Consider the following 72,089-nt stretch of genomic DNA (forward strand, 5'->3'; position numbering starts at 1 on the left):
GTTACTGCCTAGACCGACTTACTATTTTATTTCTGTGATGCCTGAAAATCTAATAAATCATGTTACTTTTATCTTGATAGTCAATTCTTTCATTAGGAAAATTAGAGACTTCATTATAATGTTTATCATGAGCTGGAAGGTTTTTTCCCTTTTTTTTTTTTTTTTAATTTTAGGATTACACAGTTCACTTTTGCCAGGTTTTCATTTTCTTCATCAAGTTTTCATTTTCTTTATTGTTCCTATGTGAATTCCACAGCAAAGTGGTGGGCTGGATCAGACAGCGCAGCAGACCTGGGGCCTGCTTTGGAGGTGCCACCCACACTATTTACCTTGATTTCCTAGGGAGCTGTAGATGTTTTGGAAAGCTCTTTAGACTCGTAGATACATAGATTTTCAGACTTAAAGGGACAATAAAGATCTTTTACTCTCAGTTTCTGGAAAATTCAGATGAAAAGTCCTCACCCAGCAGCTTTATTCCCTCCTATACAGTGCCAAACACTTGCTTGATATGCTCTAACTTGGCTTGAACATGGAATTTAACTTTCCCTTGCATGCAGAATGTTGGTTTTTGCTAAGAAAATCCTCAGCGATGCTGCTCACAATATCAGTCCATTAGAAGCAGCACCAGGAACCACCTACCTGTTTGAAACATGCTCTGTGGCGGCTGACCTGCACTGACGCTTGTGTTCACTCTTGAGCCAGCCAGGCTGTCAGTTAATAACAGTGAAGCAAGAGGCCTCACTTGCTGTTACACATCTTGGTTGCCATATGGTTTGGTGGTTTGCCATTGATATGGATTCACAAGATGGGCATAAGGGCCAAAGGATCTCCACAACTGGAGCAGGGCAGCATGAGTAGGGTCTAAGACCCATTCATGGTCCCTGTAGGAAAATCCTTCACTGATACTATGTGTGCAGAGTTTCCCTATATCCAGCTACAAGGAATGACACAAGGCGCTGCCTGGATCCACTGTAGTGAACGTTTGCAAGTCCGTTTCAGTCCTCAGCACTAATTAAGTTTGAAAATGGTTGTAAAGAGAAAAGAAGCCACCCACAACAAAGAATGATACCTTTGTCTGGAAGATGCTCCTTCAGCCTTACAGCATCTGTAAGCTATACATACTCACCACTTAGGCTGATTACTTCTACAATTAATGTGCTTCGGGTTTGTGCTTTTGTAATCTGTGCATTGCAAGATGTACAGCATATACTGAAAAGTGTCTATAATATATTTTAAAAGAAATTCTTAACCAAGCTTTGACCTTGATACACTCAGAAGGTGAAGAGCATCAATTATAGATAAAAGGAGGGGAGCTCTCGGAGGACTTGCATACCTAAGACTTTCTCTAGGTACAATTCTAGATCTGTATTTATCGGTATTTATCTCTCCAAAGCTCAGACAAGTAGAGATGCTGTAATTGATTTTATATGAAAGTGAGAGATGGGGCCAAAGGGGAACTTCTTGGTCTTCTGCTTTTACTTTTCAACCCATATAAAATGAGCAATTGTACTAGAGGTGTTTAATTCACTTTTTTCTTGGCCAAATGTGCCAACAGGAGCTTTGGCAAAGCAAACTCCACCTTTCCTTGCTTCAAATGAGCTGGGAAAGATCCTCATCCTGCCAACTCATCCTTAATTGGCCTATGCTGTAAGAAGTAATTAAAAGAAAAGGCCAGATTCATAAAGAATGTCCGTTCTGTTTATGGGTCCATGTGTGGAGGAACTCTTCCTGCACTCCAGCTAGAAGTGCAGGAGGCACATTAGCCTTCCGGTGCATCTTTGTGTAATTTACTCCTTCCCTTCTCTTTTCCCTTAAATATATCTGTTAACTTCTGGAGAGAAGAAGGAAATGCCTGTAGAAAGGCTAAAGTTCAAAGAACTCCAGTAGAGGAGTCAGAACTGACCTCCTCTCCTGGGTTCCTCTGTGAGTGAGTAAATAGGGGTGTGTGGTGTAAACCTTTGAGGCAAAAAGCAAAGTTTAGACACAATGTGAAAATGTCCAAATAAAAGCTAATGGCTTTGTGTCAGCAGTGCTGGCTTCTGTTACCTGATTGATTTTTAGCAAGCCACTGGCTTGCTAGACAGATTTTGAAAGATCTTTGCTGGCTCTGCTGGCTGTGCAAAGCCTGCAAGTTCTTTTTCTCTCTTTCTAAAAGAAAGAAAATAAACCCATGTTAAATAGTCAAATGCACAGAAGAAAAGAAAGAGAGTTGAATGGTCTGTCTGATGTTAATGTTCATGCGAAGCCCAAATTTGAATCAGTTCTTTTCCTTCCCATCTTTAAAAATTCTTGGTTAATAACCTGGTGTCTAAATGCATTGTGATAATGCAATTCCTATCATTCTGTTTTTGCTAGGAATAGTTTCCTGTGGTGTGTGTTTGGGGTTGTCTTTTTTTCTCTGTCTGCAAAGACTTTAGGGATATAATTTATGTGGGTGACTGTGCAGTATAAAGCTGAATCATGCTCCATCTGTTGTGAAACACCTGTAGCTTTTAGAATGATCTCCGCTGCAAACACTGCACGGATGGATTTTGCTGCAGGTGGTTCAATCTAGTTTGGTTAAAATCATAGCTGCTCTCCAGACTGGTTGGTTAAAGGTACTCCAAGAAGTTCTTCCGTGTGAGGGTGCTGAGGCGCTGGCGCAGGGTACGCAGAGAAGCTGTGGCTGCCTCATCCCTTGCAGTGTTGAAGGCCAGGTTGGACACAGGGCTTGGAGCAAGCTGGTCTAGTGGAAGGTGTCCCTGCCCGTGGCAGGGGGTTGGAACTGGATGAGCTTTAAGGTCCCTTCCAACCCAAACCATTCTGTGATTCTATGATTCTCTGTCTATAGCTGTTGCTATGCTGCGTATTGGGGGCCAGGCTGCCATGCTTTGTTTTTTAGTTATTCCCCAAATAATCCTGTTTATGTTTGAATCTTGTCTGCTTCCTACCTGCTCCATGGTGGTGACAAGGCTCAGCACCATCAAGGAGGTCTCCACTTGTGCAAAGGACACAAGTACCCCATGTTTCCACGTGCAATGCCAGCCTGGCGCTAACCATACGGCGTGTTCTGCCGAGGAAAGAATTGCCCTCTGGGGGAAGGAAAGTGGCCTCCGGTCCACCTTCAGGATCAGAATCTGATAAACAGTTTCAAATGTCAGTGGCCTGTTGTTGGTAATTAAATTGTAATGACAGATCCATGCTGATACTATCAAGGTGCTTTTGTCCTGGGAACCCTGCATTAAGAGGAGCCACAACAGCAGTTTTGCTTGTTACCTCTTCCTACTATTACAGTTAAATAGTTCAGGGCCATCAGCTTCCCCCAGCAGGAATGTGCACTCTCGCCTCCATGGGTTTCATGCACAATTGCCAGGAATGTGAATATATTGAAGTACTTGAATGTCCAAGTGGTTGTTACCAGCATTCCTGGGAGCAGGCCCCATCGGCACAAATTTCTTTGTCTATTTTTACACCCAGACCTGGAGCCTTTAAAATATATCTGTTAACTTTTGGAGACAAGAAGGAAATGTCTATAGAAAGGCTAAAGTTCAAAACGAAGGCACTCGGTCAGAGAAATATCAATATGCAGCTGTCAGGAGAACTTACATTCTGAGTCACAAAAATACATTTCTTTTGGGGGGGGGGAGTTTAACTTGTTCCATTATAAATGATTAAAACCACACGATCGGTCATGGAGATAATAATAGCAGTCGCCTTCCTAAAACCAACAATTGCTTTATTCCCATATTGGTGTTTGTGCCCTGAAAAGAAGTGAAATGAGAGTGTTTCGAATGTTTTGGTGAGTGAGTGCCTTCAAAGAAGTTTTGGAGCCCTTTTCCATCCTGTTCTGTAGAGGTCAGCAAGTTTGAGGAATTACAGGCACTAAGTGAAAATGAAAACATCAAGAGGCTTGCTGTCTATCACGAGTATCACTAAATCTTTTCGAACAACCCTGGGCAGTGAATTATGGAAGCATGGAATTGACTTACACTTTATTTCTAGTAACAGTCAGTTACTATGTCAAATCTAAAACCATTCAGAAAAGCCTATAAAAATGTATGACAAACTAACCAGCAACCTCTAGATCTTTTTACATGTGTATGATTTTAAAGAACGTCTCGCTAGCGCTTGTGGAAATGAACAGACAGGACGTGTTCATGAGGCTATTTTTTTTTTGTCCTTCTCACTCGTGCTGTTTGGCATCACAGAAAGCCTCTGGAGTAGCTTTGCTGGAGGAAGACAATATGGTGTGTGGGCAGGGGAACGGCACGGCAAGATGCTCTTCCCCCTTACCCTACGCACCGCTAGTGAACGCTCCCTTAACAATCCCCAAACTTTACTTCAAGGGGTCTTATGGATCCCTGGGAACCTTTTAGCAGAGGTATTGCACCAGCCATGCTCACCCTAAGGTAAGAAAGAGGAGGCGTCCCGTGGGAGGGATGCTGGCTCGGTGAGGAGCTGACAGACCCATTTTCTGTGTGGATCTGCAAGGGTCCGTGGGGCTGCAGTGGTACCCACAGATCTGGTCCTACTACTTGGCAAGGAGGGGAGATAAAGCCTTGCGTGTACGAGTGACCTTGCTGCTATATGGGGCAGACAGGAGGTTTTCTCCTGGCTGCTTAAAATGAAAGTTTATAAGAGCGTGGGTGCTGTTTCTAAAAGCTGAGGGGATTAGAGTAGCATAATTGTCAGGCAGCTCAGATGTCCAGTGCAGAGGATGTTTCAAACAGCACTGTTGTGAACGCCCTGTGGTTTGAGTCTCTGCTTCCAATTTTCCCCAAGGGGGCTCCTGGGAAGGGGCACTTCCCCAAACGTGCTGCCACATCTGAAAAGTTGGTTGGCTGATGTTGTGGTGTTTTGGGAGAGACCCTTTTTTTTGGAGGCAGTAATGCTGGAAAATAACCCCTTAGCTCAGGAGCTTGACCTGAGTCTCCTTGGGCTGGGTCACTGATTTGAGGTGGGCTGGACCATTTGGGCCTATTTCTCTCACTCTCAGTGATGGAGTCTGGGGATAGCTCCACAAACCCAAGCAAAGACAAATTAATTTAACAATATGAAGCAACTCTAGGCATTAGATGATTCACTATGTAGATACTGTTGTGACAGGCAGGCTGGTATCTACCAGGACCTACAAGAAGGATACTTGGCTAATGATTTGTGAGGCCTGCCCTGAGGACATCAAACAGGGATCAGGTCTTTCCAAGCTATCTTTTTGTTTCCTTTCTGTATAAATGGCAGACGGCATTAAATGTTTAAACATTTGCCACTGCAAGAATGAAAGCAAAATGTCATGACTCAGGATAGCCATTTTGCCTTTGTTGTGGTGCTTGTGCTGGGAAAGCATCCAAAACCAAGTTTGTCTTGTAAGAAATGATTTCAGCATCGGTCCCTTGGCAATTGTATTTTAAAACTAACACAGCCTAATAAACTTCCACTCATGAAACCATCAAAGTTGTGTCTACTAGCAGAACACTTGGGTCAATAAAAACACTCTACACACTCAGATTTGGGATTTTATTATTTTGCATTTATTGAGAAACAAATTGCAGAATAAAGTGGGGCCACAAATAAAATACTCCTATATAGTCAGAATAGAATACAAAATGTAATTAGGCAGCACATTGTTAAAAGTCACTACCAAAATGTAACAACACGGTGACACCAGCTGTAAGAGTCTAAGTGTATAATACATAATTGTCAGCTGTTGGGGAAAGATCTCACCCTGATAACGTATATTGAGATTGGATGTCTGTTTGTTAATGAGTGGTCTGAAAATACTTATGACTCCAGGATGCTTGACAGCTCTAACTGCAACATGGTGCCACACCGTCACAGAACAGCAAGTTAGAGGGAGTACAGCCAGAAAAGAAACCCTTTTTAGGAGTGAAGAAACAGGGATATTTATGTTTAAGAAATGTATTAAAATCACAGTTATCCAGATGTTAGTCGCTTATAATCAATAGATTGATTCGCTGTGACTGATTTCTATTAATTTAGATTTTACATGCACAATTTGGCTTTAAAGCTGGTTTTTCAGAGCTGTTTCTGATACCCTCAAGTTCATTTCTATGCAGAGGACTGAGGACAGGAGTCCTGCTCACTTGATCTTGGGCCAGAGCCACAGCAGCTTGATTCTGTGATTCTTGCCCACTTCTGCATATTCATGACCTCATTTACTCCCTCTTTGGGATATTCCTCCCTCAGCCTCATGCATGTAGCTCAGCTTGTGCAAAGCAGGAGCCTGAGACCTCAGGATGCCATTTGGTTTCCTTCAGGGCCATCACCTCCTGTGTATGGCACTGCTCACATGCAGACCTGGGCCCTGTTGGCTGCTGGACATAGCCACAACAGAAACATTGCTCACCCCCAGCATGTCACCACGCTCGCTTTCATAGCTTTATGCAAGAAGCCAATATTCAGAGCAAAGCTATATAAGTTGCACTAGCAGGTTGCACACCTTTTATTTCTGATCTGTGCTGCTTTTATTTTCTTGGTGAGAGATTCCGATGGCATTGTTAAGGTTATTCTGGATGCCACAAAAACTCCAGGTAGCATTTTGCAGTGAATTTCAAAATTCTCAAGCAGCGTTGTGCTGGTAAACTCAGATTTGAACTCCCATGGCATAGATTCTGTTCCCTCATTATCCCGTGTGTTGAGGAAGCTCAGCACAACCCATTGCGCCTTGTTTTCTCAGAGGGAGTGATTACATGTGGTGGAGTGAGTTTCTTTGTGTGTGTATGTGTGTGGCAGTCATATAAAAGCCAGCCTCTGTTATTTTTCAGAGTATTTGTAGCAGCTGCGGAGGAAATGTTTTTGTTGCTCCATGTTTTAGAAATGAGATTGAGAGGCTGTCGATGCCTCTGGAGACTCTGCTGGTGATGCTGACGTCTTCAGGTGGGCACCTCGCAGTGCCTGAGCTTGCTGCTGCCCAAGGAAGGAAGCAGGCAGTTGGCCTTCATCCCCTTCGCTCTGGCCCCAAACTCAGAAGGAATAGCGACTAGTTTAGACCTTAAATAGGTAAAAGAAAACATCCAGTTTTGCATTGCCATATACTTGCCGCTGCAGACAAAAACTGTGTTTATTGCCGTGCCACAGCAACCCGCAACACAGGGGTACTGGAAGTTTGTTTCCAGGTCATGTTTAGAGAGATGGCTCTAACCGAAAGGCAGGGAAGGCTTAGCTCTGTGCTGGCTGGAAACAGACTGAAACTCCTCTGGTGTCCCCGGCATCACAGCGGTTTTCTATGCACCACACCAAAACCTAGGGAGCTTCCCCAAAATAACAGAGGGTCTGGGCTCTTCTTTCTGCTTCCTTGCTGAGCCCCCTGGCCATTTCATTAGCAGACTTTGAATGGAAACTTTTGCAAGCTTTAATTACACAGGTGAAACCACCAGTTATCATGCTTCTAATATCAAGCACTTTTTTCTTTCTTGTTTTATTATACCAGACCTTGCTACCAGGCTGACCTATATACAGTATCCTGTCTTCTTTACTTTTCTCAATGCATGCTGTATTTATCCTGTAAATGTACATTTTCTCTTGGTTTTCTTTTAAAACACCATTTAACCATTGATGAGTCGAAGCAATTGCTGCAGAAATACTGGTACCAAAGTATGCTCAGGCTTGGTGCTTCTTCATCATTATGGTGCAGCAAATTTCCATCCCTGTTACCTGTCAGTGCCCTGACACATGGAACCTCTGCTCTATGGAGGTTGAGGGGTGCAGTTGAGTTAGCCTGGGCTTGGTACTGCTCAGTGAGCTGCAATGCAACCCCCTTAAGTGAGAAGTGTGCTGGAGCATTTGGGAACATCTTCTAAATGGAGGGGGGGTGCACTGGGGACCAGGGCCACCAGGGAGCAACTGCCTGGAAACTGCCTCCCTCCTCTCCTTCAGCCACTCAGTGCTTTTGTCTTGGACTGGTAGCTCTGCTCTGCTGCACCCATGGGATGGTCAGGGACACCGGAGCCTTAATGGGAAGTTGTCAGAACTAATTGTGCTTATGCCTTTGTAAGCTGTCAGAGGGGAAGATGTTAAACCCTCTGTGCAAGCTGGATGTGACAAGGGATGGACAGTGGTCTTCGGACCATTGCAACCCACTTCCTCTAATTTTTAGAATTCATATACTTTGTAATGCATTATTAATTTTCTTGGGAGTGATATGACTTTCAAGGCTATCAAGGGACTAATCTATTTTTTACGTGGAGTAGTGAAGGATTCTAGGTTTGTACAAATAAAATACTCCCTGGAAGCAATAGAACTGAAATGATATCTGCAAACATCACGGCTTTACCTCTCTTCTAAGCAAACACCAGAGTCTCTATAGAAAGTTAACACTTTAATTAGACAGACTTTCAAATGATGGTGGATGTCTGCTATTAAGTTAAAGCGTTTGTATCGTTTTGCATGAAGATTACTTTCTTTGTACAGGACTGAGATAGATATATTCAGGAAGAGACACCCAAATCCTTAGTTTAAAGGTATTTCGGAAACTCACATAATTAAACAATCACTGGAATTAGCTGAAATCCCAAAATTGGGTTGCTATGGGTATATGCTATGCTTAATTCTGGCTGATTGTTCCTTGCCTGCAAGGAAAATTATGTGTGGTTGCAGAGGTTTAAATATGCTTTTTTTCAGTGGAACTACAGGTATAATGATTTCATTGGTCTAAGTGTGGAGATAATTTTGGTTTTGGGATGTTAAACAGTAGTGGATATGTACACACTTATTTAATACAAAATCTGGTGGAAATAAACAAGATCCAGCTAATATTTATTTGGAAGTTGGGTTTGACCTCTAGAATCATGTTGCAGAAGGTTTAATGTACTGAATTGGGCTTCTTTTAATGTTTGAAAAAACAGCATGAGTGAAGTAAAACAGTCTTACTGAAGAGTCAAGTGCAGACGAGGAATGTGGTGTGATTAAAAGGTACCATTGCAAGAACAGTGAATGTTTTTTTAATGATTCACATATCATGGATATCCAGTTCACAATTCATCTATTTTTTCTTGGGTGCTATTAGCTACAAAGCCTAATATCGGCCTGTCTACTTTGGAGGGAAAACAATGTCCATCTTTTTACCTTCACTGTCTGTTTCCTTCTCTACACTATGTGAAATTGCTATGGCTGATATCAAATGTGTGTACCTCTGTGCAGAAATGTGACAACCTGGTAGGTGCAAGGGGCACTGGGAGCTCCAGTTGGTGCATCTGGTCTGCCAGGGTATACCTATGACACTGAGATAGCACTGAGTATCAAAGTAAGTCTCATTTAATCTCATTCTTCATTTGGATGAAGACACCTGGTCTGGCTGCAGAGTTTGAACCTTTCAGTATTAAACCCATGAATGTTCAGTGCTTATACTGAGGAGGTAGTTCAGCTACGTGCTCTCTGCACTTGCTAAGGGAAGAGCAAAATTTCTCCCCAGCCTCTAGGACCCGGCACCATCTGAACTTTTGCATATGTTGGAGAAATAGGCAGGAATCAGTCTGGCTTGTCATACATCTGTGAATGTCAGAGGTAACACACCTGAGAAAGGCAGGGCGGTGATGTTGCTTAGGGCTTTCTTCTTGGAGTCTGGACCATGTTTGGTGCATCCGAGAACAGGAGATGGAGGACGATGGGTCCAGGGATTTTCTGAGCCTGTGGTATAAATCAAAGCACCTTCCCAGCAGCTATAATCAGATCTGCTGTCATGTTCTTCTGCGGAACTACCTCTGTGGGCAGGAGCCTGTCTGGAGCAGATCCCCTGTCCATCTCATCAGACCCGGAATGAGAGAACAGGAATTGCCATGCAGTTCTTTTCAAGGCTGTTTCATGGTGCCAGGATTTGATCTGCCATCCTCTTAGCAGACTTCCCACAGCCAAAGCTTCATTATCTAACATTTGGGTGGTTACTGCCATATTCATGGCAGCTAAACATTATGTGCTTTAATGGTGGGCTTATGCTTGGCAGTGGCAGAGGGAGGCTGCTGTTCCACAGCACCATGTACCAGTATAGCTGAACAACTCCTTTTCATACTTTGCAGTCTAGCCTAGACCCTCATTGCATGGGGGTGGTTTGCCAAATGCTCCACTGACACAAAATAAGCCAGTGCAACTGATCACGGGAGGATACCTGCAGAGCAGGGGAATCCCTGAGTGATAACATCCAAAATCATGCTTTTATCCTTTGGGAGCTGGTGTGTGATAATGCCAGCCTCAAAAAATGGCTTCTTGGAGGTGTTGTGTTTAGTAATTGTTACAACCTTGAGCAGTTACAACCTTGAGCAGTTCTGCATAAACCAATGCTCTCTAAGGATCATGAAACACAAAGGTGGCTCCAAACCACCACTGCTTAGAGGGACAAGCAGTGACAAGCATTGCTCAAGCCTCAAGCGAGGATGTGTGCTGGGCACTTTCCACCCTTTGGTTCCCCTTCAGGGCCATATGGGAATCTCTGACCTCCTTTCTAGTTTTTGTGGTACAGGGTGTACACATTGCTCAAAAGCATAGAAAGTTTCAGAAGTTTTATGTTCTCTCCTGATGGGTCCTACCGTAAATGTCTGAGAGGGTCCCTTGGCTAGGTCTGTGCACAGGACAGTTCTTACAGCTGCTATGTCATGGTGTGTTATGGAGAGAGATGGAAGAGCAGAACCATCACAAAATCTCCAGTTCTACTGTGGTTCAAAGGAGACAGGTACCTGCCTGTCAAAACCTGAGAAAACCAGTTCTGAATGACAAAACAACCTCAAAGACTCCTCAATCAGTACCACGTTGTGAAGAAGGAACCCAAAGTTTGCTTAGGGCAGCAGCACGCCCCAAGCGTTCGCACCCAGCTCTGAAACTGACTTTGTCCATGGCCTTGGGTTAGTCACTTAACTCCCTGTGGTTCACTGAACTCCAAAGCAGAGATAACGATTCCTGCCTACCACGAGGTAGGTTGTGGCAGGATAAATTAGCTGTTGGCTTTTAAAGCACTTTAAAGATGTACTGCAAAGCATTAAGAGCACTTGTTTTTATGAAGACAGTATAGGTTAAATGATAATTCTGTGCTCTTGCTGAATTTGTTAGTTTTAAAGTGTGAGTGTTATGCTTCTACACTATGCTATTAATCCAAACAAATTACTAAGCCTTTGTATTGTATGTGAGAAAGCTGATGAATTTACCTTTCTACAGCTGTAAATGCAATGGAAAGGATTTGAACTTCCCTTCTCACCTCAAAGCCTCTGGCAAACTGGTCACTGACATAATAAATATTCAGCATTTAATAATGCTTCACTTTTCCTCTTTAAACCATTAGTTGTTTCCTGCTTCACTAAGAAGAACTTCAAATTCAATTCATTAACATTTCTTTAAATAGCCCTCTTAACAATGCCGGTTTGCTTTCCTTGTTATGTTCTGTCACTAATAGCGGTTTTTACTTCTAACCTGTTATTAATTAGAAATAAAGACTGGATCTCTTCATTTCTGAATTAGTTTTAGTGCCTCTTTTCGTCTGAAGAGGATCTATGTTTTTTTAAGCCTAGCATTTCACCTTATAGAATGATTCTTGGGGTAAATAATTCAGCTGGTCAGAGAGAGTGCACTTCTCTCCACCTGCAGCAGCCAGCCCGGCGGCAGGCAGCGAGGCATGCCAAATCCCAGGCAAAGAGGAGCACAGCTGCATGAAACTTTCATTAGGGCCATGGAGGTAAGAGCCCGCTTCTCCTCGATGCCTTTGGTGTGACCTCCGGGGCTGTCTGTGACCGCCAGTGCTGGCAGGGCACCACTCCACACTTCCCTAGCGTCTGTACCATGAAGAGGTGCAGTGTCTCAGCCACCCTCATCTATTCTTTCCCAACTTCAAAGTGTTGCAGCTCGGTCTATAATTACCCTTGAGGTATTTCAGACTCGAAGCGACACTAGGGAAATTGCACTTCCCGATAATGGTAGTCCAGAGTTGTGTTTAATCAATTATGGAGCTGGTCATGAGACTGGCTTTTTAGTTACAAGGATTTTAAGGTCAGCCCCTTACGCCCTTTAAGGCCAGCCCCTCATGCCCTGGCTGAGGAGAGCAACACCACCAAATTAAAGAAACACTATCCATTTGATGTAGCTTAATCTAGGTTTTACCTGCTTAATTAAAACCACGCTGCCAATACCCACTTCTTCCTCCATGCTCTAAACAGCTGGTCGAATGCCATGCTGTAATTTCCTAAGCAAAACTGCTTAAGTTAGGTGGAGCTGCAACACTAATTTTTACGGATATAAACAGATCTGCTCAGCAGCAGTGTCTCCAGATTTGTGGGAGCTGGTGGCAGTGCTGTAGCGCAGGGCTTGGAGGTGTGCGGATGCTGGAGAGGAAATGCGAGCCGAGCTGGGAATTGCAAACACGCAGCCTCACTAACTCGCTTTGAAAGATACATGACAGCCAAAAGCTTTGCTCCTCAGAAGTAATGGAGTTGTCCAGGGTGTACACGGGTGCAGGGGCTGAGGGAGTTCCAGTGGAATAAATTCAGATGATGCTAGCTCGCCAGATACTGTAGTAGCTGGTGGTGGGAAGGTTTTGCTTTGGGAAGCTTGTAATGGTGCTTCAGGCCAGCCAAGGTTAAGTGATGGTGTATGCCTGTCCTTACAGATTCAATGTGGCGGGTTGTGGTGATAAGCTGGCAGCATGGCTGTGCTGGGAAGGAGAGGAGCATTCAGGGTGAGGGAACCCGTCCACAGGGCTTATGAAACCTGTCGTGTTTCATGCATTGAGCTCACATAAGCTACGTGACTAGGCTGGCTTTCCCTGAACCTGGGATGACTCCTCTCTATCTCCTGATTTCCATGGCCTCGCTCCCTCCTGCCAGGGAGCACAGAGCCCCTTCCTTCTCTCCATGCCTTTGGGTGCCTATTTGCAGGCAGGCAGGAAGAAGGATGTGGAGAGGTGCAGGGGGACCAGGCCATGTGTATGCTGGTGAGGAGCAGACATTGCAGCACTCTTAAAGGTTTACAGCGAGGCTGGGTACTTGCTGGTGTCTTTGAGGCTTTGGGCAACCTTTGCAAGGCTGAGGATGTTGCCAGATGTTTGTCCTTCTGGTTGGCTGCGTGTACACTTAATGACCACTGAACTACCCAAACAACTGCTGTTAGAAGAGAATCCATGCATTGTTTTGCCTTCTCCGTCTCTTCGCCTGCTTTCCAACACACTGGATCCTTGTCTATCCAAATTCTCCTTCCTACAAATCTCCAGCTGCTTTTCAGCAATACTTAGCAAGCCTCCCAATGCACTCTGCTTGCCTGCTGGTTCTCTTTGGGAAGCCTCAGGAAACCTCAGTCATTGGTAGTTTCCATCAAGCATGAGGTACAACTTTGATGCTATTTCAGATTCGCTTCACTTGAGGGAGAGGAGATCTTTCAAAATTGAAAACATCTTACGAAGTCATACATTACTTTGGTTCCTCCTGTGCCTGCCAGCTCTTTGCCTGTGATGCCAGTTTGTTGCAGAAATATTGTATCTGAAATCAAGATGTCCAGGAGAGTTGATAATACGTGAGGAAGTATTGATTGATATATACATTTATACCTCTTTTACAAATTCTTCTTTCTCAGACAGCATTATAAATAATTGTCCCAGAAGAAGGCAGCTGTGACTACGTGATGTACTTACATGGCTACAAGGAGGATATCTGTCTGTAGTATGGAAGGTAGGTTATTCCTTAGGCCTTTTCTCTCTCCTCTAATTTTAGACTAGTAGCACCATGCAGGAGGAGTTGTTGTTCCTACTCATACAAAGCTGTCTTGTTGGGAATCACTTGTTGCCCTAACCTAGTTTCAGTTATTCTATTAATACACCACTGGAGTCTGGCTGGAGTAGAGAGTCCTCTGTGGACAGGCCAGTAGCAATGTCTCTCTCCTGGAGCAATTATAGGAGAAGTGGTACAGAGATGATAATTCAGATTAAAGTGATCAGAAGGGGACAGTCGAGAGAAAAAGAACCACTGGGGGAAAGTCAAGTTGGAGCTCAAACCTGTATCCCCTGAACTAATGGGGGCTCAGTGGATGATATGATTCCTTAATGAAAAAAGTACCTCACCAGCACACTCCCAGACTGTTCTTGGGGAAAAAAATAGCCCTTACGGTAGCAAAATTGAACTTCTGAATCAATTCTTCTCACATAATTCACATGTGAGCAGTCATGAGTCCCCTCTCAAGCAAAGCTTTAGTATTAACACTGATGCAGTGGCGACTTTATAACAGTCTTCCAGTACCTAAAGGGGACCTACAAGAAACCTGGAGAGGGACTTTTGGCAAGGGCATGTAGTGACAGGACAAGGGGAATGGCTTTAACCTGCCACAGAGGAGATTGAGATTAGACATTAGGAAAAAATCTTCCCTGTGAAGATGGTGGGACACTGGCACAGGGTGCCCAGAGAGGCTGTGGCTGCCCCATCCCTGGCAGTGTCCAAGGCCAGGTTGGACACAGGGCTTGGAGCAACCTGCTCTAGTGGAAGGTGTCCCTGCCTGTGGCAGGGGGTTGGAACTGGATGAGCTTTAAGGTCTATTCCAACCCAAACCAGTCTGTGATTCTAGGCCTATTTCTGTATCAGTTGGGGTGCTTGCTGCTGCAGCATGCCCTGGGTCCAGGCGTGGGCTTTACCAGCATAAGCAGATTGGTTTTAGCCTGGATAAGTTCTGTGATCATGTTCACCATATCATTGCACATGTGCTTGTGCTGTGTTAATGCACTCATGGAGCTCCGGTGTGTGTTGCTTCATTGCTGATTAGGCAGATGGACTGATACGAGACCAGTCCCCCGAGTGCTGCTTCCAAACCAGTGATTTAGCTGTGTAACTCTCTGTAATGAAACTTCTTGAGAATGGCAGCCTGGGCTGTCCTGTGGAATTCGGGATATGTTATTTTTGTTCTGAGGACATTTTTAAAGGGTTTTAATTATGTGCATGGTTAATAGATGTCATGCTATCCATCTTCAGTCATGCATACACATGCGGTGTGCTGCTCAGGTGCCCACTGGCCCAGAGTGAGGATGATGTGCAGCCATATTTGTGGCATATAATTACTTAGCTTGTTTTTGAGGTGAGCACAGGAAGAGATTGTTCCCACCACACCAACAGTTCCTGTATGACGGACCAACGCACAGAGTATGTGAATCTTTAATGTGTTTGCAGCTGAGAGCGGAAGCGGCTGCTGCCCTCTTTGCGGTCAGTTCTACTGTCTTAATTTGCTCTGACATCAAATTAGTTTCCCACCATCTTCTTTCCTCATACAAAGCAGGGATAAAGATCGTTACCGTAGAAAATGAAGGTGTCAGAATTAAGGGTTCAGGCCTGAAACATGAGGGAATGGGATCATTCTGTTTTCTTGGGTTTTGCAAAGCTATTTGTTTTACAAGCCATTTCCTACTTATCCCAAATCTTGAGGTGGTGGCTCCTGAGGAGGTTCAGTGTGTTGAGGTGGGAGTGTACCTCCCTGGTTGTTCAGATTGCAGTGGGAAATGCCAGCTCCAGCAGCAGGTGAATGAGTGAGTCACAAAACTCTCACTGCTTACTTTTGGGATTCTAATTCTTACTCCACTTAGGAAAAAACCCTTCCCATTGCATGCTACTTAGGGAACATGTCTTGGAGTGTGCTCCTCAGATTTGGCTTCAGGTTATGAACACAGTATGGCACCAGCCCAGAATTTCCTGTGCAAGTGCACGAGAGAGGTGTGATAATACATGTTTCTTCCCCCAAATTTGTATTTCTCTCCCTGTACTTTCTGTTTCAGTTTTTATGTTGTTGTTTTTCCTCGTTGACCACCGGCTATGACCATATGGCTTCTCTTCTGTTTTCCTCTGTGTCTTCTACCCCCCTGCTCTGAACATATTATAATGTTCATGAGACATTTTAATATCAGTTCTGGTCTTGCCTAGCAGCATAAAACATCTTGTGTATTTGCATTTTTTAGTTTAATCATTATCTTAATATTTTTGGGCGGTAGCCACAGAATCTTTTTCTCTGTCTCATCTTTAAAGCAACAGTTTGTGCTTTTCCCTACCATACCCCCGCTATTACACTTGCTTTAAACCCATAGCTAAGTACTGGTTTTGAAAGACGAGATGACAGTAAGCCTGTCTGTAAGACATAGAATCATAGAATCATAGAATGGTTTGGGTTGGAAAGGACCTTAAGATCATCCAGTTCCAACCCCCTGCCATGGGCAGGGACACCTCACTCCAGACCATCTCACCCAAGGCTCTGACCAACCTGGCCTCGAACACTGCCAGGGATGGGGCATTCACCACTTCTTTGGGCAGCCTGTTCCAGTGCCTCACCACCCTCACAGTAAAGAACTTCTTCCTTATATCTAATGTTTCAGAAGCTCTTATTACTCCAGCCATCTTTGGAGCAGGCCTTCAAGATTGACATTTATTAGTCAGAAAGAGCTATAAGGCTATAGCTAGGAACACCTGGAAATATAACTCCTGTGGAGGGATGATCTGGTGTTAAGCAAGTCCTGAAGACTAAAATAATCCTGGGAAGCCTTGAGTTACAGGAAAACCCTCCTTTTTTTGCACTCTGGCTATGGCAGACTCATTACTTCTTTTATTTAATGTCAGTTATATCTTTAGCGATACAGTCAAGAGATGAAGTGGTCTCATTACCAGAAACCCCTTCTTTTTTCCTCAAATCCAGTTGGACTTCTCTGGTCTTTGGGTTAAATTCAGTCCTGATGCAACTGCTGTTACTTTGGGGGTAGTTACACCAGTTGTGCCTGGTCTAGGTTTGGTCCTGAATGTCAAACTCACTGTTAGCATCTTGGGATTACCTCATGATCTCCTTTGTAATCCTTTTACAAACATATTTTCTTTTCAGCTCATGAAAACCTAATTAGTGGTGTTTTCAGTAAATAGGAATACCTGTATTGAAAGTACTTTTTCAAATACAGATTTGCCATGACCTAGCATTAGTTTGACCTTCCATAGCATCTCTCAGCAAATTATTTTGCTCACATCGATTAATCAAACTTCATAGCGTTTACCATGTAAGTAAAACTTTGTTATTCTAGGTCAGAAACAAAAAGGTTGAGGGTCAGAAAATTTTGCAAAATCACTGGAAGATCGGAAAATATAGCTAAGCTGTCCTAGCTTTTAGACCTCTCTATATTTCCAAGACCTTTTCCTTGGCATAGGTATTACCCAGATGCTTTCCTTACTGACATTCCTGTTCTCCAATACCACGGTCTCATTGTCTTTCCCTTGTTTGTCTTCCCTTAACCTTCAGCCTTAAATATTCCAAAGCATTTGCCTTTACTGTCCTGCCAAAATCTGAGAAAGGGAGAAAACCATAGACACTGCCCCAGCTGAGTTGCTGAGCTGTTGGGAAGGAGTAAGCACTCTGGAGCCTGAGGAAACACCGCATCATGTCTACAATGGCCAAACCAGAGAGGTCCTCTGCAGCAAAGGAAGTGACTACTTCCACTTGTTTCTGCTCAGGCTAAAACTGACATGCCTTTACTTTGGAAACACCTTTAAAAATGCAAGGGTAGGAGCAGGGAAGGAAGAAGCTGTGGTGACTTTTTAGTGCTCTATATTAATGTAGATATTTTACCCCTGTAAAAGGGATGAGCTGTAAAAGGGGAAGACAATGCCAGCATTTGCAGGTACACAGGGTACACAAACCTGCTCAGCACCCAGCTGGCTGGGGCATGCTGTGGAGCATAAACCTGCCTCTTCTTCCCCAGTGATGCCAGCATCATGCAACGCTGAGATTCAAAACACCAGTACCAAAACTACTGCATCTTCTCTAATATTACCTCCCACCAAAATCTGTTGCGATAGCCACCAACTGCAATGAAACTCCCTTTTCCCTTTTAGTTGTTACTCACTGTTCTTCAGTGGTGAGTTCTTATTTAGAGAGAGATCTGGCTTCAATTATTTAGATAAAGATGCTGGGTAGAATTCCATACCAGACAGGCTGGGCTGACTTGTCACAATCTTTTAGGATTGCCTTTCTTTTTGTTTGAGGAACCTCAATTTTTTTTTCCCCTCAGAGAAAATAATTCATAATCATAAATGAGTACTTGGAAAATGTCACCTCAAGGTACTACAGATGAGGCCTTTCAGGCTTGTGAAGCTAAAGAGGAGTTAGCTAATGTGACATTCTTTTCTTTGCTCATTTGTTTTCTCTTTGCAGAACAAGGGCTCCTGCTTCATTCAAAAGGAGAGAAGAGCATTTTAACCAGCTATGTAGAGAAAGTGATACTGTTCAGTTGTGCTTAGTTACCCCATCTCTGGGTTTTGTATATGTTCCATGATAATCTACAGTCAAAACAAAATTATACTTCTCCTCTTTTATGTATTTGAGGCTTTTTTCCCCCCATATCTACTGTCTTTAAGATAAACAAGCCTCTTGTTCATATGACTGGATTATGAAAGATGCTTCTTCATGGATTATGAACTTGCTTTAAACTTCTTCCTTTTCTGTAACACAATTCTAACTCCTCAGCTCACTCCCCTGCCACTGAAAACTCTGATTTTGTATCTTTAGTGAAATACATTGAATTAAGAATGTTTTCTTTTTCTCATTTGTTTTTATTTCCATGTGCTGACAGTAACTGTTTTCTAAGGGATTGATTCAAAGGTCATATAAGTCAATCGAATTTGGATTACAAATCATAGAGAACAGAACTGGAAGGGGGATATCAAGAGATCAACTGATCCAAACAAGACCTATTGTATCTATTTAGTTTCTGACAGATGTTTCTTTAAGGTGTCCAGTCACTATTTTTACTCCTAAAAGAATTTCCAAGCACCCAACTGATTTTCCCTTTCTGTCCATTGTTTCATGTCCTGTCCACTGTGGGCAGAGAGAAAAAAGCAGTTCCCTTCCTCTTGGAAGGAATCTTCTGTACACTTGAATTTTCTTATCTTCCTCAGTTTATTTTCTTGAGGATCAACACCCCATTTGTTCAGGTGTCCCCACATGGTTTATGTTTCTCTCATGTGAGTTCTAGCTGTTGGATGTCTGTCTTTGACTCCTAGCCCTCAAAAGTGTACGCAGAAGCCCACCTGACTGTAGAGAGAGGTGCTGGTGGAAGACACACAAGGTGGCTTGGGGCTTTGCTTCTTGGTCTGCTCATAGCTGCTGCTTCAGATTAAGGCTCCTTTAAATTATGCCTGAAGCAATCAGTCATGTTAAAATATTCCAGAAGCCAAAGTCTGCCTGTGTGTGGGAAACCTAGACACATGCTTTATAGCGTTGGCCAAGGGAGATGGCATAGGGCTTCTGGCACCTGGGAATTAGCCTGTCAATTAGATCTTTCATTGGTGGAGCATAAAATGCTCCCCCCACAATGTATTTTCTATAACTTAGTTGTTGATAGCTTGCAAATATCTTAGTGCTATCCCTTAAGCACTTCTGAGGGAATGTTCATCACCTGGTTTTCTTCAAATGACTTCAGAAAGACCAAAGGGGAGCTGACATAACAAATCATAGAGTAAAGCAGATTATTAGAAGCAAGAAGGCATCCTTCAAAATGCTGAAGTTGTGTGTTCAAGAAAGAAAAGGGAGGACAAGGCTCACAAATCTTTAGGAGCCCTTTGAAGGAGTCCCCAGGCAAATGAACAAAGAGATCTGGGTGATATGCTCCTCAGGGAATGCACAAAGGCATTTGAAAAAGTGCTTCACCCAAGGGTCTTACAGGAAATAACCTCCATCAGTTTCTCGCATGGGTAAATAATTGTTTAAAAGATGGGAAACAACAGCGAGGAATAGAGGTGATTTCCACAGCAGAGCCTTGCAGAGGTCTGTGCTGCAGCCCACGTTGTTTGGTATTTTCATGAATGCTCTAAAAAACCAGGGTGAGCAATAAGACAAGAAGTTTGGAGGTGAATGCCAACTTATTCAAGATAATAAAGGCAAGGGCTGACTGCAAAGAACCGAGGAAGTGCCTTTTCATACCGCGTCCCTGAGCGGTAGAGTGGGAGATAAAATTCAGTGTGGATATAAGAGAGGAAGAGAGGTGGGGTGAAAGTCCCAGTGTTGCATTGATGATGATGGGAATGGAATTGAATACTATCACTTGGAGAAAAAAAGATGTGGTTATAACATTGTGCTTTGAAAGCATCACCTCAGTGCTTAGTATTTGTTAAAAAAAAAAAGCAGACTTACTGTTAGGAGCTATTAGTAAAGTAATACAAAACAAAAGAGGAGACACAAAAGAGAAGACTCTCTTCAGCACTTTAGACATCCATGCTTTGCCCACATCTTGAATACTTGGTTCAGTTCCAGCACTTCAGACACAGCAGGAGTGGAAAAGGCATGGAAAATGAGTGATTAGAGTCAGAGAATAGCGGCTTTGTATGAAGAATCATAAAATAGTCTAGAATTCTTTAGCCTAGGAAAGAGATGAGGGCATATGACAGGGGGGTGTAAAGTGATAACTACCAGCATCGAGATGAAGAACGAGGAATGACGGTTCATTGTTTCTTCTAATGCAAAGTAAAGGAACATCAAAGCTGCTGACTAAGGCTTCAAAGCAAACAAGAAGTGTTGCTGCATCATGGCACACATAGCACCCACAAGGAACAACTTTCTGTAGGATGTTGTGGGTGATGACAATTTTCAGATGTTTAAAAAGTGGCTGCTCAGATTTATGGGAGAAAAGATTTATCAAGGACTGTTATATGCAAAGACACTATCTCTGCCTCAGAGAATCTATGCACTACAAATTGCCAGCAGCTGGAAGAGTGTTCAGGGAAGTATTATTGTATAGGCTGGTTCTGTTCTCCTCCTCTTCCCTGGGTATCTGCTGTTTGTGACTGTTGGAGACAAGTCACTGGGTTTGCCTTTGGTCTGATGTTGCTGCTATGTTCACTCTGTCATTCTCACAAATGTTCAGCCATTGTGGCTCTTACTAGTTTTGATGGATTATTTTCAGCGGTCAAAGCCAATTGTCCAGTCACTCTCAGAGAAATCCAGCCAGGATAATGAGATCTGGCAATTTCAGGACTGTAGCAATATAACCTAGAAGTAAAAGAATAAAATACTGCTGCAAAAGTCTCAGTCCCCTTTAAAGGAGTAGTAGGAGGGGAAAAAAAATGCACCTAAACAGTCATATATCAGAGCGGCATGTAAAATGTCCAGCTGAGGAGTGTTATTAATGAAGTGGTGAACTTTAAGTCCATGCATAACATGCCTCCAGTAGGAAGGTTCTGATTTCCAATGCCTGGGATAATCTAGCAAAATCCGAGCCATATCTTTAATGAACAAGGTAGGCTATCAATCAATGCGGAGATGACACGAGCATTTCATACCAACCCAAAAACCAACACCCTCCCCTCCCCAAAACCAAGGCCATTGCAATGCCTCCCAAGGCTGCCCGTCCTCGTCAGGCAGGCAGAGAGTCATGAATCTGCATGTGACTGTTAAAGGCAGAGCTGCTACTAAGTAGGTGGTAGTTATTTTTAGCAAGTAGTTTAAATTGTTCCGATATTGAATCTGCACCGTGCAGGGGTAACATCTTTAAAATGCAATTCTATGGTAGGTGGCAACAATCAAGCTGAATTACTGACAATGTAAGGAAATGAAAAGTCAAACTGCTGACCATGTGTATTTTATGGTATTTAATTAAAAGGAGATAACATAGTGTGAATGAACCACAAATCAGATAAAAATGGCAGTATATTCTCATATTTAACACATATTTGACTTGTGGTTGCTTGACAATTTACCAGAACAGGTCTATGACGGTCTCCAAATATAAAATCAGGAGTGTAATTAAAAATACTGCGGGGAAGAAGCAATATTCAGTTCAACCCTGAACTACGTTAATCACAGCCACAGCTGTATCACTTCCATTCCCTTTAACAAGAACCTCATTTCTTTCTTTTTTTTTTTTTTTACTCTCTTTTTAATAAAAGAAGAAAAAAAAAAAAGTCCAGGCTTTTGCTAAATCAGAATGTCAGGTTTAAAAAGTTCAGTGTGTGTTATGTGGTGTGGGAAGGAGAAGCGGGTAGCAAAGGCAGAGCACAGGGTAGTCGGTTGATGAGGAGCTGCCTTGGCTTGGGACTCAGACTGTGGCTCCTCTTCTGCTTTTGGCACAGGCTTGTGCTGTGACCTTGAGAGATTTATTTATTGCAGCTTGTGCCACAGCTCCTTCCCCCGTAAAGCAGAGCTATCCTTGCCTTCTCTCCTTGTCCTGTGCTTGGCTAATACTCAGGAGAGCAGAGCCTTGATCTCAGCTGGCCACTTCTGCAATAACCCCCATGTTTCAGGGGCATCTTCTCCCATACCAGCCTATACACGTGTGCTGCCTGCTTGCTCCTGCCAGCCTACCACAAGCAAGGGAACAAGTTGGATTCGGCCTCTCACCGGCTTTTCTTTTGTTAGTTCTCTCATTGAAAGTATTGCAACCTAAAATCTGTGAGGCGCTACTGGGCACACAGAGTGGTGTTACTGGTGCTCCCCTGTCCCACAGGGAGGTACCTCTCACAGCCTGACAAAGAAGAGGTGAATCCCTGTGTGTCTCTTCACTATAACTTGGCTAAAAAGCCTCAAGTTCTTGCAACTCCAGCTGAAGAGACAGCTCTTAGAGAATGAGTGTTTAGTCTTCCCTTGTTTGATGTCTGTCAGCACAGCTTTCAGACAAAATAAATAAAGTTAGGCTCTCCAGTCAAAGGGAGAAGAGGGCAAAAGAGAGTTCAGGCTTCCTGTGCTCGCCTTTAGGATCCTCACAGGTGGTGCCTGCCAACTTCCCAGCTCCACTCTCTGCCCCCCTGGCTACCAAATGCTGTTTTCTGCCGTTGGAAGCCCAAAGCTGTTTGGTTTTCCCCACCTATCTGTATTGCCTCCTTGTTTTCACCAGACTATGTAAATGTGTTGCTGTGTGACAGACTTCGGAGGAAGAACCTCCCCTACAGGTCAGTGTGAGGAGTTTTTCCAGGTGACTCCTTCTCCTGGAAATCCTTAGGAATCAGGGTATAAAACCCAAGGAAAATTAATTCATCCGCATTCAATGTTTTGCTACTTCTTGCAACCTGACAGTTGAGTTTTGCATGTTTCTGTTCAGTGTATCATTGTACTACTGGGGATCCCTATGGCATCCTGGGGTTTGAGCACAAAGGAGCTGTGTTTGGGAGAAGGACTAGATAACCTTTCTTTTGGTGGAAGAATTCATGAAAGGATTTCCATGTTGCAATTCCCATTTCTCCCTCTCTTTGGTGGGTTACAGCTGGCTAGGAGAGAGTGGGAATTAGGTTCTGGTAGCAGGATCCTATTGTCTAAATCTCGCTGCTATTATTTTTTACTGTGGGGAAACATCAGATGACATGCAATTGCAGTAATACCCTCTAAGTCTCCACAGACATTATTTATTCATTTGGAAAAGGCTGTTGTCTCCTTCAGTTTTGTGTAGAGTTTCAGAATTTCAAAGACCCTTTTGGTGAGATTTCCTTGCGCTGTGTCCAGTATAATTCAGTATTTCTTGTCCCTACAAAGCTAATTGCAGCACCATTTGTTAACTCAGGAATTGGACTATTTCTTATCTCTTTTTTTGAATCAGGCTTTTTAGCTTATTCTTGACTTCCCTGTCTTGTAGCCTGAGTGAGCGTAATGCAACACAATGGACTTGCAGGTAATCAATAAAAGCTTTGGAGGTCAGAGATGGCATTTGACAAACTTACACTCATGATTAAATATTCTGCTGAAGGAAATACTGAGAGGGTTTTTCACAAGGTAAACTCAGAGTTGCCCTGATCACCCTTAGGTCAGTATTCTGTGCTGCCATGTAGAGAAATTGGCTCTGAAGTCCCTTGTTGGGCCAACAGAGTCACTGCTTGCTCCACAGACTGCCTGCAGCCTGCTCCCATTGCAGTCAATGGGATGCTCCTTTGGACTTCAGTGGGGCTAAGATCTCACTCAGTTTTACGGATGTAGCCAAGCCACCTCGGTTAGGAGCCTTGGCACCCTGATCTCCCTTATCTACACAGTGGAGAGAAATTATTGCAGGAAATCTTAGAGACAACGTCTATCTTAAGAAATAGGTGGGTGCGAGTTGGATTGCAATGGGTTGCTCTGGTACAGTTATATGTATGAGATGGGCAGGATTGACTTTAGACTATACTTAGTTGTCTGGGTCTAGCATAGGTTTATTGTCTAGTCTAGGTGTCTAGGTTTGGTGTCAAAATGTGCCCATCAAGCATCAGCAGTCAGAATAATTTGATGTGTACCTGGAGCAGAACTTCTGGTTCTGTTTTTCTGAGAGGAAACACTGGGCAACACACACCAAAACTGCCTTGTGCCACTAGTGCGGAAAATTGAGGGATTTGCTTCAAAGTTGCACGACCATTCTGAAACAAAACTCTCAGTGCCAGTGCCCTTTCCATCAGTGCAGAGGCACAGTGTGGTGTCCTAAAATGTAGGTGTCCTCATGCGCATATGGTGCTACCCCTGCTCTGGAACTGCTGTTGGTTTGCATGCTGCTGTTTGGAAGCTGGGAAATGCTTTTGCATGTTGATAGCTTAGCTGAGAAGCCATAAATTCAATGTATTTGGCTTTAATTCTATGAATGAGTAGTGCAAACATGAGGACACAGGTACTGCTGAAGGTGCAACAGATGACTGATTAAGAAGGTGCTAGAGCAGTATCCAGGTATTTGGCAAAGGTGATGGGCACCTCCAGGAGTAATCATCATTTCACTGTCACTGTTGTCTGGCTGTGGGTGGCTCATGGCTAGGAATGATGATGGTCTATCCATGGGAATTCCTCTTTATGTCACCTAGACTCCCACAGCAAAAATTCTTTTCAGAGTAGTTGGCATCCTTCACCCCCAAGGGTTCAAAGGCACAGAGAGAAGAGCTGGAAGTAAGAAGGTTGTCTCCAAACTACATGGCAGTGGTGGGGGGCAGAATGAGGTTGCTCAAGCAGAAGGGTGAACAGGACATGGAAGCAGTAACAGTAATGGGGGAGCATAGTGTGGTAGCAACAGTATGAAGCAGCAGCAGGAGACGATGTTGACAAAACTTTCCTGTTCTAGAAGTTAACTCCATGATTTTTCTGAAGTCAGTTGTAGGCACTTTTGGGAAGTGATATTTGGGTGACAGCAGAACGAGAGTATATTTGTGGCACGGCATCCCAGTATGCCACCGAGCAGCTTGTCTCGGTGGAAGTAAAATGTGAGAGGAGTACATCATTTTGCACTAAAAACATTTCAAAAGGACACGAGCCAACAGACTCATAAAACTTCTCTCTCCAGATGTTCTCCCCAGAGCCGTTAAAATAGGTGGCCTTAATATTTACTTTTTGATCTTCACTATGCTACCTTCCCAAAAGCCAGCAACAAAGCACATGGTTAAATGTGAGCTCAGATGAGTCTTCGTGCCGGAGCAGCAGGAATGGGGGGCATACTGGCACCTTGTTTAGTTTGCCACTCCATTTCCCTCCAACAAAACTAGCAGGCTATGTCCCATGCCTTGTTTGCAATCTGCATGCAGTAGAAGGCTTCAAAGCTCTTAATGAAGTGCATTTCAAATGTTCTTCCTGTTACAAAGCATGCAGCCAACACAGTCATCCAACCATGTCGGAGAAATGCGTAATGATGAAGATAAGCTGGTGTAAATCAGAAGGTGAGGGTGGAATCCTGAGCCTCACAAGCCCCACACAAGCTTCACCTGTACCATTTCCTTTCTAAGTCAGGATGGTAACTCCACAATGTCTCCAATTTTTTTGTTGTTCTATTGAACCTCCTCCTCTGAGAGGAGAGAGTTGAGCGTGTTATACTCACATTCTCTCAGGTATAATATACAAGATCCATAATAATTCAATAACATGAGAGCTCAGCTCTAGTGTTTGTTGAAAAGGATTTACTTTGCTTTCATTGGGATAATTACAACCGATTGTAATAAGCACGGATATAAACTCTCGATCTTTGCTCTGCTTTCAGAGCTGCAGACTGCAGGTTACGCTCAAGCTGAAGACCATTACAACTTAGTTCAAAGTCTGGAGACTTCACAAAAAGGTGTGGGGTGGTGACTCCATTTGGTAGATCATAATTTGACACTTTTTATTCATATGCCCATTCACACATTGCTTAGAACTGCTTTAAAGTTGTACTTGCACAGGCGGTTTCTGGATTCCAGGGCAGGGCAAGTGCATTTTGCAGCATACAATGTAAATCCCATCTTGGACTACCATGGCAAAGGTCCTGATGAGAGCTCACAGCACCTTCCTACTGACCTGAATGCTGCTTAATAGCCAAATCAGGTGAAGCCAAGTTTCCAGGCCTTTGTGCTAGACATCAGCCAGTCTATAGGCACATTGGGAATAAGTGGCATGAGAAAGTTAAATTTTCTGGCAAAAATGGGCACTCACCAAGAGAGTAGGAATTAGCTGGGCTTCAGGCATCATGGATGGAGCCTGGCATGGCTTTTTTTGAACTGCATAACTGCATTTGAGCTGCAGCTCCAGAAGGACAGCAGGCTCTTCTCTGTGCAGTGTCCTCTCAGCCACCTCGGTCCCCTGAAATGCTGTGGTTTTCAAGAGCAATGATGTTCAGAAATCCTAGTATCTATGTCTGCCTTCTCACAGCCTCTTGCTTCCCTGAATTGGTTGGGATATGGTATCCTCTGCTTTCCCTGACACTGCAAACAGGTTGAAATGATAGATGAAAGGGGAGCAGGATGGAGCAGTGAGTTAGTGCATTAGCCTTTCACTGCTGGAGGCTGAGGTTCAGTCTTCCTTTGAGCAGATGTGAAAATGGGTTTAATAGTTTCTAAATCCTCAGTGGACATTGGGCAACATCATAAAACCACTGCAAAATTCCGAAAAGAAAAGCCCAGGAGTCTGGAACAGGAAATCTTTCACTGAATGGAGCTGAGGTATAAAGCAGAGAGGCGTGGGGAAACGTGCACACCACCTTCACCAAGGTATTCCTAATAAGCCCATGTTTGTTACACACCAAGTGCACCCAGTAATTAAGGAACAAGAAGAAAGGAAAGATAGTTGAAAAGCCTGACTAGTTTTTTCTCTGGGAAATGCATTAGACAATTGGAAAGTACACATAGTCCTATTATTCAAGTTAATTTACACTCACTCTCCTAGTCCACCACAAGAATTTATGAACCTGGAAGAGCTATAAGTCCCTTAACAAAGTAAACAAACTGTAACTCAGTGTTGTGTTCTTCCAGAGACCCACCACCTAAGGGTCTGGGTGGTTGTTTTTGGTTTGGGGTTTTTTTTTTTAACTGAAGGTGAAGAAGTGATTCAGTATTAGTGTTATGTCTCCTTTCTCAGGGGCAAACAATTCACATTACTGGAATTAGACTATTAGAATAGACTTCAAATGCACAGTGAACCTTGGCAAATAAAAGCCACTAGCCTTCAGCTATGACTTGTCTTTGCACGAGGAGTCTCGATGGAGAAGGGTGCACCTGCTTGCTGTGCTCACTACAAAGAGCTCAGCCTCTTCCGAGTGGCAGTGCTGCTTCCCTCACACAGGCCTGCCAAATTCAGAGCAACAACAGCCAGAAGATTAAGCAAGTGTAGCTAAAACTATTCCTACGTCAAGCCCCTATTTTAATCTCCTCCCAAGGATCTGAAGTGGACTCGTTAGTCCCTACAACACATCATCTCCTTCTGTATGTGTGAGGCACTTAAAGAAAGAAAGTTTTCCGCACTGTATACCAGACGACCTTGATGTGATAGACTGCAGGGTTTTGTGACACTGCACACTCAGTGCTATTCAACACTTTGCCTGAAAGGGAGGAAGGAATGGATTTATTGACTTGTGACTTTGACTCAGGCCTGTGTATCAGGACTGTTATTATGTGGAATGATTAGGCTGCAGTGTCAGGGACAAGTTAAACTAGAACAACAAAGGACCTCCTTAACCTTTACCTGGACACAAGGCCATTCATAATGACTTGCATGGTTTGGAAAACTAAGTATATCTTGCAGCACTCAATACTTCTGCAGCTACAGCAAATGAACAGAAATGGAAAAGATGGATTGCTGAAGGAGATGAAATGTAATTCAATTCTGCATAGTCCTGTTTAGAATACCAAGTTCAGGTCCGTGTCAAAAAGTGGCAAAGGCATCATCATTTTCTATGGAGTGAAGCAGGAATTTTTAAAGTGGATACAATAGATATCCACCTGGGAAACTTCTATTTTTTCAGGTGGCATGATAAATAATGCTCCCTGAGGAGCTTTCCTCATACTAAGTGTACATGAAACCACTATTAATGCTAATCATGGCTGGGTGCCAAACATCAAGAGCAGGTCCTCGAACGGGAAGGGGAGTCATTCTCACAAAGCTGCTGGTGATTATGGTGACAATACTCACCTATCCCTATCACTGTGTGCAAGGAACCGAGTATCTCTTTTGTAGCTAGTGCTCTGCATGAAATTCCTGATGTAGCAGTCCATTTGTGGTTTTAGGTTAGATTCAAAATATTGTTCTCCTTTTCTTAATGGTCATTATCAGAGCACATTATGAATGACTCAGTGGATTTTGGATGGCTGAGATCTCATCCTTGCTCAAGCTGATGATCATTTTTGCCCCTGATTTCAGGGGGTGCCAGATCAGTGCTTGGTGCTTTGCAAGGCTGAGTGCTCATCTGTGCGCATTGCCTGGACCTTGCTGCTGGTCAGAGAGTGCTTGTGCCTCGCAGGCTCCTCTGCTTCTCAACAGTGTTTATTGCTGATACCCAGTTGTGGGATCCCAGGCAATTTCCCATTTGTGAAACTTAAACAGGGGATGTTCAGGTTAGATATAAGGAAGAAGTTCTTTACTGTGAGGGTGGTGAGGTCTGGAACAGGTTGCCCAGGGAAGTGGTAAATGCTCCATCTCTGACAGTGTTCAAGGCCAGGTTGGACAGAGCCTTGGGTGACATGATCTAGGGTGAGGCGTCCCTTCCCATGGCCGGGGGTTGGAACTGGATGATCTTAAGGTCCTTTCCAACACAAACCATTTTGTGGTTCTATAAGGATGGCAAAGACCCTTCTTCCAGGAAGCAGTTGTGTAAGTCCTTGTAAAAATATCTGCAGAGGGAAATGAAAAAAAAAGCAGTATATAATGTGAGATGTGAAGAAGTGGTGTAAAACAAGTGTCTCAGTGGGGACAGGAACAAGCATGCTGCATGGGCAAAGAAAGGCCAGTTTCCAATCACATGCATTTGATCTCTCTAGTACTGTATGAACTTCTGAACTCAGTGCTCCCATGTGCCTCCATGTTGCAGGGCTTGGAGAAACCATTAACTAGCATCTTGTCTTAGCAATGTCTAGCGCAGGCTCCCAAAAGCTACAGGATAAAGAGAGTTCTTCTCTTCCTCCTTGATGTCTATGATGAGTAGGAATTTGTGTTTCAAGTTAAACATACCTGCTAGGTTTGAAAACAGCTGCAATATTGCATCTGACATTCTATTAGGAGCTCAGTAGAGCACACACACTGCTCTGCTGGCTTCTACATTTATAGTGAGGTTTGCACTTGGCTTGCTGCCCTAAAAAGCACCATAACCTCTGATCTTCCCTTCTCCTCTACTCTCTGATTTGTCTCTGAGCAGAAAAAAGCCAAATGTCACCAGAAGTCTTTGGTCAGCCCAGTGCTGGTGAAGCCAAATCTCAGGGGCAAGGTCACTCACCACGTTGCCTCCTCAGATTTCAGCTGATTCCTCCAGTGTCCTGGTTAGACCGTTTTCTGCGGCCATGAATACTGAATCTAGTTCAGCTGTCAGCTAAGAAACAAACCCTATGCTGAGGCTGTTTAGGCAAATGTCTCTTCCTTTCACAGTAACGTGTTGTGGTGACCCTATGACAACTCTTTATTTTGCTTCAGATTTCGCTGTTTTGGGTTTTTTTATTTCCTAATGAATTCAATCAAACACAATTGCAGTATGTCTCCTGTTAAAAGGTGTTTGTTACATTTCAAGAGTGTGAGTTAATTTAACAATAACTGCATTTCCCTGGTGCTATTACAAAGTAATACTAGTTTTTGTGATGGCTCTGTCAAGAGCTAGTTGTGGATAAGAACACCCTGTATGTGCTAGAAAGAAAACTAGCAATAAGCAAAAGAATCTCTGGGTAAACCAGATTAGTATTAGAGACACAAACCAGAATTGCTGAGGTTTGTTTTGAGTTTTCCACTGCTTACCTGAACTTTCTCTTCAGACTGGGGGACACCGTACTTGTTCCTGGTATCTATCTGTAGTTACTCTCAGAAGGGTTTTTTGGCTCTTGTATTCATCCTTTTTTACTACATTGGAGTTTACAGCTCCTTTTTATCATCTCTCAATTGGTTTGTTGAAAATACTACCATCGTGTGCTGTCTTTGTCTGGTTTTGTGCAGGTTCTCTAACATCAGGAAAATACAAGGGTTTACTGTACAAGCCTTTATTAATTACTCAGTCCCTTGTTTAGCCTTTGAATGACAAGTGAGTTTTCCTTTGTCGTTCTCTTGCTGCTTTCATTTTGTCCTATCAATATCGCAGCAAATTAACTCCTGTTCATTTTTTATTCATTCAAATCCAAGGGCAGGCTGACCAGGATTTCTGGAAGAGACCTGGAAGATTTCTGGAAGAGGGAAGGGCACCCTTGTTCTATTCCCAACTCCGGGACTAACTCAGCATGCCTAGGGGTAAAATCATCTGTAGCAAATTTTGCCTCCCATCTCCCAAGATGTGGGCTTCACATGTGAAGGCCTCTTTTTCTCAGAGGCAGGATTTGAAGGTACTGGGTAGGATATCACATGTAAGGGCACCACAGGCCCTAAGATACGATAGATTTTCAGGAGTAGGATCCTTGTTCTTGTTGCAAGATGCCAACAACTCGTCTTTTGTTCAAAACAGGGTAAAGGACATTTTATCTTGAACAATTACAATCTCGTAAAATTACAGGCATCTGAAGAGAAGATACAACATAATATCACACACAGGAGCCAACAGGGCTATTCAAAGAGGATGAGAGGTGCAACATGTCCAAAATAACACTGTAAAAGGAAGAACTTTGGAAGAACTTTGGAAGAAAGCTGCCGATTGTTTCTTTCATATAATGCATGGAATAGGTTGTTTTATTCAGAACCATACAACATTTATGCAGAAAAAGGGTTTAATGTTTGCATCACTTTATTTTTTGTTTCTTTGTAAGTACTGAAAATTGTAAAAGAACAAACCTGCCTTAATATTTTACAAGGAATGATATTTTTATTGAGAGCTCTTCAACTGTGGTGATCTCAGAAGTTCTCCAGTGATGTGGTTGCCCTGCAAGGGATCGTAGGCAGCAGAGAGGGGAGCTCCTTTACAGTTTTGGTTCTCTTAGGATCAGGCATCTACTTCCAAAAGCTAATGGTCTCTGCAGGCACCAAAAGATCAGCAACCTCCAAACGATTTCAGACAAATCACTGTTTTGTGTCAGAAGAGGCTAGAGGGGATGTTCAGAGCAGCATATTAAATATAAAGCAGATAAAGCATCCCACACTTGCCAGGGTTGGCAGATTCCTTTCTGCTATTTTGTTCCTAGTTAAACATTGCATGTTTGTGACTTTGCCTCAAAGTGCACTGGACATACTTTTTGTTTAGAAGAGATTACGAAAAGAAGCCAACAGGGAGAAGGAGAGGAAAGATGTAATCAAAGGAACTACTGAGGAAAGCTAAAGAGGAGGAAAGTCAATACATAAGGAGAGAGATACTGAAAACAGCAAACATTTTTAACCAGAAGAGATGCACAGGTACTGTGCTGCAGGTGTCTGGAGCTGCTGGGTTGGCAATGGTGATCCCTATCCTTCTTTGCCAGCCTTTGTGGTCCCCTGGCAGCCACACTGCTGGCTGCAAGTTGAACGTGCCTGAGGTTGTGCTCGCCGCTGAAATCCTCAAATTCTGACATCTAGCAACTAAAAGAGTACAAGGTTAGGAGGAAGGATATAGAATTGGGTATGTGAGTGTTATACCACCGATGACACTACCTAGTTAGAACATCAACATAGCTCTTTCCAAGCTGCTCTGATAATAAATAAGGCGGTGATGGCCTTGGCTGTACATTGAGTCTGGCTGAGCCATAGGCTGCAGAACAGGCTCAGTGGGTACTAGGGCAGCAGAAGTTGCTAGTTTGAGAACACCACTTCTTTTGGACATCTGACATAGGACACCGAGATGGAAGGGACCTTGAGGAAGGTCTTTGTGCATACCCCTCCTTGCTAAGGCAACATCTCCTGTGCCTCTAGCAAGAGAAACTCCACATGACTCTTGCCAGTCTCTTCCAGAGCTTCACTGTTCTTGCTGCTGGAAAGACTTTCCCTAATATGTGGCTCGAATCTTCTTTGCTGCCAGCTTTTTCTTGTCCTTTTGGTCATGGGCATGGAAAACTGATTGTTCCCTTCCTCTTCGTTGCAGCCTTTTATACACTGGAAGGCTGTTATCATGTCTCTCCTCAGTCTTCTCTTTAGAGCAAACAACCCCACTGTGTTCAAACTTTCCTCACAAGTCATGGTTTGTATCCTCTGATTGTTCTCCTCCCCTTTCTCTGAACTCTCTTCGATTGGGCTATGCCTTTCTTGAAGCATGATGCCTGCAGGAGAACACAATGCCCCAGGTGAGGCCTCCCTGGCACTCAGCAAAGTGCAAGTGTTGCTTTATGAGTCTTGCAGACGCTACTTCTGTTTAAACATTGCAGTGTGGCCTTTTTCTCAGCTGCATACTATTGTCAACGTACGTTCAGTCTGTGATCCACAGCCCCTGGTCCTCTGGTTTCTTTTCTGCAGAGCTTCTAACCTGGCAATTTTTCCCTCTTTGCTGCTCGTGCAGGTTAATGCATGGGGTAGATGGAGCAAACACCTACTCCATCTCCCTCTGCCCCAAATCCACTTAATGTCAATTTTACGCTTTTCCTACTTAATGTAGAGTACGTGCGTTCAGGGAGTGTTGAATATCAACTGAATGGGAAGAGGTCTTTATTAAAATAACAAGGATAGAAGAACATGGCTTGAATACAGCAGCTGGCAGTAGTACACAGGTCCGGGTTTAGGTAGTAAAACATTGGACTTTGCTCTCATTAATGGTTCTTCCATTGAAAACTGAAAGCACTTAAGCTGCAGGAAAACAAATGTAAACTCTCAGTTATTTGCTTAGCAATTCTGGGTGATTCTTTCAAGCTGGTGTCTCTCTTATACTTTGTATTTTTGTCTTTTCAGAGATATAAGGGCATACTCTCTGTTTTTTGGGTGTTGGAGACTGCTTTCTGTGCAATGTGAGGAAGTCTATTCCTCCCTGGAGTTGGTCCATGACTGGACAATAGAGATGAAGGGGGGGAAAGAACAATTTAATCAGAGATTGTAGTGATAGGGCAAGAGGTAATGGGTTCAAACTGTAACAGGGAAGTTCAGGTTAGATATAAGGAAGAAATTCTTGACTGTGAGGGTGGTGAGGTGCTGGCACAGGTAGCCCAAAAAAGTGGTGAATGCTTCATCCCTGGCAGTGTTCAAGGCCAGGTTGGACAGAGCCTTAGGTGACATGGTCTAGTGTGAGGTGTCCCTGCCCATGGCCGGGGGTTGGAACTGGATGATCTTAAGGTCCTTTCCAACCCAAACCATTCTATGATTAATTATCTGGAGGTTTTGGCGTAAATCATTACTGGCACACCAAGCAGATCATTCCTTAGCTCCTTCTTAGTAGTTTTACCAAAATAGGTTATTCATCTCAAAATTTCTCATGGAGGAAGTGTGAGATGCACCTACCTACATTTTAGTGTAAGCATAGGGATATATTTAGGAGGAATTTTCTTATGCGTGCTCCCTAGCCACAGAACATGAAGGTTCAGCTTCAAGGTGTCTGACTGAAGCGATGGCTCCTACCAAGGGAGTCAGCACATCAAAATGTTGCTTTCTCTGGCAGAATAATGGAGATCTGGTACAGCACCTTCTAATTTTTCAAGCAGCACAAAGTGCAATTCCAAATTAACCAGCACACCTCCACCTTAATTTTTCATTTTACTTAACCTCTCGGCGTCTCTTTCCCCATCTGTAAAACTGAGATAATACTTACCTACCTCACAGGGATGTTATGAGGATTAATTAATTGATGTTTGTACAGGGCTTTGAATATGCAAAGCGCTATATGTGCTAAGTATTATTATTTAGTTTAAATGCAGCTGAACAGGGTTTGAATGCTGGGAGAGAGCTCTGTCACTGACACCAATCTATCACAATGTGCCTAATGACACAGCTTGGGGGACCAGACACACAATTTTCTTATTCTCTGCCATAATTAGCCAATATCAATAACAGAAAAACTCACCTTTGCAAGAATTGCAGGGATTGACCACTACGAGATCACTACAGATCTCCCAATCCAAATATGTAAGAATGGGATCAATCAGTACTGAATAGATCATCCTCAAAAATCACCCAGCTCAGGTGGGAATTAAGAGTATCTGTAGGGCTGGAAGAACACTGTAGTGCCCTGTGGAAAAAGTAGAGCGTTGTCTGGCTCCAAAGCATGAATAAATATGAACAGAGTAATTAGGGAGGGGGTCTTTCTGTTCAGCTTTTGCAGATGTAGCCAAGAGCATCACCTGCCCCCCTGCATGTCTGCAAAAGGTCTCCAGGCTGCTATTTGTCCTGGTGTGTTAATAAGTGATGGTAGCCCCAGCAGCAAAGGGGGCTGTCTAGCTGGAGGTATAAAAGGCTGGTTAAGAACTGGTTATGTGGGGTGTGTATACATGCACAGGGGGAGAGAAAGTTCTTCCAAGAAATACAAGGAGATACTCTATAATTTTTCTGTTGGATGCAGATTTATTTCAGTTTTAGTAGTTCTCATTCAAATTCATCAGGGGTAATTAATGAAAGATATAGGAAGGCCAGCACACACCTAGGATCCTCTGTTTGTAGCTTGAATTATGTTGAGCTGTTTGGTCTATTGGTTCACTACCTCAAGCCTAGTGCAGTATTGTCATCCTTTGCTTTACAACACAGTCATTATATCCCTAAACCACATTGTGATACACTGTGGCTTCTGTTTACGACTCCCGAAACTCCCACTCCATATATCACCTGCCATAAAACCCATCAAACTGCTGCTAGTAAAATGGTGCACAGTGGTCTAAGTAGGAGCCAGGCAAATTGTGTGATACCCTACTGTGGTTAATGAGAGTGAAAATGTGGTTAGGATTTTATTCAGGCGATGTTCATTTGCAGGGCCATTGTAGTAAGGTGGCAAAGAAAAGAGTCTTTTGTTAACCTGAATGACAATATATTTTCTATTGTATGAAGTAGCTGAATGCAGAGTTTGCCAAGTTATACATCAATTGTAAATAAGTCAAACTGTGACCTTGAATGGCTACATTTTTATTGCTTGGGGTCTTGAAAACTAATTAATACACTGAGATGTTATAGCGACCATATGAAACCTGTTACCGGAATTTAAACCATTGCAGAGCAGTTCAGACCAGTCATTGACAACTACAAAAATATATAAAAAGTAATCTAGAAGTGTATCAGGAAGATTTTTTTTGTCTCTTATGTTCTGTTTGAGGGCTGGATGCGCCCTTCAGTTGTCTAGAGTTGAAGGGGAAGCAGAAATTCTGGACAAGGTGTATTTCACGATGCAGATCCCAAAAGGCAGCACTGAGCCCTGCTCCAGCTGGGTGGTGAAGGCTGCTCCCAATTTAACCAACATTTTTAGCCCCTGAGGCCAAGGCTATGCTCATCTGCATCCCAACACTGTTTTGGGCTGTATCAAGGTATAAACCGTCCCCTCTCTTCCCCTTCCATCCCAGTTTATGGAGGGAAAAGATCTGGATGTGTGAGACCAGCTCATGATCAAAGTGGTTATGGGGATGCTGCAGTAGCCATGTGATGTAGACATGGCCGGTGGGGCGATAAGGAGAGCCAAAGCTCTCAATAGCAGGCTTTGTGCCCTCCTGGAGCAAACAGATACAAGTTTAATTTCACAATCCAAAGGGAGACTGAAATTTCACAAGGTGCTTAAGCACTTAGGCAATCTTAAATATGTTAACAACAACAAAAAAGCCAACACTGAGGCCAAGAGAACTTTTCAAATGCTTAAAGTTAAGCATGTGATAAAAACCCCTCCCTGTTAAATCCTGAGAGGTGTCAAAGCAATTGGTTACCACAGTCCTCATCATGTTCCTGCTTGTAGCTGTCTCATTCATTCAAGTGTAATGTAGTTTTTTTTTGTAGTTGGTTTTCTTCCCCCCCCCACTATTTTTAATTTTACAAGACCACATCTTCATTTATATATAGCTTGAAGATGGGGGAGCCGAGTTTTACTTTAGATTGACATTTTACATACGGTTTGCCTTAGGTTAAAAGTTGATTTTCCTCTCCCCAGCCAACAGAAAGTAAATTAAGGCAGGCGTGTATAACAAACCCAAATTTCTGTAACTGTGTTGTGTGTTTTTTTGACTGTTTCTGCTGTTGTACAAAAAAATTACATTAAATTAAGAAGGCCTATTTATAAAACAAACATTTTGTAGGCAAAAAGGAAATGCAGCCATAATAAAATTGTCAGTCTCAGCGGAATGACTGCATTGTACTGGGCTTTCGAAGAAAATCAGGCTGGCTCCTTCCGAGGAAATCTGATTTCAATTTAAGAGTCTTATTGAGGAAAACAGCACCACAAAAGGGGAAATTAAACCATAAAAAGTGCATGAAGATAATGTTAAGGATCGAACTTACCACCACAAAAAACAAAGCATCGTGAAGTTGAGATAGAAACTTTCTCCTCAGCACATCCTCTTGGGTCGCAGTATCACGGATGCCACCAGAAGCAGTGGTAGGGGACAGGAGGTCTGTGCTGCGCTGTGGCCTGGCTAAGATTAAGAAGGAGACTTTGTAAAAATGGCACCTTTTCACTTCACAGGTGATCTCTGATGTGAATTTTGAGTCATAGCTGCTTAATTCATTAAATGAAAGTAGTTTTTAGTGCTTCCCCTCCCTCTTCCCCACCCCCCCCCCCCCAGTTTAGTGGAACCTGTACAGCCATAAGGAGGGAGCTGGATTATTTTGTGGCTCATGCACCACCAATAGATTAGCTAATTAAAGCTCTGGTCTTGCAGTTCCTTCCAGTGACTTACATTGACTTCAAGGAGAAGCCGTTCATCAGTGGGAATTCCTATCCATAGGGGTTATGCTCAGAGCTCTTTTCCAAACAGATTTTGGTTTTTAAAGCTGAATAGTGTGGAAATCTTAAAGAAACCGAAAGACATATTGACCTCATACTTTTATGGCACACAAGTGTCTTTAGATTGGCTAGTTTTATGCAGGTGTGAGTGTTGGGTGGTTCCAGGTTGTGTGTGTTCTGTTGAAGCACAAGCCATAGACCAGAAGTTAGCTGTGGAGCAACCATACTGATGGTCAGGTCTATGCAGAATAATTTCTTTCCTCTTTCCCATCCTTGGGGAAATCCTTGCCAGGATGGCCAGTTGGTCTGTAACATGTTTATCTCCTCACCAGGCAGATACAGTACGAAGGTGCTGCCAAGGCTCTTCCTTGGTGCCCCCCTCCATGGCAGGGGGGGTTGGAACTGGACGTTCTTAAGGTCCTTTCCAACCCAAACCATTCTATGATACTATGAAGGTGCCCTGTCCCTGTCTCCCATAGCATCACACTGCACACAGTACATGGGAACAGCAGCAGGAAACCTTCATGTTGAGTTAGCTCTGCTCCTACTGACATCCCTGTGGTCCTGTTGGTTGGTTGTGGAAGTCCTTCCTCACGCATTTTTCATTCCAGAGGAATGCTGCTTATTAGAGTTACATATGTTCACTTTTTGAGCCTCCCTGCTGGCTTGCACAGGAGGGAAGTGTTATTTCCATTGTGTTGTTAGGAAACCAATGCACAGAGGGATCAGGTGGCATGAGATTGTGGGTTGCTGGGTACCCCTTAATTGCATGGGCCACCTTAGCCAGCTAGCTCAAAATCCTTGCTATAACTTGGGAAATACAAAAGTACCTTCATGAAACAGCTGCTGGAATGGGTTTAGGTGTCATTGTTTCTGCCATGAAGCAGAGAGGCAGATGGTGACTTTGTAAGACCTCTTCATGCTTCTAAAATGCTTTCACTAGGATTAGATTTTATCCAGGTTTTGACCTGGACTATACCTGTCCTAGCTGGGTATATCATGTGTGTTTCATGTGGAAAAGAACACAGGTACTTGTAAATGAGTAAAAAGGGCAAACTCAAATGAAGGTTCCATTGCTTTGGAGTGCAAGAAGATGGGGTGGTTTTTGGTGGTTTCAGAATATTGACCTTAGCCTTCATGGGATCTGCGAACTCTGACCTCATGTGTGTACCACCACTGATGCAGCTTGTGTGTGCCAGTGGTCTCTCTTCCATGTGCTTCATGCAGTGGGAAGCTGGTGTCCTGTTCTGTCCTGTCCCAGCACATTTGATTCTTAAAAATAGGGACCTAAAGCCTATAGTCACGGTGGCAGTCAGACTCCATCGATGTCAAGGGGACTTATGACAGAGGGAATGTAGATATTGGTAGAACATTTGTGCATCAAGAAATTGGAGGAAGTTTTGAAGAGAGGAGAAACATAAACAAAAATAAACAAAACATCAATATAACCCCCTAAACTAAAACATATTCATGCATTTACAATCATCAAAATCCCAGGTTAGGCAGATGAAAGAGATTTCAGTGTGTTACAAGTCACAACAATAATAGCCTTGGGACACTGGCTGGGCTGTTCTATTATGTAAAAGTCTCGCAGCCTTGTAATGGTTCCACAGATTAAGAAGTGCTATGTACCAGCTCTAAATATTTCTTTAAATTAAGACTTTCTGCCTCTAACTGAAATCTCTGCTGAATATGATGGTATAATAGGGTGCCCTGTTCCATCTGTGTAAATAACACAGAGAGATTTTCTCTTGTTGAAATACCTGCATTAGAAAAAAAAAGCAGCAATAACTTGAGACTTCAAAGGTCTAACTTCAAAAGATTTCTTGCATTCTGCTTGACGGGACAGCATCTTATGCACACATGCTTTTTCACTGCTAAATGCCTTAATAATGAGCTTGGGTTCAGATTTTGTGAATCAGAGCCAAGTAACTCTGTTTTATTATATTTGCTGGGAAATGAACTAGCTCTGGGTAATTAGGAAAGCAATTTTATTAGCATCTATTTCATAAAGATTGTTTTTTAATCAGAGTCAGAACTTACTAGAAATGATTCTTTGATTTTTATTGCACGGGGCTCTTGCATGACGCAGCCTGCCACAGGTCTTAACCCATCGTGAGCTCCGCACACTGAAGGCAGTGGTATCACTATTAATCTGGAACAGTGTTATAAAATAACCCTAGGATGGTAATCCCCTAAGTAACACTGCAGAAGCTAATAATTACTGCAGTGTGGTTTACTGCATGATGCCACCCTAGGGCTAAATTATAACTGTCCATGCATTCGTGGACCGTAAAAAAGGCAGGACACAAGGAGCTTGCTTTCCTCTGCATCTCACACTGTGCCGTACAGAAGCAAAGAGGAGCCATCTCAAAGCTACTTGGAGGACAAGTTATGAGCTGGGTAGAGGGGTAAAAAGGCAACATAGGGACCAAGAGAGAGTATTTTGGTTCAATTCTGTAGTTGGTTTTATTATATATAATGTATGGTATATAGTTTCCTATAAGGACGACTTGACACTAAATGAGTGATGGTGCTTGGAGAGGAAGTGGTAGTGTGAGGAAAGACAAGCAGGGCACCTTTCCTCTTGCTTGGGGTGCTTCCATAGAAAAGGGAAATGCCACTGTAGTCAGCAAAGCACAAGTAACTGGTGATTTTAGTTCACTGGCCAAAACTGAGGGAAAGAAAAAGATAAATCAGGCTTAGAATAATCATAGTGGGAAAAGCCATAACAAAGCTTCTGTTTTCTCAGAGAAATAGAAAGAGAGATTTTTATTTAGCTGAATGAAAAGTTTTGCTTTCATTTCAAAATCCTCTTTTATTATTTAATGTTGGCAAATTTCTGAGCACAAAAGGTTATTTCAAAATGAAAAATTGAAACACTGCTTTTTGAAGTGTTTTCAGAAAACATTTTGAGTTTTCTGAATGTTTTGAAGTTGCTTTCAAAGTTACTTGATGAACTTTAACTGAAATTGTGAATATTTGTGATTTCTTGAAATTTGATTTTTTTTTTTGTGAAAGAAAGAAGAATGACTTTAAGATGTCCTGAGCTGTGAGCATCTGCAGGTGGATCCTCCAGTGCTTTTGACTTGGAGCTCTGTGGTCACTGCTTAGCAAGGAGGACTTGACCATGACTGGATTATACTGGAGAGGGACTCTTCATCAGGGATTGTAGCGATAGGACAAGGGGTGATGGGTTCAAACTGAAACAGGGGAAGTTTGGGTTAAATATAAGGAAGAAATTCTTGGCTGTGAGGGTGCTGAGGCGCTGGCACCGGTTGTCCAAAGAAGTGGTAAATGCTCCATCTGTGGCAGTGTTCAAGGCCAGGTTGGACAGAGCCTTGGGTGACATGGTCTAGGGTGAGGCGTCCCTTCCCATGGCAGGGGGTTGGAACTGGATGATCTTAAGGTCCTTTCCAACCCAAACCATTCTATGATTCTATAACAGATCCTGGGGCAGGGAGACGTTCAGATCCAGGACAGTAAGATAGGTGTCTTCTGAACAATTTACTCCTGCACTTGTGCTCTCATCTCAGCCATACTCTGGGTGATTTGCGAGGTAAGATTTGGATTCATTCTTGTAGGTGATTTTGTTTCTTGCAAGAATAAGTTCACACTATATTAGTAGTAACAAGGGAATGGGGGATAATTTAATGGAAAGAGTGGGAGGATCTTTCATGCAAAAGAAGGAGTGGGATGAACCTCCAGAGGTGCTCAGTGGGGCTACCCACATACCAGAGCCTACCTGTTTGAAATAGCAGGCATCTGGGAATAGCTGCTTACCTCCCTGGCTCCCTCATCACCAGGGATGTGTGGGTGCAGGCATGAAGGTTCTATATGTGATCAGGTGTGGAGACTCTCTGGAAAGCAGACAAGAGCTGGGAGGAAACCTCCTGAACGTGTGTTCAGACCATTCCAGAGGAAAGCACCCGGGACCAAATCTGGAGCTTGACCTGAACCTGCTCACGTTTTGGAGGCCTTCAGGGGGTTTGTTCAGGCCAAAGCAGTATGAGATCAAGGAGAAAGTTTATATAAATTTTGAATTGCCTGAACAAAGCAAAAAGGTTTTAGGACTAAAAAGGGAGAAACATATGTTACACAGGAGAAAAACATCTTATCAGAAAGAACACGGAGAGAGTGAACTGACTAACGATGAGGTTTCTGAGACTTTGCCACAAGAATTTTATCAAAGGAGGCTCCTGAAAACCTTTCAGATGGCTGTATAGTGATCTCATTCTCCAGGCAGAGAGAGATTAAAACAGAAGGTATATTTTCCAACTTTCTTTTCATTTATATTTTACAAAGCTTATTTCATTTGGACAAAATAGTTAAAACCCACATTGCAAGAGAGCGTTCAAGCCAAAGGCCTTAGGTGAAGTTGCCTTCACAGTCCATGGCCTCATCTGGTGGCACTCATGGTCCTCCATAATTGATGGTTGCAAACCTGTTGGGTGAAGGTGAACGCCAGATGTTAGTAAGAAAGAGGAAAGAAGCAGAAGAACAAGAAAGTGAAAGAAAGAGGAAAGAAGCAAGTCCCTCTTCTCATAGTGCACCCTGCAGGGACATCTACTGCTGCCCGCTTCTCCCAGAGTTTGAGTGCTTAACTTTGCATCCCAAATACACAAGTATTTTGGTTCACATATACATACATACATGCATATATACAAATATATATATAGACACTCCCACACACGAAGAACAGCAATCAGTTTTATTCCTTCACTTTGCAGTCATCAGTAAATTTAGTATATTCATGTGAATAGTTTAAAGCACATGTCCTGTGATCTAAGGAAAAGGGAAAATATATCCACAAGATGATCCAGTGCGTGTAAAAATAAACCAGTTTGATTGCTCTTACATGGTCTTCTTTTGTGCAAGCAAAGAGAAATGCAGAGAAATTGCCACATTTCATCATGTAGGACAAGGGGGCCCAGGTGACACCCTGATCAGGTGTGCATGCATAATCATTCCCAAAATAATCACGCTTTTGAATAATTTCCCCCCAAATCTTGCAGCTTCAACTTATTCTCTACAACTGACTCATAAATCTTTACCGTGAATGTGAATCAACTTTCAGAGCCGCAGGCTCAGGAGCTTGTTGGATTTATTCAACTTTAGTCTTTATTTATAGACATAAAAGTGTATTATTGGTTGTAACATCCAAACAAAGGAAAACAGACTGTAAGCATCCATTAACATGTTCCCAAAAGGGAAATCTGGAGTTTCTCCTGGGTCTTGCAGTCTCTCCCTTGTAATATTAAGATGATGTCATAAACTCATAATTACTTTGTGATGCTCTTATGTACTCTAGAGTTGCTTGCTCCGAGATGGTTATTTATTTTCTGAGCAGAAAAGCCGAACAATACAACCAGGTGGAAGGAAGCAGATCGCTCTTTGGTGGTTTAGGGTTTGAAGGACCCCAACACTTTTATTTCACACTATTGCCATCATTTTCTCTGGTGTACACAAGGACACAGGTGTTTTATGTAGTGTTATTAAGAAATGTTTCATTAATATTCAGCTATGGGATGGAAACATTTCATAAACAGTTTGTAATGACTGGAGCAAAGAGCAATTTGGGGAGCAGTGATCTTCAGAAAGTGGAGTCTTTACTGCCTAATCAGTCCCTAACCTGTCCATGTTCCTTCGAAGAGAGTCTCTGTCTAAATGAGTGGTGGACTTATGCTGTATTATTATGATGAGAATCCCAGATTGCAAAAAAAAAGATGTATGAGTGTACATATGTAGAGAGGAGAGAGGAATGAACCAACCCATGAATATGGGGAGCTCCAACCCTCAGCAGATGCAGGGCGATCGGATGGAGAGGTGCCGGGGCTGGGTGTGCACTGTGGAGCTTGTGAGGCACTGGAAGAGGCTGCCCAAGGAAATCGTGAATGCTCCATCCCTGGCACTGTTCAAGGCCAGGCTGGACAGAGTCTTGGGTGACATGGTCTAGTGTGAGGTGTCCCTGCCCATGGCAGGGGGTTGGAACTGGATGATCTTAAGGTCCTTTCCAACCCAAACCATTCTATGATTCTATGACTTCCCTGAGTGTGGGGCTTCCTTGGTACATCCATAATTGCTCCTTGCTTGAGGGTAGGGCAGAAATTCATTTCAGAGCTGTGTTTATCCTACAACATTTTTGCCTTATAAAGAGCCTGGTGGAGTGCTGACTGAGTAACTTGAAATGAATAATTGATCTGGCTTTCTTTCGCCTTCTCATGGAATAGCTGTGAGCAGATTGCGATTTCCTCAGATTTATTTGTTATTCAGAAATATCTAATACATTTTTACAATTACTATTTTTTTCCCCACTCCTTCAATTAGATTTCCCAGGCGTCTGAGCTTGGCTCAGTCAGTCTGGGCTTTGGGCAGCACAGTAGGTGACAAGCACTGTTTGAGTTTTAGAGATTGGGGTTGTGACTCTGGCAGTGTGTCCCTCAGACACCAGTGTGGGATAGGACCTTCTGCATGTGTCAGGCAGAACAGGTTAATCTGCCATGGATTAGCCACGGGGTTTTGCAAACCTTCCTAGGGCTAGAATTCTGGGCATCATAGAACCATGGATTCAGCTAGGTTGGAAAAGACCTTTAAAATCATCAAGTCCAACCATTACCCCAGCACTGCCAAGGCCACCACTAACCCATGACACTGAGGGCCTTGTCTACACAGTTTATGAACACTTTCAAGGATGGTGACTCCACCACTGCCCTGGACAGCCTGTTCCAATGCCTGAGCACCCTTTGGGGAATGAATTGTTCCTCATTTCCATCTAAACCTCCCCTGGTGCAGCTTGAGGCTGTTTCCTCTTGTCCCATCCCTTGTTCCTTGGGAGCAGAGACCAGCCCCCTCCTGGCTCCATCCTCCTGTCAGGCACTTGGAGAGAGCGATAAGGTCCCCCCTGAGCCTTCTCTTCTCCACACTAAACCCCTCAGGTCCCTCAGCCGTTCCTCATCACACTTGTGCTCCAGGCCTTGCACCAGCTCCGGTGCCCTTCTCTGGCCCCACTGCAGCACCTCAATGTCTCTCTTGTAGTGAGGGGCCCAGAACTGAACACAGGATTCGAGGTGCGGCCTCACCAGAGCCCAGTACAGGGGGACAATCCCTGCCCTGGTCCTGCTGCCACACTGGTGCTGATACAGGCCAGGATGCTTTTTGCTGCCTTGGCTGCCTGGGCACAAGCTGCTCATGTTCAGCTGCTGTCAATCAGTTGCATTACTTGGTGTAGTCAGTGGGATAAACCCTTTCTTACTGTTTTCTGCCCTAGTCTGGAGGAAGGTACAACATTTCCCATGCAAAGACGTGACAAACCCTCTCTCTGGGAGCTTACCTGTGTTTTGAGCAAAACTTTTCTGGAGGATAGTTTGCTTGGTGGAGGTGCGCAGATAAAAGGAAACCCCATTTGAAAGCTGTTGAGAATATTCAGGAGCATATTTTGTTCCCAGTACTCAGTCAAAGCTAATTTGATGGAGAAGAAAAAATCTCTTCCTTCCTCTGAAAGGAGCATAAATATCTATTTCAAACAATTCTTCAAGGGCCTGAGGTTTCTTATTACTCCTTGCTAACCATTTTAATTTCTGACCTCTTCTGCTTGGCTAGCTGCAGACCTATTCAATGACCCTTTAGGATTCCAATGCTGTGATTTATGCCCTAGCCCAAATTTCTGTGAATTACTGTGGTATACTGAGCCTCTGACAGGATTTGAAGCTGGCCTTTTTGTTTTCCCTATGCAGCTTTCCGTACTTCTCCCTTCCTGGTGCTTCAGTTAGGCTCAATGAATATAATTTTCACCATTCTCTTCAGCTCCACACAGACATTTATAATAGAGTCCCCTGTGTCTTACATGAACAGAACAGGACTCAGCTCTGTTGAGTTTGTTTCATTTTTCCTGGAATTTCCTTATGGGCTTCTGGATTGACTGTGTTTTTTATTTTGGTAGTGTAGTTATTTCTTTTTTCAAGTGAGAACTATTACAGAGTATTTAAAAGTTATCATGATATACTATGTCTACACAGAGAATTAGGTTTTTCTTGTCTTTCTACATCACTTTTATACTTGAGGATCACTTGGTTTTTCCTTGCCAGGAGTGGTTCAGGGTCCTGACCAGGCTGGGGAGAGTAGATTCCAGCTCCAGCTGAGTATGGACTTGGACTGCTCCATCTTACATCTTCCAGTTAAACCCAGATCTCCAAAGACGGACCTGACACTGCACAAATGGGTGGGAGGGGATGTGTAAAAACACCAGGAGTTCACAAAAGCTTTGCTCAAAATCAGGATTTCCCATTTCCTTTTTCTGTGGTGGTGTCAACAGGCTCAGAAAGGTGGCTAGGGTTTGAGGAGGGAAAGGGGTGACTTTGCATACTATCTCTCCATGCCTCAAGCTTCTTTTATGCCAGGAAAGAGGAGAGGGAATTTAAATAATATTGCTGAACTTTTAATAGATTGCCCCATCCAGATTCCTTACTGACATAAGACTTATTCAGGGCATGTCTTACAGCTAAGATTGATTGCTTCGAGTTTCTTCCATGTACATCTACCTGTTTTCCCTCTTTTAATGTTACCTCACTTTTTTCCTTCTCTAGACCACATTCTTTGCCAGGTAGTACTGGCAGCTGCTGCACTGGCCAGCCCTGATAATAAATCTATTCCCCAGTTGTCCAGGACTCTCCCTGAACTTGCTGGGATTTTCTCTGATACAACTTCAATTCTGGGATTTATTCCCTGTTCTGTCTGCAAGGACCTGTATTTGTTAGCATTCAGGTGTGGATGTGAGCCTGTCTGTTATTGTCATTGGGAAGGATGGAAATGGGCTTGGAAATATTAGCTTTGGCAAATGACTTTACTGGAGTTTCAGCCTCCCCAGTTCTTTAGCAAACCTTTATCAAAGCACTGTGTGTACAGAGCAGCAATGACCTGGTAGCTGGGCACTGTACATTGTTTGGATCAGAATAGTGGTGCATGTATGAGGGAATCTTTTTGTCACTATGGTGATGTGCCAACCTTATAGATGCTGTTTTACTATCAGAGATTAAAAACTTACAGGTTCTGAGGCGGGATTTTGCTTCTGTGTGTTCATTTAAGATTTAGCCTGAAGTATTAATATAAAATTTAAAATTGTGTCCTCTCCACTGAAATCCAGTGTGGTTACAAGGTTCTAATAAATATTATGTCCTTCCATCATGCAATTAAAATTTTCCACCTCATTTCACAATACAAAACACTCACATGTTGTCAATCATTTTGAAACATGATTTTTTGACATCATATAATTTCACTTCATTTTTTTCGACAGACATCACACCAGGAAATTATATAAGAAAGGATCCTATTATATCTTTATTTTTCCACCAAATTTCACCTTCAAATACAGACATTTGTGTACATTTCAGTAACTCTGACAATAAACTTTCAAGGAGAAACGAATGGCATCTACAGAGCCGGAGATCAGCATATGGAGTTTGCTGCTCTTCAGAGACTGCGGCTCTGGCGCAGGCACCTGGTTTAGGAACCGCTGGTGTAGCCACGGGAAGTTTACAAGTCTTGATGCACAAAGTGAAAAGGTTTCTGCTTGAAACAGATACCACCTGGGAGGCAGGGAGGGAAACATATGCATGGTTTTGAACTTTCCTGTGTTGAACAGTTAGCAGACACTAATGAATTGCCAAACAGCCCTGATTTAAAATGTAGTAGTCAAAAGCAAGGCTACCTGCTGCTTGTCAGGTAGTCCACCTGTTCAAAGAACCAAAGTGCCCCTGCCCTGTGCCAAGAGGAAAGCTGCTGCTGTTTCCAACCTCTGCTCTGGTATGTGAGTGTGTGTCATGGTGTTGCTTCATTTCATGTGAGGCAGAAATCCAGCGTGCTATAGAATGTCTCAGGCTCATTATAGAAGTCTGGTATTAAGCAACTGATTTTGATCCTAGTTGCATGTAAATGTGGGGGAAATGCAGCCTGCAGAGTGCAATTTGGAATCTGTAACTGTGATCAGATAGAGGCTGGCAAAGAGAGGAGCAAACTAGGCATGTATAAAAGCCAGAATAAACCTTCTGATTGTAGCTGGGTTACCTTTCAGATACCCTCTCCTGATCTGTGATGTCCTTGGAAACTCCTACCTTGTCCAAAAACCTCCTTACTGCCTCAGAGGGCTCATCTGGGAATGGCAGCACACTGCTGAATGGTGTCTGAATCTTCTCCATCCTTCTAGGTTTAAATGCTATGATGGGGATGTTCCTTCCAGGCAAAGTGATCCCGATGCGTTCAGCTAAAGGTCTGTCAGGTCACACAACCAAGCAGCTGCTATTCTGCTAACGGGATGTGCAAACAGAGCTGCTGACCTACTAGTAAACCCATTGCAACTAATTTAAGATCAAGTGTTCAAACTTCTACTTATTGAAGACAGTGCTAGAGAGCCTGGGTTTGGTCTTTGGAGACAGCTAAATTGTCCTGGATGGCCAGGAACTGCATGTGTTGGAAAGTGCTGCCTCTTAATCTGCTGAGATTGAACTTGGTTTTAGGGTTTATGGTGATGATAGCACTTCTGAGCTTGGAGAGGAGGAGACCAGCAGAGTCTAGACACTGAGCCCTGCTCTGCTCTCCCTTCCTGGCCACAGGACTGCCATGAGAACACACAGCTATCACATATGAACACATCAGGCTCATGCTTCACAGCCAGGGTAGCTGGGTTTTGTGCACGATGCAGTGAACTGCTGAGAAGCTGTAAAGTTTGAGTGGATGAACCATTTTGTTTTTCAAGTGATGAAAGCTATTTTAGATGTTGAGTGTCTGATAGTCCTGCAGTGACCAAGGGTTTTGCTGACAGAACAATTCCCAGGCATCACATGCACTTACGCAGACTCAGTAACCTAAAGGGGCTCAGTTCATGCTTTGTTTTCGTCACCACTGAAGTTGCGATGGCGTATAGAATAATCCCATGGCAAAAATAAATGAGCAAAGCTTACTATAATGAGTATCTTGGTAGAGGATAAGATGCTGTGGTGGGGGGATGAAAGGTGGATTTTAGGGCATCTGTGTTTAAAAGGGGGAAAACCCCACAACACAACCGCAATATGATAAGTTGGTACTGAGTGATAGTAGGGAGCTGGGGATGGTGCTCTGGTTCCCCCATCACTCAAGGTGGCCTTGTGAAAATTGGTAATGATCTGGTGGTAGAAGTGCAGGAAAGCAAGCAAGCAGAAAATAATGAAGAACGAGAGAAGGCTGTTACCACTACTTCCTTCCTCAAACTGCAGAATAGCTTGGGGCTCAGATTCAACAGGAAGTTACTGCAGCAGAAAAAGCTCCCCCCATCAGCTGAGCTGCACTCACCATTCACGTATATCCTCTTAGCCTGCAACACTTGTAAAGTAAAATGGTTTAGCTTAATTTCTTTTTCCTTTGAGGCTTAAACTCAAAGGAAAGTGATACCTTGCCCTTGGCATGAGTTTGGTGGGTATGCAGGGCCCTAGCAGATACACCAGCTCGGCTGCAAGGATGTGCTGTGGGTCAGGGAAGTGCATGTTAGGATGGTGCATTTCCAGCCTGAAAATTAGCTGGGTTCTTATCTAACATCAGCTCTCAGTGGTCAGATGGGTTTTGCTGCAGAGACATAGGGAAGTAAATACTCCAGTGTAAGCGTGATGCAAATGATTTCTCCTGGCCTGATCCTGAAATCACTGGGGTGTGCCATGTAAAAACAAGTGAAAAATCAGTCTAATGAGCAATGAGAGAGATCTTTCAAGGGGTCTCTTATGAGCTTAACATGAAATGTGCTTTCCTTGCATGGGGGTGAGGGTGCTGACCTCCTTGCAAAGTCACCCCCTCCCCACGAACCCTCCTTCAAGGCATGAGCAGCATCTGGGGAGTCAGGTTCTTGTGCACGAGCAGAGCCCTGTGATTTGCAGGGGAGGGGGTGTTAATTCAGATATATCCTTCAAAGCAGGGAAATGATGAGGTAAGAAATCTTTCTGTATCTCGAATATATATATGTACATGCATATTAACATATATAAGATTATTCAAATGCAGCTTGGATATATTTTGCCTAATCCATACAGAGTTTTATCAATATTTCTTTGTTTATTCTCTTTCATGCCAGCTGCTTTCTTTATATATTTCCATTTTGTACATTTTTCAGAGTGATTGGATCATGTTGCACACACTTCTATTGAAATATTAAGTGTTTGCAATCCCCATTCATAGGCACTCGCTCTGTTATTATGATCCATCATTTCAAAACCCACATATTTGAAAAAAGAGAGCTTAGCCCTTGAGTAGCAGAGAGCATTAGACCCAAGGAATCTCATTTGTCTTGTCAATAATCTATGGATTAACACCACCAAATTGTTTGTTTCATTGGCATATCCTATGTATATTTTTAAAGGAAATGAGCATATGGAAACCCCAGCGAGGTGAAGTCTGATGAAGGCTGGGTTTATACTGGTGGGAGCAGGGAAACAGAGAACTTCCTATTGGTGCCCAGCTCCTGGAGACCTCGTGGTGTTTATGGTTCGGATATTGCTGATTCCTGTTAACGGTCAGGATGGGAGAAATTAACCTGGTGATGGCCAGGGCTTCTTGCACCTCACCTGGGGACCAGGGCAACTTGTCAGTGTTCTTTGGGGAGGAGCTGCCCCTCCTGTGGTTGGGGTTATTATTGCCAGCCAGCCTGCACAAGGACTCATCCTTGTCCGCCACACAATTAGGATGGATTTTGGTAAAAAGGCACTTTTCCTCACTTTCCACATCCCAATGGGATGTGTGAAGGTGGAGAAGCGGTGCGTGAACAGAGGGGTTACAACACAGGTGCAGCACCCAGAGCCCCTATTCAAGAGGAACCTCCAACCTCATTTGTGAGCATCTCTGATAAAGACAAGCTCAGTGATGGCAGGGCCAGGGTCTGATGATGGCCATATGGAGGTGGTGTGTGAGCATCAGCTTTGAGCATCTGTGCCATTGGCGGGTTCACCTGACCAGCAGTGTCGCAATCAATAGCTATTTAGATCAGCTCTGTGCACTCCTTGGTCAAGTGTCACACCTCCATTGGCTTTGGCATCATGGCTAAAACATGATGAGCCCTGCTCATCATGCTGGTGTCACGCTGGCATCCACTGGCCGGGCTGGTGCAGGGCATACCACCCCTCCCACTGCCTTAATCCCACTCTGGCCTTTGCATCCTGCGCTTTGTGCTGTTCCATGGCAGACCCTTTGGAGGCCACAGGGGGTTCGGGATGGCTGTGGTGCTGGTGCAGCGCAGGGACCGCCGCCAGCCGGGCTCGGCATGCCATTCATCACCGGTGACGGTCCGTGCCGCGGCATCGTCACCTAGCAACAGCCCGGCCATGGCAGGCAGGACTGTGCTTTTTATTAACATCAAAATACGTCAATAATTCAGAAATCTGCATTTTTACTTTGGCAAATGAGAACAGTTTGGTGGCGGGGTCGAAATTCAAAGCTGGAGATGTTTCTGCTTCGAATCGCTGTGGCTCCAAGCACTGGAGCGGTGGTTGCCTCAATGAGATGGAGCTATCCATTTCATGTGTACCAGGGTTTAAACTTAAGCCTGACATTGTGTAATTGCCATACTCTGGTTTTTCTTTCTTACTCCCCACATATATGCTACAAAAATAATACAGTTAAATTACAGGGTGGGCTTTTTTAATGTAATTTCTACTTTGGCAGCTGAACTTTCAGGTCTAACTTTTCTTTAATCAGAGGGTTTTCTTCCCCAAAGAAGTCTATAAGCTCAAATTATTCTTTTCCCACTCTTTTAAAACACCTTTAAGATTGCAGAAGTCTTCTGAACTCTAGATTGGCAATTCATGGCTCTGCACCTCATTGCAAACTATGCCTTTTCCTTTTCACTGATTGAATGTACTGATTGTTAATGTGTATAAAAGTGTTATGTACTTTTGAAGTAATCTGCTAAAGGATTTATAGGAAAGACTATTTAAATGTCAAAGCATTTCTGCTGTTGTTATGACAGTGTTATTGGGTAAATAGTTTAATTTTAGTGCTTTAGTTAAAAAAAAAATCTGTAACGACCATCACATAAATCGTTTGCTTTTTTTATTTCTATATTTAGTTCCCTCCACAGAGACTGGAGTTGAAAATAGTCTGGTACCTAAGACATGAATTCTGTTAAATATTAAAGAGATCTCATCAATGATTTTATTAGTCTCAGTACTCAGTGAAGGCCACACTGACATCTGAAGTCTAATGATTTTTTTAATATATTTAAAGCCTTGTACTGCACCTTTAAATATTGAACAATATTGAAAAATATAGAAGTACTTTTTTGTATATTAGCTTTAGGCAGAACTGTTGTATGATTTCCACTCCTTTCATGACATTGTAATGATGTTACCACATACAACTTTATCTTGCATGAAAAGGTGAAGTCATGAGTGATTTCTCCAATTTAAAAGCACTCAACCCTCACAGTGCTAGAAATGAATATTTTGCATATATTCATGCAACAATGATTCAATTTAAGATTTCTATTTTCAAACATTGCTTGAAACCTTAGGTATGTTAGTAGTAAAATTGCCAAAATGTGTAATAAGATTTATTACAGATGAGTAGCATTTTATTTAGTATTTCATGTTAACACGCTTTTAGGGTTACCCTGGTTTAGCAGAAGAATTCATCTTTCTTTTCTAATCAGAGCTAACACTTTATTGTATTATTAAGATACACTTACTGTGCAATTGTATATCACTGTGGGAGCAGAGTGTTCTCTGCCTGCAAACCTGTATCTGGTTGATGCCTCTTTCACCCTCACCCCACAGCTCTATACTGCACTGCTCCCGTTGCTTTCATTTTATTCTGTTTTTAGTTTTCCTCCTACAAAGGAAACCAGGGTGGACAGGAATTTTGGTTAGGGCTGGCTCTGCCCTTGGACCAGTGACAGCGGCTTTTGCTGCTGGAGGCAAACCCTGTCCTGGGAACTACCCAGGAGCTACCAGTGACCAAAACTCAAACCACTTTGGTGTCTGAGTTTATAATGAAGCTTCTGTATGTAGCTTCACCTTTGTCATCTGCTCATCACAGTTTGTTGTGGAGCTAATAGGAGCCACTGCTTCTCTGAACATCCGTGGCTGGGGCATGTATGACATAGAATCACACAATCAACTAGGTTGGAAAAGACCTTTAAGATCATCAAGTCCAACCATTGCCCAGCACTGCCAAGGCCACCGCTAACCCACGGCACTGAGGGCCTCATCTACATGGTTTTGTGAACACTTCCAGAGACCGTGACTCCACCACTGCCCTGGGCAGCCTGTTCCGGTGGCTGAGCACCCTCTGGGAAAGGTATTGTTCCTCATCTCCATCTAAACCTCCCTGGTGCAGCTTGAGGCCATTTGCTTTTGTCATAGAATCATAGAATAGATAGGGTTGGAAAGACCTTAGGATCATCCAGTTCCAACCCCCCTGCCATGGGCAGGGGCACCTCGCACTAAACCATGTTGCCCAAGGCTGTGTCCAGCCTGGCCTTGAACGCTGCCAGGGTTGGAGCATTCACAACTTCCTTGGGCAACCCATTCCAGTGCCTCACCACCCTCACTGTAAAGAACTTCTTCCTTATATCTAATCTAAACTTCCCCTGTTTAAGTTCGAACCCATTATCTCTTGTCCTACCACTACAGTCCCTAATGAAGAGTCCCTCCCCAGTATCCTTGTAGCCCCCTTCAGACACTGGAAGCTGCTCTGAGGTCTCCACGCAGCTTCTCTTCTCCAGGCTGAACAGCCCCAACTTTCTCAGCCTGTCTTCATACAGGAGGTGCTCTAGCCCTCTTATTATCATTGTGGCCTCCTCTGGACTTGCTCCAACAGCTCTGTGCCCTTCTTATGTCGAGGACACCAGAAGTGTACACAGTACTCCAAGTGTCCTGTCCCTTGTTCCTTGGGAGCAGAGACCAGCCCCCTCCTGGCTCCATCCTCCTGTCAGGCACTTGGAGAGAGCGATAAGGTCCCCCCTGAGCCTTCTCTTCTTCACACTAAACCCCCCCAGGTCCCTCAGCCGTTCCTCATCACACTTGTGCTCCAGGCCCTGCACCAGCCCCATTGCCCTTCTCTGGCCCCACTGCAGCACCTCAATGTCTCTCTTGTAGTGAGGGGCCCAGAACTGAACACAGGATTCAAGGTGCAGCCTCACCAGTGCCCACCACAGGGGGACAATCCCTGCCCTGATCCTGCTGCCACACTGGTACTGATACAGGCCAGGATGCTGTTTGCCGCCTTGGCTGCCTGGGCACAAGCTGGTTCTTGTTCAGGTGTCAGTCAGTGTAGATGCATTTTGTAAATGCCTCTGGTGCTGAGGCCAGCCTGTGTTGATTCATGTCTTTGCCTATGGAGGGGTGTTGTGACATTGAAGCTGTATGAACTCCATGTAAGTCAATGGATCATAGAGCAGCAAAGCAGATGTTTAACCTAAAACAATCTGTATTTTGTTTCCCTCCATCACTGCTTCTTATTGTGGTCTGGAGCAGGTTACATCCCTGCTGAAGCAGCATCATCATGCATGCCCAACCCTGATATTTTAATTGGTGATTACGGACTGGTAAGACCAGGCCTGAAAAATTCCTGGCATTTCGATCTTATGACCAAGGCCCAAATCCTGGTGCCTTTTTTGCCTCCAGTAATCCCTTCACACTTAGCCCCAGTGCAGCCACTTGCAGAACCAAATGCCACATCCCACAGGTAAGGGGCTCATCCTGTGGGGAAAACCGCTATTAAAATATAAGCATGAGGGATCTGCAGTGATGCTGAAGTGATAAATATGTTTACATCTTTTAAAAGGTGTAACTCAGCAGGGATGAGCTGACGTCCCCCCTTTCCCATTCCCATTCTATTTGAAAGCAGAAAGAGATGATCTACTATTAGGAAAGATTTCTCTTTGACTGGGGAGCTGGAGCTGGGAGTGAGAGTGGCTTTCATAGATGAAAATAATTGTATACTTTTTGTATTATTATTTTTGGCAAAGAGCTAGCGTTTCAGCTTTCCAGCGTATTACATCATTACATTGTATAATGCATCATAATGATAGAGTGAATGGAAACGAAGAAATGCCAGCTTCTGTTGCAAGTTTAAAGACAGACACACATTTTCAGCTGGGAAAGCTGCTGTTCAGCTAAGTGTTTTCCTAGATGAAACAAAGCTGCAATCCCACTTGGCATTCGCATTAATTGTGGACTTGCCAACAGGCCAGTTTCACTGGTGTATAAATTAGTGGAGAATTATTCAACTCATCTCAATAACTAAGAGAATATCCTCATAAAGCTTGCTGAGCTGTAAGACATTCCCCCTCCCCCCCACTTTCCAGGGTATTTTGCACCCTATACTTAGAAAAAAATCACAGAATTTGCATGCTGTTCCAAAAAAAGGGAAAAAACCCCCCAACCAAACCATACAAAGAAAGGCATCAAATGCACTGATAGCCCAGCAGAGCAATGTGGTGACTATCTGCATCAAATAGTGCGTTTGTATTGATCGGAATCTGTCCAAATTAAGAGGGAATTTTCTGGTTTGTTGTTTGAGTTTCAAGTTTGGGTGTTGGTTTGTTTTTTTTATGTGGAAATTCAGCTAAAATGCAATGGGAAAGCGCGTGTGACACATGCATCATGCCAGCATCCCGACATTTCATGTCTCTCCATTGAAACGAGAGCCCGGGAAGTGCAAACTTCTCTGAACTGTCCTACCAATGGGCCTTTCTGACCTAAAGGGGGGATCACCTTTATGGTGACAGGATAATTTGATCTCTGTGCCATCTAATCCTTATTTTCTTTACGGAGGCTGCCAGCAAGGGTGCCAATTAGTGCCAATTGTGATGGTGGCTTTTGTGATGCAGACACCTGCCCACTAAGAATTGGACTGGTACCACCAACACACATATGCCACTAAACAGCTGTCAGATGGTAATGACTTTTTGGAGTAGAAAAGGGCAGAATTTCATTCTGAGGCAATTTTCTGAGGAAAATTTTGCAATTTTCCACCTCTCTCTCTTCTCCCCCTCCTTTTGGGATCTGAATTCCAGGCTTCTAATGATGAAGCAAAATGTGAATTTTTTAAGTATAACTCATAGCAACAACTTCATACCAAAAGCCATGTGACCCAGATGAGAAAATGTAGAGTGAGAAATTTATATTAATGGTATTCTTCTTATTCTAAATTGTATTTTAAACTTGTTTTCTGAAGTTTATTCCTTATCTAGTTTTCTTATCCTGGCAACAGACAAATGAAACACTGTGTTTTCTTTTACCTCTCTTTAGCCTCTGTTTTCCTGGCTAAATTAAAAGAATGAATTAAATATAAATATCAAACAATTTTAGCAATTCCATCTCACTTTTATTTTGATGACAGTGAAGTGCTTTGCGGCACTTTTGCAGCTCATGCCATCACAGGCACAATAGTTCAGGATCTCTCTTATGTTTTTATTAAACTCTCTTATTTTTCATTCAGATCAATAGTCCCTTCTTTGATGCCTAAATGGGGGAAGTTTACAAGCATGCTTTATCCATAAGGAGTTACATGCGCATGTGTATGCTTGTATAAGTATATAGACATTTGTCTATGTAGACACATGCACCCTTAACTGTAATTTTTTAGGTAATTCTGGTAGTATAGCTCAGCGGAGGGCCACAAAAATGATCAGAGGGATATGGGACACCTCTCCTATGAGCAAAGGCCAAGAAACTTGGGGTTGTTCAGCCTGGAGAAGATTTCAGGGAGACATTATTGCAGCCTTTTAGTACTTAAAAGAGGCCGATAAGAAAGGTGGGGAGAGACTTTTTAGCAGGGCCTGTTGTGATAGGACGAGGGGTGATGGTTTTAAACTAAAAGAGGGGAGATTCAGGCTGGATGTGAGGAAGAAATTTTTTACAATGAGGGTGGTAAAACACTGGCACAGGTTGCCCAGAGAGGTCGTGGATGCCCCATCCCTGGAGACATTCAAGACCAGGCTGGATGTGGTTCTGAGCAACCTGATCTAAATGAAGATGTCCCTGCTCATTGCAGGGGGGTTGGTCTAGATGAGCTTTGAAGGTCCCTTCCAACCCAAACTGTTCTATGATTCTATATGTAGAGCTAGGAGCACTTTAGAGGACTTCATAATGGCAGGTAACAATTTCTGCTGTGTGGTGCTGAGGTTCCATGAACGTCATAGCTTGCATTATACGTCTGTCGGTGAGACGCTGTAGGGCAGTGCCAGGGATGTAGGTGGAAAGTGCAAGTAGTGTCTCACAGGAGATACTTGGTACTGCAACAGAAGAGATCTTCAGAGCTGTAAGAGGATTCCTGTAGCCTTTCCAAGCCTTGCGAATCACTGCCGAACGCCTCCAATGCCTAATAGTCTAGCCAAAGGCCAGATGCTGGCAATTAGTGTGATCCTTCAGTGCTCAGCCAACACATACTGCTGGGTCAGCCTTTGCTCTGGCAGTTGTCACACCTTGATTAGTACAATTGCTTATTGGCATCAGCCACTAAACATGGCTCCTGCTAGATGGAGAAGGAAATCCTAAATAAACGCAGCCAAGGTTGGTACGCGACGATGGAAATGGGCTAATGCTTTAAGGGAAATGATGGCATTAGGATTGCTATTGACCTTTAGTAAACAGAGTCACGTCTAGAGAAGGACACCATTGCTATATATATACACAATATGTATATAAAAAAGTTTGTGTGAAGGTTTTCAAGTGAAAACTAGAGCAAGTGCATCAGGGTCATTGCTTTTTATTAGCATTTGTTGCTGAGGTTTGGGCCATCATTCCTTGTCACTGTTTCCAAGGAGTGTAAAGCTCTGCTACAGCTTGGACCAGCTCTCTTATTGCCTTCCTGTCTGTTTCCCTTTTACTTACTCATTTCTCAAACACTGACTATTTTGATGCAGCTGTAACTGGCTGTGGCCTCTGCTACAGAAAGGAGAGAGTTTGCAGATTGACTTGCAGCAGTTTCTGGGCTGGGTTGTGGACCATTCTCCCCGTCTGCTGTGAGAGCTGTGACCCATGAGGAGCATTTCTGTACTGTCGCCAGAACACACTCTGAAATTCCACGCATTTGACAGCAATGGCAACCAGGGCAACCAGTACTTACAGGTTTGGGAGAGGTAACAGCAAACCTACAGGGGCTCAATCACCTGCTTTAGTCTGTTGATAGCTTTTGGCAGTATTTTTTTCTCCACTAGTTAGGTCATTAAGGGCTTTCAAAACGTTTTCTCTACATGTTGGGGTTGCTCCAAGGCTTCTCGGTTCGAGAGGACAACGACAACAACAGGCCTCAGGTTTTTGACACTTCAGCCCATGTCCTGGCACTTGAGCTAAGAGTCATCTTCACCAAACCCACAAATCCCAGAGGTTCCTTTCATGGTCATATTTTAGAAAGGCTCATCAGTTAGTGTTCTTCCATGCACAAGGCACATTATTCTTGAGTATTAAAATGCTCTGCACTAGATTGTGATGCTGTTTTTTCACTGGGTGAGTAGTTACATGCCCGGGTGAGCAGAGGGTGCAAAGTCCATTCCATTATTATGTGTGCCATCCTCAAATGCAAGTCAAGGAATTCACTGAACTCAGAAGACCTCATCACTGAGGCTGAAGTCAGAACCTATGCCACTACTAACAGGTACTCTTTGTTAGTGCTTTAAATGATGCAAACATGTTTTAAACAGTCCTATGGCATATCTCTTACACATCCTAACACATGCACCTCCTAATGGACACGTAACATGGTTTTTAGCACATGCTAATCTTCAAAACATGTAATATTAAAGCAAAATGTGGTAATTCTCGAAACACCCTATCATTGTGAATTCATATCATATTCATTGTAATAGCATTGATCAAAATGAATTCATTTGGTATTCATGTAAATGTCACATGTACTTCCATAGGTGTTTCATTGTAAATTAGCATTTCTCAGAGGACACTTAAAATAAAGTGTTACTGAAAGTTCTCATTACACATATTGCTGAGATTAGTACATTAAGGATCATGTACTTACATAGTACTAATGCATTTATGCCACTTGAAATGCTGCATTACCCATTTCTGATATCTAGCAAATATCTAAAGCAATTTTGAGAATTACTGACATCCTGAAGGAAGTGCTACTTTTGTGATTAAATTGGGTTTATGTATTTCACTTTGATTTAGGAAAAAAACCCTCTGCCAGATATATTTAAATGATTTTTTTGATTTAAAAGACTTTAGCATCTAAAAAAAAAAAGAGAGCCACATCAAATTAGAAAAACAAAAACAAATGTTATAAATGCTTCTGGGTCTTCAAACTTGTCTCAAGAAGCTGAATTAGCTGAGTCTTTAGTATACTGCGGCACAAGCTTTCTGATGTATTTGCTTTCAGATTATTACTTCCTAAGAGAAAGAGGAAAAGTTTTGTGGTCTCAGGCAGATGCATTTCTGACATCTTGAATTGTCCATTACAGCCTGTTTGGTCTCAAGTTATTTTTGAAAAGCTGAAGTTTAAAGAACAGCATTTTATAAATAGCTGACAAAAGGTGTGTTGCAGTAACTAGAAGAGATAGCATTGTTTGAGTCCTGGAACACTCTAAACCTGTCTGACAACATTGTGGATGTCTTCTGGAAAGGATTGATGTAATTATTATAAGGGGTTTTTTGTACCACTAATAAAAAACTCTGAAGTTTAACAGCGGGCCTGATCCTAGCAGATGCCTCTGGGAAAATATGGGAAAATTTCAACATTTTGGTGTTTGTATTGGAAGAAAAGAGTTGGAGTTGGCCATGAGGTGTTACAAAACCTATCCACTTAATGCAGACTCTTAGTAAATATTTGCTTGCTCTTCTGGCTTCATCCACATGTACTGTAGTGTGCAGCATGGGCTTGCAGCAGGCGCCATTCCCAGAGCTGAAAGCACAAAGAAAAGATGGTATTATGGCTAAAACATTAGTCTGGGTTGTGAGATATTTGGGTCAAGACCTGGCATTGTGTCAATGTGTCCCCTGTGCAAAAAAGTGGAGTACAGAGAGCAAGCTGCTTCCCTCCTGTCACTTGTCCTGGTGTCGGGAGCAGTGTTTTGGGGATGAGTCTACTGGAAAGAGAGGGGAATGAGAGAAGAGGAGAGGAAATGAAGGAAGAGATCTGATGTTTCTTGAGATAGCTCTGGTGCCTCATGCAACCTTACAGCTGTCTTGACCTTCCTCAAATGTGACCCTCCCCACCCTTGCAGCTGATTCTGGGCCCCTCACGACAAGAGAGACATTGAGGTGCTGCAGTGGGGCCAGAGAAGGGCAATGGGGCTGGTGCAGGGCCTGGAGCACAAGTGTGATGAGGAACGGCTGAGGGACCTGGGAGGGTTTAGTGTGGAGAAGAGAAGGCTCAGGGGGGACTTTAACGCTCTCTGCAAGTGCCTGACAGGAGGATGGAGCCAGGAGGGGGCTGGTCTCTGCTCCCAAGGAACAAGGGATGGGACAAGAGGAAATGGCCTCAAGCTGCACCAGGGGAGGTTTAAATGGAGATTAGGAACAGTTCGTTCCCCAAAGGGTGCTCAGGCATTGGAACAGGCTGCCCAGGGCAGTGCTGGAGTCACTGTCCCTGGAAGTGTTCACAAACAATGGAGATGAGGCCCTCAGTGCCATGGGTTAGTGGTGGCCTTGGCAGTGCTGGGGTAATGGTTGGACTTGATGATTTTAAAGGTCTTTTCCAACCCAGCTGATTCTATGATTTCCCTCTTTTCTTGGCTCCTACGTCTGTACTTAGTTGAGCCGCATCTCCAGAATCTGTCAAATCTGGAAGTGGACACATTCATACCTGGGTATGGGCTGTATGATAGTGCTCAGCTTTGTCTCTTGCCTTGCTTATTGCTCTGTAAGTTTTCAGGTCTGAAAGTGTTTGCTTAGTTTATATTGTTTGCTAGATTGGTTTGAGAGTGTGTACTATGGCAAAGCACAGGATAGGGAATGTAATCTGGAAATCCATTTCAGGTTAGAGCCATAATTAGCTAATGTAAGATAATAAATAGCTACTAAAATCACATGAAAAATATGATAGTGCTATAAAGCATGATTTTATAATCCTGCTCCTCCCCTTTTCTGCCTCCTCCTCCTCCTCTTCAGCATAACAAGGACCCTAATAGGCTTCATGTATAAGTGCCTATTTTTATTAAAGACAAGTGTAATCTTTTGTAGTCCAAATGTCCCTATCATAAATGCTAACCGAGGAAAATATTAGGACTCATTTATTTATGAACCCGTTAATAATGAGGTGCAGTTATGAAAAAGGCTTCCTCAGCACAAAGCCTGCTGAACAAACAATGCACACTGGGGAGAAAGAGCTAGTTAGCCTTCCTGACTTAGATAAAGCTATGGAGAAATGACAAGTGCCAGTAATTAGCAAAGCCTCTTCAACAAGATAACCCTATATATCTTTGTCTATTTCAATCACCAAAGACTCCGATTCAGTGTAAAATTAAAGCTGGGATGCCATCAATTTCTGTTAACCTCTTTATATTGTTCTGTGTTCATGCATATGTGATAGATAGTTTTTGTCATTTTATTAAATGGTGACATCTCAGTGTGCATGTGACTAAAACTGTTTTCTCCTTAGCAAAGTATTTTTAATCATCTCTCTGTTGCCTTTATCAACTCAGTTCTTCAGAGTCCTAATGGCTTTATTCTGCAGCCGTTCTAGGGGTGCAAATATTTGTGCCTACTCCTTTTATGAGCAGTGTATCTTGTGCTTGAGAAGTTTGTGCCCTTTCTGGTATTCCTGTGAGCAGGTACAGTAGCTCTGTGTACTTCTGCAGAACATCCTGCTGCATTTTTACTGGAACAGGGCAAAATTTGCTGGTTACAGCAATAATCATTCATATGCACATCTCTGGTTTCCATGACCATGGCCTTCACTCTTCATGCGTGTCTGCATATATGGTCCTCGTTTGGTTTTGGTGGCGTAGCTACCCTTCACATGCTTGGGGCATCAGCTAAAACCTGTTAAACTCAGCTGAAAGACTCCCATAAACGTTGTGGTCGCTTGTCCATGAATGCAGTCTGCATCCAAACTGCTTTTTTCCACCTTCAGTGGTGAACCCTGATTTTTTTCCCTGCAGGCTTCCAATATTTGTGAGCTGATACTCCCTAAATTTCCCTGTGACTTTCAGATAAATCAGAAAACACATTCACCTGAAGCTTTGCAAGAGAAAAATAAAGATACAGATAAGCCTGTTGCCTTGACACAGGGCAGGTTTGCTCACAGGGTTAGCACTGAGTGACCTGAGAAGTTGCACGTGGCATTGGGTGTCATTACAAAAGTTCCTCCTAGCTCCGTTCTCTTACTCTATAATGTCTTTTTACTTGTTTTAAGTACTCCGGGCCCTGACTTCTGAGATTATTAATCTTCATCTGTGCTCTTTTTAAACTTTACTACTAGCACTTTTTTGCCTCAGATATGCTTTTATTCATTCTTTTCAGCAGCAATAACCCCTCATATTGGCCAAATTAGGAAATAATTGCAAATAATAGAGAATCCTTTTCCAGCACTACAATAAAGGATTATATATATGCTGTGTGTGAGGGATGGCATGGAGTGTAAATACCAGAATAGGGGCAAATAGGCAGAGAAGGGAAGTGCTGTTTGGCTTTCCCTCTGCATTTCGTTCTCGCTCCGAGGTCTTTGTGTTCAGAGGCACGTTTGTCAGCCCATTGCAGAGGTGCGTCACGCCTGGTGGTTTGTGGAGGAGGAAGGGAAAAGCAAGAGCTGATGTTGCAGGTCAGCTTGTGCCAGTCCCTGCAGGACTGCAGGTCGTTCAGGAGAATGTGTGCAGGGTCTTTGAGTCTTCTGTGGTAGAAACAGAGTTGTATGAATCGCATTAAAAGTCGCTTGAATTCTTTAAACTGAAACAGCAGATCTATCTTGCTTTTATTTATGTGGCCACAGTAGCTGTGGTTTGTTTCTGTTCAGTGAGTAGGGAGAAATTTTGCAAGTTCTGGGAATTCCACCCCACTTATTCTGTGTGTTGTTTCAGTTTGGGATCTTTATCCCTTGCTTTGGAATTCCCAGTTGTTCAGGCAAGTTACCAAAAGCAAGAGTCTCTGTCTGACTTGTATCACAAGTCTCACATTGTAAGTGGCTGATAATCCAACCCTGCTATCTGCAAGCAGCAAAACAGTTTAATTTGGCATCATATTAATAATTGAGTTTTAATAATGAATATATATATCTTCAGGACTTTGGGATATGTTCGTACTAAATGAAAACCCCTTACTGTCAGGTGTCTAGCTGCTCTCACACTTAGGCATTTTCAGGATCAATGCTCCTATGAATGTAATTCATGACAAATAATTCTATCAGCTCTTGGGAAGAAAATACAGAGAACATTCATGTAATGTTGCCACCTCAGTTGGGGAGCAAGGAAATATGTTGACTGTAGGAGAGAGCAAAGATCTCTTGGTGCTCTCATCACATTAACGCTTACCTTCCTTCCAGTCAAAGTTCCCTGTGCTGCTGCTTTCCATTGTTTTTTATTATTCATTTGAATCAGAAAATAATATTTTTCCTCTCTAATTCAGGAAAAATTGTCATTGCCCACCTCCTGCTGAGGGAAAAAGCTCCAGAGCCCATCTCCTATGAGCTCCTTCTCACTTCAAATGAAGGCTGCAATGGCTCCTTTGGAAATGTAACAGGCTATTATAGAAATATGTATTTACACAGTATTTTAAGATGCACATTATCCACCTGATAGACCATAACAGCTCACCATTACAGCCTATTGAATAAAACCTTTTTGCACCGTTTTTTTCCCCACTTTTTATGTGATAAATTGTGAATCTATTGCATAAGAGTGCAAGTTCATCATGTAGGACCGGAGGCAGACACCATTTATCTTTAACCCACTGCAATGGGAACTTCTTGCTCTGACCCTGATCCGTAGAAGGAATTATTCTGTCCAGAGAGGTGAGAATAAAATAAAATGAGGAAAAAGCTTCATGAACATGAAAGGGAAATTTGCAACATCTGTTTAATGGACTGAGTGAGATTATAAAAGACATCATGCCGCTGGTGAGCACAGAAGAATGAGTAACATGGCTACAGGCTTTAAGCTACGGGCAGACTGAGCAAAGTGCCTTTCGAGACTCATGTTGAGCTCCTGAACCCCCAAGAACCTGGGAGCATCCCAGCTATTTAAGGAGCTCTCTTATACCAGTTTTGCCTCTCAGTCCTAGGTCTTTTCTCCTGCAGAACCATTTTCCTTCTTCCTTTGCTGGTCCTACTATTAAAAGGGTCCCTTCTATACTGAAAAACATCTCTGCATGGCTTTCCTGCCCAAACTTCCTGTGCTTATTTGGCTCACTCCACCTGATCCATACTTGAACAGCTTCTCTCTTCCAAGGATTCACATTAAAAACTGCACCGCCCTAGGTGCCATCTCTCTTTTTGTCTGAGGATGCTCAATTTGAATAGATAATAATCAAAATTTAATAAGCCTCCTTTATTAGCCTGGAGCTAGGCAGAAGGACTTCTGTCATCTCCTGTGAGTTTTAACTTAACAAGAAACAAAAGACAACAGAGAAGACCGCAAGACCCCAACATCAAAATGAAGCTTGCAGCTGAAGACATGGTATCCTTAGTATCAAACTGATGGAATAAGCTGCAAATAGACAAGATCCCCAAGTTGTTATAAGATGAAATAGAGCCTAGCCCCTGTTGTGAAACCATTTCGTGTTGCAGATGTTCATGAATGCATGGAAAATGTGGTGACTTCGAGTCTCTTTTATTTCCCTATCTTCAGGATGTCAAAACTGATTCCTTGGAAGAAACTCTCTACTAGTTGCAGTTGACTCCTGAGAAGAGACTTGCATGTCTGGAACAAAAAGAGACTTCCAGCCAGCTAAATAGCATTGTCTTCTTCCTTCCCACCATTCAAATTAAGCAAACACAACAGAAATACCAAACAGGCATGGGTTTGACATATCATGCCAATTCTGATCCAAAACAGTTTATTAATATAAATCACCTCCAAAAAAGGGAAGGATTTTATAGGGAAGCGAATAACTGCCAGCAAGACTTAGACACAGAGCCAGAGTCTAACACTGAACCTAGTGGAAATTATGTATTTCCACTCTTCATGAAGCAAAGCAGTGGGAAGCCAGTGCTTTGAACCATGGATGGGACACTTGCTGTGAGTCCCCACTAGAAAGCATATGGTTTGAGAGGAAACAGAAACTCCATCCAAAAAAGTGCTGCTCTATAACCAGCAGATCTGTAAATAGTCTAAACTCATCCCTCACTTCCCCTGCAAGAGGGGCCTGAAGGGCCCTGGCTGCTCTTTGCCATGACTGTCCTCCAACGTGGTGTCAGCATGAGCTCCAGCCCCACCGAGATGACTCCTCTGTACCTCTCCAAACAGAAGGGAATGGTTTGGAGGGGCAGATATCACCCTGTGGATGCAGGGATGGCTGTTGGCCATGTCTTTGTGTGGCAGATGGCCATTGGTAGGGTGTCCACAGTATGAGTGGTGTGCCCACCCTGCTCTACTCCAGCCCACCTTTCTCTGGGCACTTCTGGAGGGCTTTTGTGATGTCCAGCCCATGGATGGGAGATGACCTTATATCTGTGGTTTCATGTTGAGCGTCTCCTCCTTTACTCTTTACTCTCGACTCATTCATGAAGAAGAACTGAGCAGTGAGAAGTTGTGATTTTCTGCATTTCCTAGGTGTGTTTGGGCAAAATTATCCTCACTTTTTAACTAGTGTATTTGGTTAATTTCATTATTTTTAGATGTTAAATTTTACATCAATACCGTCTGTCTTAAACTACTGTATTAGAATGCTGCTTGACTCACTTCCAAATTGAAGACCTTTTAAAAAAATTGAAGCAGTCCAATAATTTTAAATCACTCTGCACTGTGCATTGCAATTTAAAATTATTGGAGTGCTTCAAATTTTTATAAGCCCTTGAATTTGGAAGTGATCGAGGTTCTGGGCATACTCAGTGTAGAGCAATTTAAAATTATAAGAGCTGTCAAATTTTTATATAAGCACTTGAGTTAGAAAAGGGATTTGGGTTCTGGGCATGTGCAAAGGGGAGCAATTTCAATTATTAAAGTGCTTCAATTTTTTTCAAAGCACCTGATTTTGGAAGGGGTTTGGTTTGTGCAGCCGAAAATGACAACTTCCTTGGAGAGTTTCTTGTTAAAAAGAATTTCAATCTTGCAAACTAAAGTATTCTTTAAAATGTGAATTCACTGAGACTTTAAAAACTGATTTGCACAGAGCGTGGTGCCCAGGACATCGATTTTTTTCCCACTCGGTTTATCATTTCACTCTTTAAGGGGCAAATTGATGGTATAGAAAGAGAAGCCTCTTTGGATTTTCTTTTTTCCTCCCAACTGTTGCACTCATGGTGCAAAAAAAAAGAGTGGGAATATGAAAAATTTGATGAGAAGAAATGAATGGTGGTTTTTTTTTTTTTTTTTCTCATGGACTATCCTGCCTGGCCAACAGAACTTACAAGGGACGCAAAATTGAAACAATTTGTTATTAAATCTCATTATAATGTCTCTCAACACTCAAAATGAAAGCCATGTGATAGCTGACTGAGACTGAAGGAAGTTGGAAAGCAGCTTTATTTGCACACTCGTGCTCCCTAGTGAAGTGATTCCTGCCAGGAGCCATGCCAGGATTGTTGTCTTTTCCCTGCATCCTGCCCTGCGCCTTGGCTTTCCAAGGATGGGACAGCAGAGAAAGCAGCAAGGAGAGAGGGGAGGATGACTCCTCTCCCTTCCCACACCATGGGTGCGTGTATTGGGCGAGAATTAAGACTTGATGGGCACATACAATTGGTGTTCTGCAGGGGGAATATGATTCACCCACCAAATCCCAAATCTGTTGCATTAGGACAGATGCGGAGTGAATCTGACATAGCTGATCTGGAGATCGCTGTATCTGGATGTTTTGTCCTGTCCCTGGGCAAGAAGTGACTAAGGGACACCCTTACTGAGCTGCCAGAGGAAGGAGATAGAGAGGTGAGTGTGCTGGCCTCTCAGCTCATGCTTTTTTTTTCTTTCTCACCTTAAAACCAGGGATTCACTCTATAGGGCTGGCATCAGGGCAATTAGTTAATGTATAGAGGGCACCGTGTACCTTAAGCCTCGTGTATCAGGAGTACCTGTGGACTGGAATGGTGCATTTCATCAAACACCAATTTAGTATTTTCTTCCCCCTGAATGCTCCTTTCACTTGTTACCATGGAGGTGATAGGTGACCATTTGTAGTTGTTTTTTGCTTGGAAAATGAAGTTTCTGAATAAAAGCCAGTGATCGAATTAAATAGGGGCAAAGATATGGCAGAGGTGAAATTCAAAAGACAATATGTAATAATTGGTTTTAAAGCAGGAGCCAGATTAATCATATAGTCAGGAACAAAGGGAAGAATTCCTGAAAGCCTGTTGAGTTTTCCCTTGGAGGTGAAAGGTAGAAGTACAAAAAAGGGTTTTTTACTGTTCCTGCTATTAACTACATCATCTTCTTGGGATGTGAAAACCAGGGGCAACTCTGTGCCAGAAGGATGAGGAATGGGAAACCAAACATACTTTTTGCTCAGGATAAATTGGTTTGGACTGTGCTTTCATTGAATCCTTCTGGAAGCTTGTGGCTGGTGCCGGATAAGCTGCTCAGCCATGCTCCTGGAAGAGATGGGTGCAGCAGAGATGGGGTGTGCTGGGGCTCAGTGTGAGTGTGGCTGGGAGCCATCACATGTGGTTGTGTCAGCATCAAGGAAAGGTTTCTGGGTAGGGTTTGGTAGATGTGAGCCCTCTGTCCAACCCTTCCCTTTCAGTCCAGCATGTGGGTGTGGGTATCAAATGGATTAAATCTGCACTGGCAGAAGAGCCATTGTGGCAGGATCGGGAGGAGGCAGCCACCAGGTCCATGCAGTGATGAGTGTGTGTTAGATGAACACATGTGGCTGTAGGTGCATGCAGGGGCAGAGGGGTATCAAGCTGGCTGTTAAACACAGAGAAAAACCTTGGCCCTGTCTGTCTGAATCCTGATTCTGGCACAAAATAAAGAGGGAATCATGCCCGAGCTGCCGCCTCGCACAAGCACACATACAAGCACCGAGGCTGCCTTAAAGTTCCCATCTCACCGATTCACTTCAGACGCTGCACGCTCGAACCTCGCTTTTGGGCTATATTCATGCTAATGTTGACAGTTTTTTCCTCCTTTGTTACATTGTGCAAACCAAATAGAAAGTGAGGTGAGCTTGTCTGAGCAGATGAAAGATGGCAAGAAATTGGTGCTTGGGGACCAGTGTCTTGGTGACATCGACTCTGCAGTCCTTTTTTTCTCTCTCTCCCTGGCTTCCCCTCTCCCTCTCATTCTCTCTGAAATGGTCTGTGCCTCCAGTAATTTACATAATACTCTTCTGACACCTTTACTTTAGTCATCAATCACAGTACCTTCTCTCAGTCTATCTTTTGTCTGAGCATGTCTCTTCTTTATCAGGCCATGCACAAAAGATTAATTTCACAGTTTTTCTCCCTTCTTTCTTTCCTCGCAAGATACAAAGCTCATGAAATGACAGAAGCAAGATAATGAAAACAACAATGCAAGCAATTTTTTTTTTTTGTTCTTGCTGGTTGGATCTCAAGATACTTTTTTTAACCTCATTGTGTGCCATCTGTCTTAGAAAAGGTCTGCTCTGTATTTTTTTTAATACAATTCTGATGCTGTTCTGAACACTACCTGGGAAGAGAAGAAAAAACACCACCCCACCCCCCCAACATATTTTAATCAGGCCATAGGCACCAATTTAATAAATAAAATAGAATTTGCTGAACAATTAAAGCAAGGGGTCCATTTCTAATGGTGGCATGGGCTACTGCACAGTGCCCATGCCCCAATTAATATTAATGATCTCTTGTGCATAGCAAATTTATGGCATTTGATTGACTCACACAACTACACTTCAAGCTGTCATGTAAAGTGAAATATATGGGCAGCGTGGCCTAATTTGCATATGCATATGTTCTTAATATTAATTAGTCTAATGGATCTAAGGACCTGGAGATAATTTGAGTACTGGGAGAAGAGAAGCAAACAAATAAAGCAGAACTCACTGTAAAGTGCTCTGGTATGGGTTGGTCCTACAGGCAAATAACTTCCCCAAATGCAGAATAATTGGCATGGATTTCTCCTCCTTCCCCGTGTATCTCTCAGGACCAGCTGAATTAAAATCTTATCCTGTGTAATGCATTGTTTTGGCTCTGACCCTGACACTTTTTAATTTGAAATGTTTAACATGCCAAATAGATTACAGAGTTCCATACAGACGAGTGTGGGTGCAGGCTTATGGGGGTAGGTCAGGGCTATGAGATTTGCAGCCCTGCGAAGGGGGTTGCTTCCCAATGTGTCTGTGTCGTTCCCATTAATATTAATGGGATCTGTGCGAGTTTATTGGGGGGAAGTTGGTCTCCCCCCAGCAGCTTAGTGTTGTGCTTGCGTTGCGTGGGAATGATGGCGTGGAATTCCAGAGGAAACAGCCGCTTTTGACCATGGGGTGTTGGTATTCCAAAGTTAGAGAAAATTTACTCTTTTTCAGTACTCCAGGGAGCAAGAGGTGCCAGAGCACAAAAGGAAGAAGGCATCAGGACTTCTTTCTCTCTGACTTTTGTCATGCATGGGATTGTATAATATGCACGGCAATAAGCCCATCACAAGCTCTCCTAAACTGTGCCCAGTTCTCTCTTACACGTGTGGCAAGAGGAATTAGTAGAGTTTTACCCTCTTGGATGTTGAAGCCACCCTACAAACCAGCAAACCTACCCCTCCTGAAATAAGTGAGTTATTTCACTGCATTTGTAGATTTAGGACAATCTTCTGTACAGCTGGTGGTGCTGGTCCCAGCACACTTGTGTTGAACACGGTGCTGTTGACTTCAGAACACATGGATAGTTGTCTTTTTGTGGGTACAGCAAGACCTCCTGAGATGCACCTGCATTACAATTCATTGTGTGGACTGAGGAGTACATTTGGGTGATGGTGAAGAGGAGGTTGCCGGTGGGGTCTATGCACTAGGTCCTTCCAGGACCACAAAGTGCTGGAGGGAGCCAGTGAGGGAAGGGAGGGATGCTCCGTTGCCCCTGCAAATAGGCTAAAGGCAAGAGGAGGTGATTATCACCCTGTGCAGTTGTGTAAGAATAGTGTGATGATCCCAATGGAAAAGGAGAGTTGATTCAGCCCTGCGGCACTCCCCAGCCTGCTGCGAGCCCTCTGGTAGAGATGGTGGCTTCTGTGCAGCATTCTGCATGAAGGGAAGTGGAAGGATGTGCGGGATATGCCTGGCTGTGGCCCTCTTAGGGCTGGGCTGGTGGCTGTGAGGCTGTTTCTGTGCCGATGGGGAGGTGGCAGAGGCATGACGGGCACTCCAGCATCACTGTCACCAAGGGAGCTTCTGCATGGTCAGTTTCAGTGAGGCTTGGGCAGCCAGCTGAGGAGCTGAGACTGCAGCTACAGCACAACCCCTTCACAGGCAATCTGCAGGGAGCAAAGTTCCACTTAGAGCAGGAGGGATGAAACCCCAAAGACAAGAGAATAAGTGAGGATGCAGGGGCCTCGCCCCAGGATCGGGTGCCTGACTCACCTGGGTTGTTTTCCTGTAACAAAGAAACACATCACTCTGCTTCAGCCCATTTCCAGCCTGCAAAGCTGTAATGGATCTGCAAGTTGCTGATTGACCTTATGAGGCGCTAAGCACCGATGGCTGCCTGATACCGGGGTGGAGAGGGTCGGATCTTGGCTGGATTAGGTCTACAGTGAGTTGTTCTATAGAAAAAAATGCCTTTCCTGTATGAAGGCATCACTTATATACTGAATATATATAACAAAACCTGGAAAGCCTCTAGTCACTCATTTTAGCTGCTAAAATGCCTTTTAGGCCAACATTCCTGCTGTGAAAGGGGTTATGGACATGTCATATGGGGGTCATCAGTGAAAAAATATACCCAACTTTTGTTATTCTTAAGTCTAATCAAAAACCTCTTTTCACAATCCACTAAGGGACGATTTACTAGAGAGTAGAATGTCGGTATCAATTATTTCTGTGGCATCCTTTTTGTTATAAGAAGCAAAGAGGATTGCTTGAGAGTCAATAGCATGACTCCATCTCAGATTACTAAATAATGAAAATGCTAAACTTGGCCTAGAGTAAGGACTATGCTGTCTCAAAGGGACCCAGAGGCTTCAATTAAATCAGAGGACAGTGTTCAATGAATGAGAAAAGGATGCTTAAGGTACGATGACATGATTACCGGATTTTACATTTAATTGCAGTGCTTTGTTCTTTTAATAAAAGCACAAGAGCACTGGATCTCCATTATGGTCATCTGGTGGTATTGTTCACTGTGGGCAGTTTTTTTGTAATTTATTGGCTATGTTTGATCCCTCTCTTTTTCATAGAAATGAATTCTGTCCACTTTATTTTATGAATTTTCTTTGCTTTAAAAAAAAAATAAGATAAGCACCTAGTAGTTATTTACACACAAAAGAGCTTTGCCACTGAAATACTCAATGGCACAAGAAAGAATCAGCCTGGTATGAAATTGGAGTGAAAGCAAATGCTTCTGCTCAGAGGGGTGTAATTCTGTGTCACCCAAGCACGTATTGGACACTTGCAAGATCAATGTGACGGCACCACGCAGCATCTTGTACAACATCGGGGGCTTTGAAGGGATGCAAGCTCCCAAGACTTGGCACAAGAAGGTAAATCAAAAGACAGAGAGCCATGGTCCTGACCTGGTTGCCCTCAAAACATCCTTATTTTGTTAATGGGGGTCGGTGCTGTTGAGTTTTTCTGTGCTTGGGCTGTGGCTGGAGCTCAATGTGGACACAGAGGCCCGTGCATGGAGCAGCTTTCTGGATTCCTGGTCCAGGAGAAATTGGTTTAGGAATTCCCTGCCCCCAGAGGTGGGTTTCAGCCTCTCTGCTCAGTGCCCAGGGTATAACGTACAACACATGGTGATAGTTTAGCTGGAAAACCACAGGAGCATGTGTATGTGATTATACATATGTGTGTGCACACATGCATGCATGTATAGATGTATTTATAGCTTTCTGTTTGCATATGTAGTTATACATATTTATTTTAAAATGTAAATTTATAAGTGTCTTTAAATGGTTGTCAGGGCAAATTCCTCCTTTTAGACATTTTTTGCTGCGACACGTCATTGCTGTGACTTGTCTCATCTGATCACACCAATCGTATCCCATTATATAAATGATGAAATCATCAGTGATTTAGCTAACTTAACCTGATGCAGCAAGGCAACACCATCAGCTCAGGAAGGGAGAAGTTGAGAGTCCTGAAAAGCTCAGATTCTTTTCTGGTTTTGGAGGGTGGTTTGGTTGGTTTTTGTTCCTTCTTATATTTTCCTTCTCATTACAAGGTCCTTGTGCAGGAATGGGACTCTTAAATCAGCTGAAATACAGCGTGCATCAAGGACAAGCAGGGGAGGCAGCTTCTCTTCAGCCCTGGCCCGTGTGTGTCTGGTTTTAGGGCAAGATCCTCCCTGTAGCAGGGTCACAACAAGCAGTTCACTTTCCTGTTTGAACAGGTTGGGTGTCTTTCTTTCGTTTCCTCCTTGTTTCAGCTTGCCTCGTGTCAGAGCCTGTCTCTGGGAACGTGGCAGTTCAGTGAGGACTCGGGGATGAGGCACAAAACGAATGGCAACCAGCCCTGCTGAAGCTGCAATGTGGTTTCTAACTGGGGTAGTTTTGAGGCCCGTTGTGAGCTGCATTGCCTCCTGGGAGAAATGATTTTATCTGTAGGTGGGTTTTTTGGTGGGTTTCTTTTTCGAATGAGCGTGCTTTTAACAGCCTGCAGCATCTAATTTTTATACCATCATTTACCCATGTGACAGCAAGAGGTAATGTATTCAGGAAGTGTGCGGGGAGGATTGTCTGTACAAGAGGTACAGGCAGTACTTAACTCTCTATCGATGCAGCGAGCAACTGATAAGTGAGTGCCTCCTGACCAACCCCAAATGGTGCTGCAGTCCCATGCACGTGATTGTTCAGGTGTGG

The sequence above is a fragment of the Strigops habroptila genome, chromosome 6, assembly GCF_004027225.2.
Source record: "Strigops habroptila isolate Jane chromosome 6, bStrHab1.2.pri, whole genome shotgun sequence".
Lineage (NCBI taxonomy): Eukaryota > Metazoa > Chordata > Aves > Psittaciformes > Psittacidae > Strigops > Strigops habroptila.